Source organism: Seriola aureovittata, chromosome 9 (genome assembly GCF_021018895.1).
Source record: "Seriola aureovittata isolate HTS-2021-v1 ecotype China chromosome 9, ASM2101889v1, whole genome shotgun sequence".
Taxonomy (NCBI): domain Eukaryota; kingdom Metazoa; phylum Chordata; class Actinopteri; order Carangiformes; family Carangidae; genus Seriola; species Seriola aureovittata.
The window spans coordinates 18,525,663-18,579,249 of record NC_079372.1 but is presented as its reverse complement, the minus strand read 5'-3'; the positions used below and the strand labels follow the sequence as shown (position 1 = coordinate 18,579,249).

Sequence of the window (53,587 nt, the reverse complement as noted above, 5' to 3'; positions counted from 1 at the left end):
TTTTCTTTTAATTTAATTACTTTAACATTTTACATTTAATATATTGCTTAACATACTTTACACTGCATGAAAGTCGGTTTCATTTCTGGAACTTTTGATGCCCCAATGCTTCGCCCAAGGTTTTATCACTCTGTTTTGTCCCGACAGACATTGCACCACTCTACACAGCCCTTTTTGTTTCATTTTTATTATTATTATTATTTTACATATTTATTTCATCAGGGCTAATACATTAATATTTACATTCTTCATATTGTGGGATGCAACCAGTGTACCCTCACAGTAACAGGAAGAAGTCAAGTGTGGATTTTTGGAAGAGATTTCTGAAGGATCTTCTTGATGGCACCGTGGAGCCCCGACAGAAAGATTCTGTTTCCTTCCTTGGTGAAGTGCACGCCATCTTGCAGAAACAGACTGTTGTCATGAAACCTCAGGCGGGGATGTTCAATAACTTGACCGCCAGTCTTCCTCATCAGTGTGTTGACGGTCTTCCTGTCCTTGTTGGTCTTCCCCGGCTTTCCGTTTCTCCACACAGCTCAGCTATGTTAGCCTGCTAGGCTAACATAGCTGAGCTGGGTGCTCACAACATTAGTAGGTTATGGAGGATTTGGAGGTGTGTGCACGTGCGTGTGTGTTAGCACATTGTGTGAGCAGCAGCCTCATGTTTTCTGTTTTTTGCTTTGGTATCGAGGAATTTCATTGGTATTGGCAACGACCACCAAAATTCTGGTCTCGTGACCTCCCTAATTTCCAGTCAAGCGCAGTTTCTTTCAGTTTTCCTCTTTATTCTGCCTTCACAACACCACACACAGATCCCACACTGCAATCACCACTGACCACAGATCTAACTCTTTTATTGCTTTTCTCTTAGTTGCAAATAAAAAATACTGTTTAAATTACCTAAAATGCTGTGTGGTCTCCCGCTTTGTCTAGCTCACATGTAACATACATTTATACATTTAGAATACATTTTTGTGCAGGACAGAGACTGTGGATTTAGTTTGTTACACTGGAATTACATTAGGAAGGGATCTCTCCAGGTAATGAAGTTGCTAATGGATGGAAAATGCTCAATATCATGTAGCCCGGGCCGTATCATGGGAATTTAGAAAAAATTATGAAATGCATGAGGTGGTTTTCCTATTGGACAAAGTAATATTTTGCTAATTTGAAATGGAAACACTTGTTCTGCAGTTTAGTGGAGCCGTATCATGCCCCATGGAGCCAGTTCTAACTGATAGGCAGTCTGCTGGAAATGCGTTTAATTGGAATGATATTGCAACAGGAGAAAACTCAGCTTTATCTGCATAACATCAGTCAATGGAAACATAGACCATTTGCAATTGTGTTTTCCTACAAAATCGCTTCTATTTTTTACAAAACTGCAATGGAAACCAGGCTAGTGATTAACTTCCTCAATAACAGCTTTAATTCTGTACAGCCTCAGTAAGAGGTCCAGTCAGGTGAAGAAGTCAAACTTGCTGTGATCCAACGACATGAACCGGTGACGTTCTGGTTCAGACTGGTCAACAGCACCGAGGTCAGCTGTATCTCAGCTTTCTACAGCTCTAATAACGGTGGTGAACTCTGTGAGGGCTTTCAAAGTGAAAATTTGAAAGAAACCGTGATTCTCATTTCAGCTTCACTTTATTTTCTATTTCGGTTGAAATGCTGTTTCTCTTATTTTTTTCTCCTAATATTCAGTAGGAGAAATAGGTGAGACACGACGACGATACCCTGCTGAGCTCGATTCAGTGTTTTTAATGGCTCCTTTTATTCTCCTTTGTAAATCAAACTGAGCGACGCTAGAGCTGCTATGGAGCAACATGTGGCTACATGGGAAAGTGGTCACAGGCTTTTGGACACCACTGTATATAAACTAACCCTATACTGAGAGGTGTTCCTAATATTTTGTCCACACCATTTATAGGAATTATATTTGACTTAATATTAGGAACACTTCTCAGTATATTCCAGTACACTTAAACATAACAATTACAGCCTCCTCAATGACCATTAAAATAAACCAACACTTCTCAAACAGATTCAGTAAATACTGAACATTATATATAAATGTTTCTGCATTTTCAGTCAAATTTCACCCTCTGACACTTTTACTGTTGCGTGTGATCAGTTTCTACTGAAGTATTAAATCACAGTAATTGATATCCTAAATATCTGAGACTACGTACTGGGAGCAACCCAAGTTCAGCGATATATAAAAACTGATAATACATTGTAGAACCTAATTGTGTTATATTATTTGAGAATTATTTCAAAAACGTTCATAGCATCACCTCTATTAATGATAATTACAGTAAATGACATGTTTACTGTTTATGTCAAAGAATGATTCACAATTGTAAACAGAAGATGACACCTACATAACAGTTCTCTCCAGACAAGTCTGTGAGAATTTAAGATTCTCTTAAAAACTTTATTATTATTGTATTTATTGGTAAAAAGAATACTTACTTCATGATAACACTAACAAGGCAAAATAACTGAGCCTGTTAGCAGCAGTCCTGCTTCACAGTGAAGTTAGCACCACTTCCCTCACTCATATACAGACACAGAAATAAATAATTGTGAAAAGCAGAAATTAAAAAAGTAGAAATGTAGCTTCATTCATGCATCCACTTCAGATTTTATGTTGTTTTACATATTTCTATATTTATTTGAGTATTTACATATTGATGTCATTTTATTCCTCCAAAATTATGAATATTATGTTATATTTATACTATTATAATCAATGCTTCAAAATCTTATTCCATATTTCATACATTTTCATAAAGCTTTAGGTGACACCGAGTCTTTGTATGAGGCTTTGGATCTATAACATTAAACAGTCATTTATTCTGTATCACATTCGGAAATTTTAAATGCTTAATTACAATTGATTTTGTACAATACACAAAATGATCCAAGACACAAACACGCAAATTTTTTATTTAATTTATTAAGGTGACAATTTCTATATTACACATCTTTCATGTACATCTGAAATTAAACAGGGAAAAGAAAATATAGTGTTACCGTAAACCTCTTATTAAAACCATTCTTTTACAAAAGAAAATTTGTTATTGACACCATTTACAACTTGTTTTCATGTACAGGAGAGTGACAGTGGTTTAGTTGTACATGGAGGATTCTGGAGAACAAACACAAACAAAACAAAACAAAAAATAAGAGTAGTGAATTATGATATTTACATATTCGCTTAACTACTATGTACCCGGGGTTTTTATTATGTGATCGACCCAGAACGAGATTAAAATGACACTCTGCATTAAGGGGTAACAATCTGAGGCAAGAAAATGTAAATAGGCCACTTCACCAATCAACTATTCATCATGTTACATTCGTTATATTACACCGACTTTGTCTCAGTATTTGTTATCCCAGGTGAAGTCACAGTCAGCCATCGAAAGGGGGCGTAACACGTGTCATCGGCTCGAGTCTCATAGCTTTTCCTCACTGGTGCAGTTTCTTCATAAGAACTTCAAAACTTCAAACTCCTCTGGGTCTGGTTCCTTCTCCACAGCAGAAGCCCAGAGTCAAGAAAAATTAATCTGATCCTTAAAAACCTGCGTGGTCGATCATCTCTGCTGGCGTCAGGTCGCTGAAAAGGACACCTGATGCCTGAGGGTGGGAATAAGGCTGCCTGAAGGCTGATGACAAGCACCACCTCACCACGCATGTGGAAACAAAAGAGCCTAGATTTACTAACCCAGACTGGAGCCTCCACATGCTGCGGGAGAAGGTGGAGGGACATTTATCTTTTTAAAAAAAAAAAAAGTGCTGTGAATCCATTGTTCATCAGTAACCAAACTTTTGTCTTTTCGGTGTGTTTAAATAAATAATTCAAAAGGACAATCCAAAACGAGCAACCACACTATCTGGTGTTTTTTTTTTCTCCATACAGATAAATAAGATTAATCATCTGTTACTGTTGAGCAGATGCTGTGTAACTTCAGCCAAACCAAACCAAACAAGTATTCACAGTTATATTATAAAGACTGTTTCTGTACACGCTCAATGTTGGACTCCATGGTCGGTAAAAGCATTTGAAGGTTTCTGTTCTTGGGATCCATCATCAACAGTCCACAATCTTTTTTTTTTTTTTTTCTTTTTCCTAAAGTCATATCTTTAAAACACAATCTTCAAAAATGAAAGCATATGAATTGTTTCACACGAGTGTCAGACGTTAATTGTGAAGCAAATGACGTGAGAGGATTTCTGACTGTCATGAAGTGAAAATACTCAAGAGGTAAAATGTTCCTTCAAGTCTAAAATGGAAGACAAAAAAGTTTTAATAGCATCTTTCTGTTTTTTTTTTGTTTTTTTAAAATTCACTAAAATTGTATTTATTTTTCCCCCAATTCATTTTGTGTTTTGATTTGGGGCAAGAGAAGAGGTAAATAAGGAAGCAACTCTATCACCATCTTTCAAATGCTACATGTGAATGAAGTTTCTTTTAGAATCAAAATTTGATTTGGTTTGACTTAAATTAGATGGGTTTTTTTTTTTTTACTCATATTTTTAAAGGTTTTTAATGTTCTGATACATTATGTTGAGTACATCTTGAATACACACACGCACGCACACACGCACGCACACATACACTATCTTAAAATACTTTCTTCATCGTCCATCCATCAAGACCACCCCACTAATTAACAGAAGGAAGGTGTAAAAAATGTCTGGATCTGATATTAAGATGAATAATCTATAAAATTCTCCCAGAATACTCTAATCTAAGACGTCCCACCCGCTACAGTCTCAGGCCCTATAAAACTAGGGTCAGGTTAAGTTCTCCTCAAGTCTTCCACATTTCTCCACCACTATAAATAATGGAGGTTATGCACAATCATGAAGTCATTCACAGATCAAACACTACAGATCCAGGAACACAAACCTGTCTCTGTCTTGTTACTTAGATTAAACGCATCTACCAAACCTGTGACGCACTAACACTGTCTGTTATTTAAGAGTTAATTTAGGGGAGCTCCTTTTTTCTACTATTACTGCTCAAAAAGATCCACTTAAATCATGGGGAAAAATGTGAGAGATTTAAGGTATGATGGGAGATGACATTAATGAGGATGACGACAAACTCTTCCTAAAGGGGAAAACAATCTCAGAGCAACAAAGTTTGCTTTTTTTTCCCTTTTCTTTTTTTTTTGGTGAAAACATAACCCTGTTTTAAAACAAGCGCACCCTCACAATCTGGCATTTAAAATCTAACGCTTTAGTGCAGAGCAACTTAATAAGAAGCAGGTTGGTTCCAACTTTACTGTCGGACCTTTCTGGTTATGAGATTTTGACTGTAGCTCCACGGCTCCACCCCGAAGCATGCCGTTAACATGATCACATGTTGGGAAGAAAAACTACTGCAGTCCCGTTAAAACAGATGACGTCGCTGAGGGGTGAGTTTTCAGGGATTCCCATGCATAATTTTGCGCACATTCTGAGAGACAGGAGCAGCTTCTTTGTTTTGGTTTAAAAGAATACAAAATTTTCACGTACCGATCAGGCATGGAGAGGCGTGTGCTGCGAGCGCAGTGTGCACAGCAGACGCCAGCTCTCAAATCCCAGCTCCTTTGCAACAACATGCACCCATAGAAGTACTGTACAGGTGCATGCACGCACCCACGAGCACAAACAAACAAAAACACCCTCCTATTCTGAAGAGGCTCCCTGATTTGAAACACTGGTGGTCTTTTCTTCCTTCAGACTCCTGCACCCAGTATTAAACTTCTCCTGTTTCTCTCACTCCTGCCCGAAGCCTTCTGTCTCCTCGATGGCAAACATCAGCTTCTCCTTCAGCTGCTCGTAGCTCTTGTAGGGCGGCAAGTCCAGTCTGTTAAAGCTGGGAGGAACATGAAAAAAAAACAGATTTCAGCTTGACATTGGACTTCTTCTTCTTTGGTGTTTATTCAAAGACCTCCTTTACAAACAACAGAATATGAGCATCAAACAAATCAAACGACTTTTCTCCCTATTAATCCTTGTGGTTAAAAGATCTATTCTTGTCGCTCGACTCACCACAACAAAAACACACTAAACTACACCAGGAAATATTACAACTTTCTTCAATAAACTGCTACAAACAGGCTTAGTAAGTTTTTTAAGTGACCATGTCAATTTTAAGGTTTTGATCCACACAGTCAATCTGCGGTGGATTCTGCAGCAGTCAGTCATGAACTCACCACGTGTGACTTCTGGGAAGCCAGTTTTCTTTTCCCACCTTCTCGATACAGAACTTCTGCGGACCATTACTTCCTGTAAAGTGAAGCGCAGGTCAGTAGGAGCTTGAACGATCACGGTTAATTTAACACATCATGATCAGTAAGACACGTAAAAGAAACAAACGGCGATGCCTGGCTTTACAATCTCAAAAACATGTGTAGCAATGTGCTACTTTGAGTACAACTTAAACAGAAGAAGAACAGGTTTACACAAAATAAAAACCGAAGAGAGCTTTATCCAGACGCTAAGTTTAGATGCATATTTCATCTGCATTTACAATTAAATGCCAACTTATTTTTCTGAAATTATTACCCATAAGGTCAGCGAAGCCTCCTACAGGCAGGCGACAGGTACCGGTGACAAACTGCAGCAGCCTCATCCTCTTCTCATTGTCCATCTCCTTTATGAACTGCAGGAGAAGTGGCAAGTTAGTGTGCACACAAATACACCAAAGCCTACTTTTAGAAAAACATGTGTTGTATTTTCTTGGGATTTTTGTAAAAGGAACCACAAAGTATAAACCTGAGCTTCTCTGTATCTGAAGCTGCAGCACCGCACATTTAAATCTCAGTTCCAACACCTGTGCTACCACCTACCTGCCGACTGGCTTACTATTTAATCAGAACAATATCAGAACATTATCCCGCTCAAAAATGAGAACAAAATCCTATGTAAATACAGGCACTGATAATTATGAAACTAAACATTAACATAATATAACTAAGGCTCACATAAGTAAACTTATCAAATTGTCATCTTTCCACCAAAGTCACTGACCTATACTCCTTAGATCCAGAATATACAGAATCTATATTAAAGTAAAAAAGAGTTTAAATTGATAAACAGGTCACTACTTCTGCTGCACACTGACCTGCCAGAACCAGATGATCTGTTTGCTGCTGCGAGCATAGTGTCTGTAGATTGTGTTTCTCTGCCAGTCTGCGAGGTCAATCTCCTGCATACCACACAGCATTACCTGTAACAGGACACAACATATTTACATGTTTTATACGTGTCATTTTAATTGATCTAGGAAAGCCGTTACAGATGTCAGACAGGTGGTCCTCTTTAGTGCATCCCATAGCGCATCATGTATCACTTGAATGGTAGAGTTTCTGGATTCATTCATACCTCCAGCTCTTTGGCGTCAAAGTACTGCAGGTACTGCTGAGGGAGGACCTCGTTGAAGCCTTCAAAGAAAGCCTGCGTCTGCTCCTCCACCCCTCTAGACAGCCTCCACTCTGCGACCAGCCTGCGGAAGTGCGACCATGCGTATGCAGATGTTACAACTCAAAGTGCAGTAATACTGAGTTTCTCCGTGTGCTTCATTTTCAAGGAAACTAAATTCTAACCGTAGAAAACGTGGAAACTGTGTATTGAAATCAAAATGCTGTAAAACTGTATCTAGTAAAACCCACCGGATGTACTCCTCCTTGTTCTCCTCGGTGACTTGGATGTCTCCTCCTCCTGGCTTCAGCTCATGGGTGGTGATTTCCCCCAGGATCTCTTTGTCAACAGAGAAGAACATCTCCAGGCCACACTCCTCGATGTTGTTATCCCTACAGAGCAGCGCAGACAGTTACACCACTATTCCCCTCTCTGTTGCTCCTGTTATATCCATATTACATCCCTGTACTCAAATGAATGGGTGACATGGTGTTTTGACATCGTGCACATACAGATAGTTTCGGGTTTATACAGCGGGTCCCTGTGTTCTGGATGAATGATACATTGTTGATAACAATAAAACAAATGTGAGTGAGAATGGATCCCGGCGAGTCTCGTCTCGTGTTGCTTCGCTCGTTGAATGTGCAGATATTTGCTGTGTGGTCGTTTTTCCTTAAAATGCAATGTGATACTTCGATAAACTAAGATAATTTAGTCTGTCTCTCTGCTTCTGAAATTCCAGCAAGTGAACTCTCTATGACTAGCCCTGTTGTTGTAAAGTCTGGACCACTCTGCAGACTTCAGACTTAAGACTCAGGCTCGAGACTTAAACCAGGTTTTACATTTTGAGCTACAGTGAGACATCACGAAATCACATCATCCGCTCATGCCAGCAATACAATTAGCACATTTATGAACTAGAGCTGTGTCTGAAACTTACTGAGTTCCATTTCACTTTTCAATCCATGAATGAAATACAGGAGGTGAACACCAACTTAAACACGTGTATTATATTACCACATCTGTCAAACATCCTTCCAACGTGGCTCTGTTTACTCACTTGATCCATATGAGTGAATTGTAAAACTCAGGATCTATTGACTCCAGGTCTTTGAGGGCCAGCGGCTTGTTCAGGATGCGCTTGTAAAACGGCAGCGAGAAACCAGTGTCGATGAACTTGCCATGGAAAAGAGCCTGAAGGGCAGAAACAAAGGCTGTTTAATTGTCGAAAACACAAAACGCTAGAAACTATTCTTACACTGATCTTTCTTGTCACGCTAAGGAAAATTACAGCGTGTGTGATAATAATGACCAACCATGGCAATGAAGCGTCCTATGAACTTGAAATACTTGAGGTGGTCGGGGTTGATGTAGGAGGCGGGATTGATCTGGAGACAGTAGTTATCTTTACCGGCATATTCAAACAGGCAGTACATGGGGTTCAAGACCTCATGGGACAACAGGAAGAACCACTCCCTGGAGAAGAGGAGACAACAGGAATGAAAAGACGTAGCCAGCTGGATACCTAACATATTAAAGAGTAGGGAGCAGTGGGGCAAATTCCTCTAATTCTTTAAAGACACTGCCAGTATAAAGACAGAAAACAGTCCAGGTGTGAGCCAAAGTCAGAGCAGATTTCAGAGAAACCATGTTACAAAAAGAAAAATCATCCTCCATAAAATATTCAAAGGAGCCTTCAGCTGTAGAAGTTGTGATAAAGACAAATAAAACCAATGATTCTAGAAGCAAAAACTACAATAAACAACTATAATGAACCAGGCATTTATAACCATTTACATTCAGTCATTTTTTAACTTACCTGGCGACGCCTCCATAATCAAGACCCTCCTCTCCAGGGAAGATGATCCAGAGTCTCCTTCGCAAATCTTGAGCATTGAAGCTCATTATCTAAAACAGAGACAATGCAGGTTGACACGTTGGTGGTGGAATCACTACATTACACAACAGCATCTTAGTTAATTTTGTGAAACAGTGCTGCAGCTCTTAAAAGATTAAAAACATTTTATACTGAGCAGCGAAAGTAAATAACTTCATCGATAAGGTCAAAAGAAATGATACGTGCCTTTATCACTACTTAAATTGAGACATCCCGTTTTAAATAAAGTCTCCATTAACTGAAGTTAAAACACTTTTAAGACCTTAAACTTGCTTCATTTAAGATTTTTTTTGTTGATTTGTTTAAGGTGGTAATTACACAGATTTTTGAGTGCAGCAGAAAAAAGTAATGACCTAGAAAACATCACTTTAGCCAGAGGCAGAGTAAGTGAGGCACATTTTCTGAATAGCAGACCAAGCACCAGGCTGGGAGTAAAAGCACGTCTTCCTGAACTGTGTGGCTGGGGGTGGGGCTCGGGTTGGGGCTAGGGCTCGGGGCGGGTCACCTTACCTGCTGAAACGAGTCCTCAAACAGGGTTTTTCTGGACACGGTGATCTTGATGTGTTGAGGCATTGACAGTTGCTGGAGAAAAGGGAAAATGCCCGAAGCAGTTAAAACGTGAAATGTGCTTTCAGTTCTGACATGATTTCATTCAGGACGCAGTTAACAGCTGCTACGAAAGACTCACAACATTACTTGTATAAATCGCAGACGTGATTAAGTCTATGGGTATAATATGCTACATGCTTTTGCTGCTGCGTGATGATATATCGACGTGATTCATCCTGTCCTGAAAAATCTGCTCATAAGAAGTGAAATCTTTTATAATTTTGCCTTTAACAAATGTATTTAAAGTGAATGTGTTGTATAAAAGCCAATTACATTTTATAAAAGATTATCTAATGTGTTAATAATTAACTGTAAACTGTTCTGATCCTCGCTGACTGAACTCAATGCCTATTCACGCTGGTGAAATCTAAAATAAAAAAATGGTGACCATATATCGTGAAGAGCGCATGACATGAAATGATACAGAATACACTGGAGGACGAGTGTAAGTCAGGAACTCAAACACACACTTATCTATGATGAGTTTTAAAATCTTTTGAGATTTTTCAGCTCAGTGGATAGAAACGTCAGCAGCCAAATCTTGTTTGTAATAGTTTAGCTGCATTTCCAAAAGACAAGTGCAGCTCAGACTCACACCAGGTGTCTCTGTTGCATCTTTCTGTTTGCATAAAAGCTCTATGATTCATCAGCTGTTTATCACACAGTATGATAGGACTCAACATTGATAAGTACAGTCTATTGGATCCATCTGGCACGGTATATGAAAAGAATTTGCAAGATTGATGTTATGGCAAGAGTATACAGGCGCCATAATGTGAGTGGATTGGACAATTGTGTGCCAAGACTGCAGATATTCATTTTAACGGGCCTCTTGCTTTGTGGTTGAAGGAGTGTCAATCAGTGAAATGACCCGCTGCAGTTCTCCAGTGGCAGCCGATTGCTGATCCCTTACATATAATATCCAATAAACAGGGTGTGAATTGAAGCGGTACGCCTGATGCAGCTAGAAAAGAACCATGCGCTTTAAGAATAAGTAACCAGCGCACACTGATATACTTTGACCCTTACCTGGCACCAGAATCTGAAGTACTGTACTTTGGCTTTGAAGTCTCGAACGTACGTGATCTGTGGCCCATTTTCACTGTGAAGAAAGAAGAACAGACTCTTACTATGTTTCAGTATTTTAAAGCATATTAATTATTACTTTAACATGTTTTTGTTTTGTTTATTTATGTGTTACTGAAGCTGATATTTGTTGCTGTTCCCGTGTGCCGATGACTTTCGTGTTGCTGCTGCTGCCATTAAGACAAATATTCTCTCAGAGACAATTAAATGATCTTATTTTGAAGTTTAGTTTTCCACCAGATCTGATGTAATTCCAAAAAGTATTATGGTACACAAGTCTTTGACATATATGCACATATGCGCGTGCGTGTGTCACATTCTTGTAAACATTCACCAAACTGGTTTTTCCCCCACTGTAACCGAACCAAGTAATTACTTTCGAGTTACGCTCACAGGTTATTATCATGAGTCAGCCGAGGTGCTACACGGGTGAGAATGTCAGAATGAAAGAGGCTCGGTGACCCATTTATCATATCAGGATAAAGCATCACAAGCTCTAAAAATAGAGGGGGATTTCAGAGACAATGAGTCAGGAACAAACGGCCTGGTACAACAGAGAGAAGGGGTTTATATATTAAATAATGTCACTGTCAAATCCTAGCTAAACTGAAAAATAGATACCTATCAGCATCAAGTCATAATACCAGCTTTATTAGTTCACTTAAAGAGTTCATATTTAACATTATGACTGTGGTTTTCTCTTGACTTGTTCATTTCTGGTATGTAGAAATGCTAGAAAGACTAAAGCCAAACTGTTATTGCTCCGGGCAATATGTATCCAAGGTGTGATAGTTACAAAGGAGCTGCTTGTATATGTGTGTGTTTTACTGCCACTCACCACCCACGATTCATTAAGTTCATTCAATCGTCTCAGTTTTTTCTAGCGACAGACTGTTGTAATTTAACTTTTTCAAAGTTAACTTCCCCTGATTCATGTGCTTCAGCCTGTGGGTGATTTCCTTATTTCTCAGAAAGTCTTTGGGAAACAGGAAGCGTGTTTATGTTTATAGAAACACTCAAATGAGTCAGTTTTGAGTCACAAAGGTTAAATACTTAAAGGCCTTGTTCTAAAGCAAAGAAAACAAAAACATACAAGGCAAAGGTGACTCCAGTTGGTCATTACCCAGAGTCAAAGATCACAGATGACCTGAAGCCTCTTTTTAGGAACAAAATAATGTGATTTATGCGATTCTTAAAAGTCTGAAGATTTTGAGTAAGAGGAAATCAATATGGTGGAGGACATACAGTGAGGACTTTCCAGTGCGAGGGTCGATGTAGGTGGTGGTTCTCCTGTTGTGGTCCACGAAGTAGGGAATACCATCTACTGTGAACCTCATCTCCCAGCCCTCCGGGAGCGGCTTCTCATTGAGCAACCTAAAAAAAAAAAACTGAGTGGATCAATATTCAGTGATGGATCATTATATTATATCAAATACAAGCACAGTGCATTTACATTTTCATCTGATACGCATGTTATCTGAAGTGACAGCAGAGGAGTATGCACACTCACCCCTGTGTCCGTGGGTCCTCCCACTGCGTAGACCGTGTAGGGTGATGTACGAAATAAACTCTGCCATTGGTGTCCGTTCTCTTCTCTGAAAGACATAATAACAATTATATTAAACCTGATGCAAAACAGAGGCAATTCAGGCTGACCACTAGACAACAGTAAAACCTTTAAGCCCTCTAACTTAATACTTTTGAGATATTGGAGGTTTAGAGTGATTATGTCATTTACCACAGACCATAGTGGCCTTAATCTATGTCCTTAAGCCTCCATACAAATTCATTCCTTTTCTGTATGAAGATTCAGTTGTTTTTGTGGTATATTTTTTGTATGCCAAGCAAAGGTGTTGGTCATAAACAAAGAGAAGCACTCATGCATACACCTACAGTTTAACAAACATTCAACAATGCAAATAAGTCCCGTAGCAAACATCAGATGTTCCACTGTATATTAATGGAGCTGTAAGACAAGAGATCTGCTCAGACACAAGCAGGTATGCTGCTGATAGCACGCGCTCCCTGAGGTAGATCAAGGTCCAGTATAATGAAATTGAGTAATAATCAGATTAGTCCACAGATCCTGAAATAAAAGCAACAAATCTGCAGAATTGTTTGGTCAAAATCCGGGAAAAGCAACAAACTATGAAGCATTTGGTTGTTTTTGCTGCACTGGGAGAAACACAAAACAGAGCCCACACACACACACACACACACACACACACACACACACACACACACACACACACACACACACACACACACACACACACACACACACACACACACACACACACACACACACACACACACACACACACACACACACACACACACACACACACACACACACACACACACACACACACACACACACACACACACACACACACACACACACACACACACACACAATTTCTGATCTGCACAGTATTCAAGTATTTAACCATCTTGTACATGACGTGGAAGTAAGTAGTTTATGTGTGCATGTTCATGATTACGAAAGCACCACCGGCCAAGTGGACTGCCTCATCAAATAGGAATTCAGCTACAGCTATAAATTACACAGTCGCTTGAAGTCATTGTTGAAAGCTACACATCTTAAACAAACAACAAACTTCTCGAGCAAAACCCTGATAAGAAAAGTAATGTGGAGCATTTTTGACACACATTATTATTGTTGAATAAAATCCAAGCGCTGGCGAGCTAAATGTGTCTCATTGATGTCTCAGATGTATGCGTGTATTTAAACGGAAAAGCCTTCATGATCTGAATCTTACCCCATCCATGTGGCAGAGGCCCCAGAGGATCAAACTCCTTATTCTGAGTGGCTGAGACCTGGTCTTGTAGCTACGGAGCAGATAAGCAGAGAAGTGTGTATGAATAAAATATGGTTGTTTGAGAGTCATAAACTGCAATAATCAAAAAACATGAACAGGTTACAGCAGACAGTACAAATACTTCCAACTGAAATATAACCTTGATCTGCCTATTAACGGGTTACAGTGAGCGCAGATACCAGTAAACATGTTGAAATATCAGCATTAGGGGAAGAACTCAGAAAAACACGGAGGTGACACATATCTGTTTCGTCCCACACAGGAAAACCAAAAAGCCATTGCACATAGAAGTTACCATATTCCAGTCTATTAACGCCCACATCACCAGTGTGGTATCACTTTACAAAGAGGAAGTCTCACCCCGAATATGAACCGCTGGTTGAACTGTTGCATGGCGCCCTGCAGCTGGCTGCGCTGGTGCTGCCACTGCTCGTAGTTACGCACCGTCTCCATTGTGGGGCGCTGCCACGTGGTGGTTCGCGTGATGTGGTCGACGAAGTAGACACGCCCCATCTGGTCGACGCGACGCTCCCAGCTAAAGACAAACGAAATGAGGGAAGCCATTGAGACCAATTCATTTATCACATAGATTTTAAATTGAAATTGACAACTTGATATCAAAAATGATCACCAGCCATGTCAATAAAGTTTTGGAAAGAGGCAGAAAAGAAGAAGAACGAGGATTAAAATACGTTTCTGAGGTGGACATGATCCATTGGGTCCACATCACTCTGCCCTATCAGTTCAAACAGGGGATGTGGAAAAAGACTGGATGAGCAAATGCATCAAAGAATAAAGTGAAATATCAATGTGGTAAATGAAGGAGGCACAGCAAACGAGCCACATGCTGCTCTCAGCAAATTACACATGAGACAGTTCAGCCAAAAAATCAAAGAGAAACATCCGGAGGCTTCGGTGACCTGCAGTCGACACAGTGTGCAGGTTTTACACCTCAGTCCTATGTATAATCTGAAAAGACCGACTTAACAACAGACACGCTGGCAACCTGCCTGTGCAATAACAATGAGCTTAGATTAATCTTCATTCTTTTTCTTTCTTTTTTTTTTTTTTTTTTTTTTTAAGTAACAACCTGTTTACAGCAGGAATTTGCAGAGCAAGATTCCTTTGTATAGTTGCAGCAGCAGAGGCCTGTCTTCACTCAAACTATGTCATTCGCCAACTAAAGTGCACTGGTCTTCACTGCAAGCCAGTTCTTTATTTTTTATTTTATCGACACCTGCACTTGATCCATGTTTACCGGCCAACAGTCGTCTTCATCCCTGCCTTTTATTGGTGCACTGCTACATTTCTTGGCACTTTACTGCCACAAACTGCAACATGATACCATCATCAACAAGCACATGGACATACACGTTTGTCCCTGTGCGGGTGCCAGTAGAGTGTGTACAAACAAAATGGGAACCCATTAATGGTCAAAACACCACAGGTTCACCTTGAAGTGGTTACTGTTTCAGTGCAGTTCTGTCTTTGTCCAGCATATCTTTTGAGTAGAGGCAGTTCTATTTGATCTACTTCTAGTATTACAACTGATAAACCTGTAAGAAAGAAAAACTAGTCTACTGCTCTCTGTATCTGAGAAGAGAAAGATCAAATGAGAGGGACTTTTTACCCAGGGGGCAAAGGTTCGGGGCGTTCCCACGTTGTTCTCTTTTCCACGTGATCGACAAAATACACCCTGCCGTTCGGATCCACCCTCTGCTCCCACCTAGATAAAACATCGACAGTAAACTTCAGGACAGCGGGTAATGGTGCACGACTTCAGCCATTAAGGTTCTGTATAGATTTAAAATAGCTATGAAGATATGAGTCATCCTACTGCAAAAAAAAAAGAGAAAAAAAAGCAGCAAATAGCCAGTGAAGGTCACGACGTTGCCACAATGATGACACTATAAAAGCAGAAAAAGGAATTACAGTCACAAGCCGAAGAGACAGACAAGAGAAATAGATAGTGACGATAATGGGGTGTTTTAATTACAACCCCAGTATAAATGTAAAACAGATGTAATTAATGTTATAACACATCCGTGTTGTTTTCTACAGATGAACAAGTAACACGTCACCCTTTCCTTTAATAATGATGTTGTGTGTGTGTTTTCTTTTTTCATCTTATTATGGATTTCAGTAAAGATCTTTGCAGGTTCAAACGTTGCTGCTTTCTGGGAGCTAATAGCACAGTGTGCGGATCTTTTTTTCTTGCTTTTGCCTTGATATGAAATCTTAACTAATCCTAACAACACATTGCTGTCCTCACACTCGCACGTCCTTGATAGACACACACTTTCATTTACTCATATATGGCTTCAGGAATGAATAAATGCTAAACTTCACTAATGCTGTTTTCTTATCGAGCCGGAGTAAATGTTATCCCAAAGTCTGATTGACTATGTTTTGCTGAAAGAAAACCAAATTTCTTTGCGACACACTAATCTATGGAGGATTATTCATTCATGAATTAAAGAATTAATTTCTAAACGGTTTACTTAATGAGTGTTTTATGCTGTTCTTGTAAATACATTTTTAAATCTTTCATTTATAAATTCTTTTTACAATTTCCTATTTTTAACGCCTATTAAAATATGAAATTGAGAAAATGCTTTATTTCTTTTCCTGTAACATCCTCCATACTAATCCTCCTCTGAGTGATAAATCCAATTTCTTTCTTCATGAACTCTCTGTGATGAAGTGTTTTTTGTCTTTGTTCCATTCCTCTCAATTTTTATTATACTAAGCAGCAACACATATTAACAGCTGTTTGGCTTGGGTATTAGTGACAGGAACAGTGAACAGCAGCTACTCCATCTACTGCACTGTACCATCAGCACTTGATACCAATGATAGCAATAACGAAATGGGAGCTAACCCGAGGGGCAGCGGCCCGGTGTTGACAGCGGGGACCCTGGGAGTGACTACAGGGGTGATGGTCGGCTGTCTGGTCGCTGCAGCTCCAGAGCCCGAGGCCGGCGTGGAGTTCCTGTCTGAGCCTGCCGACGGACTTGAGTCTGGGGTTGATGAGGGTCCTGAGGCCGGTGTTCGCACTGGTGTATCAGAACCTGACTGAGCATCACTGCCGTCAGCTGGTGCAGAGCCGTTGCTGGAGGACGCTGATGAAAGACCGGGACGGGACAATCCCACATAGACAATTCAGTTTAAATCTATCAAGGCGGACGGGTTTCGGAACTTGAGTTGGCAAAGAAACAACAGCAGATTTAATTAAAGACGTAACAATGACACAGTAAGGCCTAATTATTATTTGTGCTGTTTCTCAGCATGTGAATATGTCTCGCGTTTAAGTAAACCGCCTGTACAAACAATGTCATTCAGAGTGTTGGCCCAATTCCCAACTTAGCTTCAGGGTGAATTTTTGACATTAATTAGATTGTGACAAAGTAAGTGTAAGCGTAAGAGAAAAAGCACTTATATTAATAATATTTGTGTCTAGGACAGACCAGCACGGGACCTTCCTTCATTAAATATCTTACCTGGTGAAGAGGTGGGTCTGCGGGGGGTTGGAGGAGGAGGTCTGGAGGGCCTGGGTGGCCGGAGAGGCTTCAAGCTCCCCGATGACACCAAGGGAGACCCTGTGCTGTTCGCTGACCTCCGGCCACTGGGAGAAGACTTGTGCTCTGCACCATCCACAGCTGGAGAGCTGTCTCGACTCTGCCTGTGAGGAGCGAGGGTGGACGGGGGTAAATAAAGCAGGAAAAAAAACAACAACAAAAAAAAAAAAAAACAGAAACTAGAAATGTGACACTAGCAAAACTCGACTGAAAATGAAAAGGCACTGTACTTTATGGCATGATCCCCATTAGGTTGTGATTCCCCGTTTGATGTACCTGAAATAAAAAACACAGGATAAAGGAAGCAGAATAAAGGAGTTTCTATTCACACAAAACACAACCAGTCTAACAAACAAAAACATGTTCTATCTAATGTGACTGTACTAAACCCTGCTGACAAAAAACAGAAAACATAACCTAGATATCTGGACAGTAAACACAAATGTTTTGCTTAATTATCTCACACCTTTAAACTAAGATTTCATACTTCGAGGATGGAAACCATTTATAAATGTGCTCATTTCCTGTTGCTTCCACCAACTGTATCTTTTACAGATGTAATGAAATAAAATTGAACAGGCCTGCATGCTTTTGACTTAAACTCTCTTCAGCTTCTGTGACTCACTGTGATGGTCAGCCTTGGCCATGGCGAACATCTCCGGGTCGACGGTCATGCCGTCCAGGCAGACAGACAGATCTCCCACCACATCTGACTGGTCTCTGTCTGCACACAGCTGTAAGGTCTGCACCACCTCAGAGACTACGTTCAGACGACAAAAAAATACAACACGGTTAGAGTAAAAACAACGACAACTGAAACACATTTCCCGATATTAATGATGCAGTCATATCACTCAGTGACGAGATGCACTGTCCCTTCACATTTCATCAAAGTCAAATCAGCAACATAAAGTAATTTTCCTCTAAACGCACCACACCAGTTCTTCACTTCACTCAGTGAAAAGAGACATAACCATTTAAATTACAACAAATGTTCTCAATAAATGAGAGGAACAGGAGAACACTGTTAGATCTGCTGTTCCTGCTCAGGCTGAATGTTTGTTCTTGCTGTAGTAATGAGGGGCTCATTTATAACAAACATAAAACATGTTCAAATTACAAGTAATTTAAATTACAAAGTTGTGGGAATCGGTGTGTACTTTTCCTGTTCTGGAAACATGGAACATCAAACAGCTCTCGACATGTGAATCATACCCAGAGTTCACCATCATTAGCATTGCTGGACAGGGTCCATGTGTAAAAAATGACCAAGCAAGGGGCTGAATTGAGTCTTTATGAGAAACAAACCAAAGATAAACAGCACAAAAATCTACCAGGGCAAAAGGGGATGACAAAAAAAACAAAACAAAACAAAAAATCTCCTTCTAAAATGTAAAGTAGAGCACGTCACTGATTTATTCTTTATTCTGAACACGCCTGATAAGCTGCATCTGTAACTGCTTTGAAATACTTTCTGTATTTTAGGGCTGCCTGATTTTTTAAAAAGGGATCAAGAGCCTCAAGGGAAGAGGAAAAGAGGCCGGCCAAAGAACACCTGGCGATGGGATCTGCAGAAAGACATCAGGAAGCTGGGATACACCTGGTATCAGACAGAAAAGAAAGCTAATGACCCAGAACTCTGGAGGTCCCTCGTCGACAGTCTATACTCCCAGAGGGAGAGTGTCAGGCATAAGTAAGTGAGTCATCTGCCTCAAACTGGTTAATTAAAACCTTTTTTTAATGTCCACATTTTACTTGACTGCTGTAACACAGTTATATCAACCTTTATCACAAGAAAATAGGTCTTTACCGAAACCTCTGTTGTGTAGGAAGTGATGCATTTTACATTTCTAGCAGCTGTTTGAAGTAAATAAAACAAAAACAGCTGCTGTGGCAGGAACAGCCAGAACTGCTGAACAGACAAAGGATCATCAACAGGACAACCGAACAAATACACCTCACACTGCACGAAAAAGCAAAGCTAGATGTCATTAAAAAAAGAAAAAAAAGCAATGTTAGCTTTTTTTTTAGACTCCATACACAAAGTAAAAATCATGTTGGACAACATAGATTTTCAGCCTAAATTGTGAGTCTCACATGGAACCCCAGCTCTGAACCAGACCAGGGTCTGATCTACCTGAATTATATATCAAAGACACATCTTAATAACATAAAGATGCAAGAGGAATGTTTGCATGTTTCTACCCACACTGCAGACTGCAGTTAACCAAATCACTCTGAAATACACAATGAATGAATGTCATCTGCGATGTGTGGGAACGGTAAAAGTTTTTCAGCAAAGACGCACAAACAGGACATTGTGAGGGGACTTTGCTCGTATTGTTGTAGAAAAGTGGAGCAGAAAAGAAAAAAGACCATCTAGAACTGCTTTGTGTGTACGTGCATCATATACTCACTTTTCATGTCATTAGACTTGAGCGTGTCGCTGATGTCCAGCATGGCCATGCCTAGCAACACGTCGGACTTCAGGGTCTGGTGGCTCCACACGCGAAACGACAGTTTGCTGAATGGAGTCACAATCCTGATGAAACAAACAGACACATTTGTACTTTTGATTGAAAGACAGAGCGATGCCTTGCTTTTGTCCACAGAGGAAGCAGGGGGACTCACTACCAGGGTCTTCACCAACATTTTATTGATCACAATTTTTAAGCTCAGCAGCTTCTTGCAGCTCCTTCCTGACATTTCCATCTAAATTTACAAGCATTCAGTCTAAATGAAAGGAACTGGCATTAAAGACAATAACAAGAGTAAGTAATTCCACACATGGGATATCACCGTCTTAACCAATAAATACTGTTAATTCACATTATTGCTAGCTGTTTGGAGGTTGTAATAAAAAAAACTTATTTAGCTGGTAAAGAAGTGAAACCACTGTGTCTGTGTGAGCAAAATAAAGTCTTTGTTTTGTGGTGAAAGCAACTCATAGACAATGAAGTTCATAAGCTATTCAGGGACAACGAGTGTCTGAAACCATCACTATGACAGTTGTTTAGCTAGTTCCCTCAGCGCCCCCCAGGAAAAGACATTTGTGGACACATGGGCTCAGGTCCGGTTACATCCCATAGTAAACACTTGTTATATAATAACTACCCCCATGGGTACAAGAGAAACTGTAGGAGAACTCTATATTAAGAAGGTCGCAGTGCACAGCAGAAGATCCTGGACAGGCTAAAATTAAGAGGACATCTGATGTGTGAATATGTTGGACCGCGGGAAGTCGAGAGGTGTGAGTGCACTAAATGTCCAGTATACGTGTGGAAACAGGATTCCTGTAAATGAACCGGACGCACTCTCTCACCGCCGTGTGGCATTCTACATATCAGCGCAGCCAATTAAAACCACATGGAGATAGCGTATCTTCTCTTTAAACTGTTCACACACCATTACCCTCAAGTGGAGAGAAAATCCTTCCCAAACCCAAAGAGCTGGTGACTCATTCAGAACCAACTCTGCTGCAGGAAAAAAAAACATCTTGATCAAGATCATATCTTACACCAGCAATTTTAAGGAACTATTTTTCTTTTTTCACAAGCTTATGAGAAACTCCTCAAGGCCTGGACAGCTTTCTGAGGAAACTATGATGATGTGCAGTCAGCAGTTGTTTTTTACCATATGTTTCGTCCTCAAAACCAAAGCCCAAATTGCTACAGTGTTTTCATTCATCTGTTTAACTCTGGGGAATTTGAACAATGGTAGTTGTACTCTCTTCACTCAGCGGCGCAGGCACTGACTGCTGTGTGCTTTTGTATGTTTTCTTTACAAGCTTCAAGAAATTTGAAGTACCTTCAATATTTCTTGTACTACATCAGTAACGGCTAATCACCAAGGCACATTGGTTTTAGATGCCTTTGCAGTCTGCAGTTCAACATGTGCTGTGACAGGACTTGAACAAAAAGAGCAAAGTGCTAAGACTTCCTCAAAAATCACTTAGAAGTAAAACTTTAACCACAATCTGTACACGCATAAAAATCTATGCTAGAATCTGGTTTGTTAGTTGATACTTTTTGCTTTCCATAATTTTGTTTTTTTTATTACTGATGTATCCTCTTTACACCTTCATGTTTTTAACATCTTTGTTCATCGTGTGGGATATGAAAACGTAAGATTCGAACACAGTCATAGAAAGTTGGCGTCTTGGTCGTAGCTCAGTTATGAAATTCTAGCACGCCACAGAGCGTCTCTCCAGCCGGGCTGCTGACAGAGCTGTCAGCTGGACACCGGAGCTGAGAGAATCAGAGTGGCCAACAGAAACAAGTCATGCAGTCCACGTTCTGCTGCTCTCCAGTCACATGTCTCCGTCTCTGCTGCCATCACAGTTAGTTTTGTGGTTTGAGAATTTTATCACTTGGTCTCCTGCCACAGTGTCGCTCCTGTATTGCTCTGTGTACACTGAGGCAGGTAAAGAAAAGTGAAGTGAGTCAACTTGAGGTCTTCTCGGCTGATGCGCAGACTTTTAAGGAGGCGCCATATTAAGACGAATAATTAGGGTAAGGTGGCTCTCATAGCTGAGTAAACTGACTCTTAGATGTTTTCTCTGAATGTGCAAACAGTGGCATTCACTCTGTGCCCTATCCCAGTGATTGAATTCTGATTATCACAAATATGATCAAACGATATTTGGGTCTGGTAATCGTGGAAAGACTTTGACTCACACAGTGAGCGGCTGCTTCCATTTGGGGCTGTGCGTGTTGTTGCATTTCTCTGTTTTCTTGGACTGGCCCTCGACTGTCACTTCCACATAAGGACTGGGACCGAACCAGTTTTTCTTGTTCTCTTTCAGTTTTGCTGAGAGCACTGAAACAGGAAGAAGAGACGGCGTAGCGGACAGTCAGCCACAGTGGTGCCAGAAGAAGACAAAGAAAGATGTGATCAGCAGAAGGAAGACAACAGTAACAGTAATTTAGGAACGGGGAAATACTGTGTGTGGCATGACATGACTGCAATGTAACCAGGATTTAAAAGATATAAATTACAAGCATGCTAACTTTTGTCTGGCTAGAGAAGCAGTGCGTTTACCACTTAAAAATTTACCTCTTGTGACTATTAAAATATTCTTTGCAGCAAACGTATGATAATTCAGGATTTACCCCTAATTTCCATTATCTAGACCACGTAATCATCGATGGACATAACTACATAATTAAACACACAAGGCAACGAAGACCAGGCAGAGTTCAAAGTTCTCAAAACTTTTTTCACAACAGACATATTGACTTGCTATAGTAAAAAAAAAGCACAGCTGTTTCTAATAATATTAAAAATGCATCTGTTCTATTGAAGTGTCCCCGTGAGCCGTGACGGTGACTGACAGCGAGCCGGCATGAACAACACCAGGACTCTGAGACCGAAGCACCTAAATGGAATTTAGCCGTCTGTCATTTTATTATTTACACCTGTGCTTTTCTTACTGTGACACGTCAAAATGTCCTGTGTGGGAAAAAAAACAACAACGTGGAAATATAAAAGAACTGAACCTGATATTTTCATTTGAACCTTGGTCCACTTTGATAAAGACTGAAGACTCACCAATGATTTGCAGCTGTGCCTTCATAGGGTAACCATTGGAAGTGCCCGGCTTGGTGACTCCACTGGCCATGACATAGGGCTGGGATAAAAGCCTGCAGCACAGACACAACACATCATTAGTGATGACAAATCAGTTTCCTAAAGCGTAAACATGAGATCACGTACAGTATATGTAGCTCATAATATGAAAAGACATGCAAAAATTACAGGCAAAAAAAAAAAAATACAACACTTATTAAACACTTTTATCTGTTTCCGCTTGAAGCATGAACCAGGTTTAAACCCCAAAATTAAGCTGTGTTTTCCTGTCTGTATTCACAGAACAAGAAAAGCAAGAAAGACAGTAAATTAACTAGTCTCAATCTGGTTTTTAAACACAGCTCACTGAGCCTCCATAATAACCCATGTAGCCCACAGGCATGTGAGGTATTATAATACTGCATATACAAGTTTTGATGACATCTAATTCTTTTTCCGTCAGAGGTAAAATGCACTTACTGTAAATCGCTTTGGACAAAAGCATCAGCCAGATGAATATAATGTCATGTAATGTAATAAAGGCCATCTGGAGTGTGTGCTTTAAATGAAGGAGAGGTTATGTTCCCTTCCTGGAATATATCCTGAATACTAAACAGCATCACATCAGCTGTTAAAAAATTTGCATTCAAACTTGCAACAGCAGAACAGACTGACTGTATGCTCACAATATATAACAATGAACCTGAAGTCAAACAAGCTTGTAACTCTGTTAAGAGTTACCCGTCAGACTGTCTTGTGAAACACACAGACTGCACCGTCATGGAAGGTAATAAAAGACGAAGGTCAAACCAGGTCACTTTAAAACTGACTGCACAATACAACCTGTGTCTGACGGCCTCATACAGCTGACTGCAAACAGAGGCACACAAGGAGCCGCACAACTGTCAATGACAATGCATTCAGGTTATCCTGAGGCGCTGTTCTAAACAACTTCAACTGCTTTTTAACTTGGATTTCTAAACATCTGTGTATTGTTATGTAGGTATACATGATTACAATGTCCAGGGTCACAGCCTATCACGTTTTCCTTTATACTTACAGTGCTTTCAGAAAGTATTCAGACCCCCTTACATTCATTTTTCTCCCTCATCAACCAACACTCCATATCCCATAACGACAAAGACAGAACAGAATTCTTGCAAATTTATTAAAAAAGGAAAAATTGAAATTGACAGAAGTGTACAGACACTTTACTCAGTAGTTACTTGAAGCACATTGGGTAGTGATGACAGCCTTGAGTCTTCGTGGGTATGACACTAAGAGCTAAAGCCAAACAGTTCAATCTTGGTTTCGTCAGAGAATCTTTTTCCTCAGTCCTTTAGGTGCAAACTCCCAAGCAGCTTTCATGTGTCTTTTAGTTAGGAGAGGCTTCTGTCTGGAAACTCTGCCATAAAGCCCAGATCGGTGGAGTGCTGCAGTGATGATTTGTCCCTCTGGAAGTTTCTTCAATTTCCACACAGGATCTCTGGAGCTCAGCCAGAGTGACCATCAGCTCCGGGAAAAGTCCTGGTTGTTCCAAACTTCTTCCATTCAAGAATTATGGAGGTGGGGCGTCGTGTAGCGTAGTGGTCTAAGCAGGCACCCCATGTGTAGAGGCTACAGTCCTCGCTGCAGTTGGCCCCGGTTCGAATCCCGCATCGGACGGCCTTTCGCTGCATGTCATTCCCCCTCTCTGCCTCCCTGTTTCCTGTCTCTCTCCACTATACTATCAAATAAAGGCATTAAAAGCCCAAAAAATATACTAAAAAAAAAAAAAAATTATGGAGGCCACTGTGCTGTTGGGACCCTCCAATGCAGCCGAAAATTGTTTGTAGCCTTGTCCAGATCTGTGCCTCGACTCAATCCTGTCTGTGATCTTTTTGTTCTGATCTGCATTGTCAGCTGGGAGACCTCATGCAGACAGGTGTGTACCTTTCCAAATCGTGTCCAACCGGCTGAATTTACCACAGGTGGACTCTAATCAAGGTGTATAAACAGTGTCATAGTAAAGGGTCTGAATATTTAGGGAAAACATTAATTTAAATGATTTTTAGCATGAGGCTGCACCATAACAAAATGTGAAAAAACTGAAGGCATCTGAACACTTTGTGAATGCATTGTATACCTCAGGTAGTGATTTCCTACATGCCTCTTTGTAAAATGCTATTAAGGACCATGAATTGGTTGCTATGGTGTGCTAACCAAGTAAATTGTCAACACTGAGAAGTGCTTACAATCCTGGCTGCTACGTATAAATTCAAAGCTCAACACTGCAGAAGAAACTTATGGAGAAATGTTTATGTTTGCTTCTTCTGTGATGGATTGTTCCTGGTACAATTCTAGAAACATTATTGTAAACTGGCAGCTCTAAAAAGAAACCTGTCACCAAGACCTGATGTTTACGATTTCAGTTTTAGATCAATGGAACATTTTCACTGACTCCAATGAAGCTGTAATGGAAACATCATTACAAGAAACACTGGCAACAACGTGACCTGGTTTTGGAGATCATTTTCCACTTTAAATATGTAAAAACTGTTCATATAATGTCCTCTTACGAAAATCCAATCGCAACTCAGCAGCATCACTGACAAATGTGTCAATCAAGGGGGCAGAGAAAGGAAAAAGAAACACTAACAAAAGGAAATCAGTTCCGGTGACCTTTCCTAGAATCTTGGTCTGATGCGTCATTGAATAATGCATGTTCTTCAGTCTATCTCGCCCAGTATGCCCGTGGCAGAGCAGGAGAAAGTGAGGAGCTCCTGGGTAAACTTTCACTTTGGCTACTGCTTTAGTCTCTGTCAATAATTCATTGCAACTGCTGACTTTGCAGCCTCATGAGCAGGCTGACCGTGTTTTGTAGATGAGGGTATTCGCTGAATATTAAACTCTAAAATGTCCTGCCTTGACTTGAATATTCTAACCAGCTATAGAACATCACCCACAGGCCAGTAAATTGCTCCATGTCTTTGGCTGTAGAGCTCTGTATAACCTCTCTTAAGATCAGCAAAATCTCTAACACTTGTCCACGCCACATCAACAACAGGCTGAAGTTGTATTGTTCCCAATGAAAATCAAACATGACTCAAGCCAGGAGTCATGTTGGATATATTGTGATGGATAATTAATAGTATTAATTTTTCATGTAACAGCAAAGAAAACTGAACACAAAAGCAGCAGCCAGTCCTCCCTGTTCACTCCCCAGATGACTGAACAGTTGACACTGCCTGTAGTGAACAACAATGACAGACAAGGACACAAACACACACAATCAAACTTGCCAAGTTGTGGATGAGTAATAACTGTAACAAAACAAATCATTGTCTATTTCCCTCGACACTTATCTGCTTCTCCCACATAACTGCAATTATCCAAGGAGAAAAAACTATGCAGTCAAAACAGCTGCTGTGAGGGGAAACACTGGAAAAACAGCCTCATAATCTCAATAATATAGTTTGACAGCTACTGGATATTCAACTATTGAGCTTAAATTGGCAAACTATGTTTTACAGCTGGTTCCCTCGGCTCATCTGAAGAATCAGTACTTCTATATTTTATTTTTAGATTAAATTATTACTGTTTAATATAGAATGCACTATGTCGTATTGAAGGGCGGCTCCTGGCGTTTCCCAAAAGCTTCATATTTTGGGTTGTATGTAAGCAGCACCAAGCTAACATATATTCAGTGGAGTTTGACGTACTGTCCTCTCCACGTAGCTCAGTAAAAACAACTCTAACCAGTTTAATTCCAGCTGTCAACATGTCCTATTATTATTGACAAAGACACTCCTATTTGTAATTATCACCCCTCTACATTCCCTTCCTGGTAAAATAAGATAACAAACGTTGGCAAAGATTACATAATTTAATCCAACTAGCAATGGATAACGAGCTAACGCTAGCTATGTTAGCCGAACAGCAAAGGAACAGTTTGTCCTCATTAGCTGACGAACAGCACTACCGTCAAACAGTATGTGTATTTACAGTATTGGAGTGGTGGCACGACTTGCTGAGTACGTGTTGAATGTCAGTTCTGACAGCCTGCTGCTGCCATCCCAGCCCGGCTAACCGCTAGCATACTAGCTCATGTCATCATCATGGCTGGCTGGAAATCCCAAAGTCCAACGGCTGTGAAAAAAAAACAAATACCACCGGTGATAGCTCTAGTAACTGACTTATATCACTTACCCGGATCCCAAGGGAGGTTGTGAAAACCAAGCTGGTAAAGCTGCTGTGAACTCCCAGCCCTCGGTGTGAAGGATGTTTGGGTTTCAGTCGGGGTTTCACTTCAAGGAAGAAGAAACTTCCACCATCTTCGTAAGCTCACGTCATGTGACCGAAACAAGGTGGGGCGCACGCTACTCCCACCTCGTGCTGTGATTGGACCAGAGTTGGGGCGAGATGGACCAATGAACCGTTAGTAAACATGCTGACGCATTTAAGGTGCCTGCAATTCGTACTGTCAATAATCATAACAGAAATTTTCATCAATGAAATCTCTTGCAACAAAAATGATTTTTGCAGTATTTTTTTCTTTGAAAAATTAAAACATACATAATAGGAAGCTAATAAAATCAACTATATCTTTTCATTTTTTTTTTTTAAATGTTAAAAAAAATTTAATTTGTTAAGAAACATATCTTTTATGTGCACTGCGATGCTGCGATTCATTGTTTTAACACTGTACATGGCAGTATTACAGAGCAGCATGTCTGTGTTTCTTCTAGTGTTCTGGCTGTTCCTAAATAAAAAGTTTCACGAAAGGCAGCGTCGATATTAATATCTAATATTTGCTATTTAAGAATATATGCTCTTCATGATTCATGTAAAACCTTTATTACATAACGGTAATGACATTCCTGCTCCTTTCCTCTGTTTTTATTCGCAGTACTTGCGGATGATGACTCAACTGCAAACAGCAGATGTCATTGTTGGACTTTGCAGGTGGCTGCTGCAGACCATGATGTAAATCAGTCACCATTTTCTCTTCACAGAGGGTATTTACAACTCACTAAATTATATGTTATATGCTATAATTTATGAATATTACAACAGAAATAAATGTAAAAAAAAAAAAAATTGTGCCCTCATACTTTTCGGACATTGTGTGACACATTCAGTGTCTTTCAAAAATGCATTGACAAGGAAATTGAATCCGACAATTGCTGTAGATAGATTGTGGAACATTTGAAAAGTTTTGTTTGTCACTACAGCGAAAACTCAAAATAGTGTGCTCAGGACCATGTAGTGTAGCTACTGCATTTTAATAATGCATTACCAAAAACTGTCACAAAGAAAAAATAATTTCAATTTTTTTTTTTTTTATTCCCTGTACAAATTCTTCTAATTTCAAAAATGACATTAATCCTGGAATAAATCTGTGAAATAACGCTTTTGGTTCTTCAGTAAAACAAAAACAAAAAAGTCAGAGCAGTTTCCCGGTGCTTTATTTTGGAAGTTGTAACAGGAAATCATGCATTTCAAACTGTTCCCAGCTTGTCTTGCTGTAGCTGAGTGGTCCGGGTTGGTCAGTGTTGTCAGAGGGGCAGCATGAGATATTTCTCTGCTCGGATCATGCAAACATGGGGATATTTGGAGGAAAAATCGATTTGACAACTCACTCGGGGAAAAGGTAAGATACAAGTCTCTGCTTTTACTAAGTTTGGCTTCCAGAAATTGGGAACAGTCCAGACTATGACTTATTGTAGTGGTTTTATGAGGCTTCACTGAATGCGGTCGTGTGACATGTATCCCCATCCATACAACTCGGGATGTAATGCTTTATGAAAAAGAAAAAATACAGCAATGCAACACACAAGAAAAGTTAAGTAACCATGGTAATATTGTGATAAATGTAAGTCCAATATAAATAAACCACCTTAAGGTGTCTGTAAATTCAATGTTAATCACTATAGATACACTGTAAGTTTCCAACTGAAATGTTTTAGGGCTTTGTTTATATCATAAAGCACAATAAGGTCACTGTAGAGTAACTAGTGACGGCTCAGACACACTCAAAGTGTTTATAGCACAATAATAAAGGAATGTCACCCTGCCTTTTCCTGTATGGGGCAAAGTATATCATTGAGGATGAATACAGGTTGAAGGAAGGTCACACCCTGAGCTGGCAGGTTGCCTGCTTCTACAGTTGCAATTCTAAATAGCAAATGAATAGAAATAGAAACAGAAGTAGAACAGAGCAGAATAAAATAGAATGGACGTTTTGGAGTGTAAGAGTGTCGCTGTTATTATCTCTACTAATATGCAGCAGATGGCTGATGAGTCCTTGGTCAACATAAGGTAGCCTACAGGGAGTCAACACAGTGTTAAAAGTGACTGGTATGTGACAGTAAAGATGGACGATATTGCAATGATTTAGTCATTTGCTGGAAGCTGACAGTGTCTCCTGTCATCAGCAGAGCTCTGAGACTCCGTCAAGTTGTGATGGGCTTCTAACACGACAGCTTCTTTAGAGTAAACTGAGCTGTTGTGTAACTGAGGGGCAGCGGTTCTGCACATGCCGAGAAATGAAACGTAAATATTAATAACAGAGTTTCAGCTTTCATTGAAACCATTCAAAAAGAAGCTAAAACATATCTCTCTTATGGAGCTATACAATACAATGACTGTTAATCTTTTCCATTTGACATTCAGTCCACTTCCAAAACATCAACATATAGGAAAACAATGGAGGTATATAGGTGCACAAATCTACCTCTGACCCACTCCCAGCAGGCGTGATGCACTGACAAGTGCTCTCTTTGTTATTTTCTCTGGGAATTTGCATTTCTCTCGGGTGATTTTCATTCACTTTTACATGCACATCAGCAACCCCCAGTGAACACTACACACTTGCAGGAGTTGCTCTCTTCATAGGCGCATTTTCTTGTCCTTGCTCTGCATGATCCACACAGAAAACGAGACCTTTTTCGTTTTATACGTGTGTTTATTCTTATTCCTTAGTTGCCTCTCTGTATAATAGAGTGACACTCACTGATCCTCAGCCTTGGACTTGAACTTGCCTCTGCAAAATTTGCCAGGCAGCTTTTATTTCACCAGCAACGGCTATTTCCATGTTTGCTTTGTGTGTCTCTGTCTATAATTAGCTCCATTTGAGTGGAGTGTCTTCAGGAATACCCTTTACCCCCCTCCGCTCAGTGTTGCCAAGTTGTAATCCTCACACCCAAGACATCGATCCTGGACCAGCTCCTTACTTGACTTTTGAATACCTCAGAACGATTCCTGGACTCTACGGTCTTGACTGTGCGTCTGCCCGTGGGAAACCTTCACCCCCGCCCCTCACCACTCCCATCTCCGCAGCAGTGTGCCAGTGCATCTTTGACTGGAACAGCCTGCTCTTGTCGGGCAGCGATCAGTGTATTAATAGGTGTTTTGGCTGCTACTTTGGTCCTAACCCCCAACTCGCTCTCCAGTCCTCCCCCCTTTCATAACACAAACAAGCCAACAAGCCCCCCCACCCCACCCCTTCTTCTTGTGCTTATTTTAGGCTCAGTGGTAGATAACTGACACGTCAGGGTTGCATACTGTATGTAAATAATAGCTGCAGAGGTTGTAGCTGGAGTGGCAAAGATGATGAGAAATTATAGGACTCGAACAGAACTCTCGAGTTTGTTTACTCTCTGGGGGAAACTTAGGAAAGACCTCAGTGAGACGAAATGAAATGAAATGAAAAAAAAAGAATCAGAGAGGATGCTTTGGTGGTGAACGTGATGTCAGGCTGACCATATCTGAGAACTGTGTGTGCTGGCTCCCACACTGACTGATAGATTGGGGGGGGGGGGGACTTGTGAAGCTGACATGGTTATTGCTGTATTGGTGATGATGTTCTTCTTCCTCACCACAATCTACAGGTTTCAGTAGGCGCCTGGTGGGAAAGATTGTGCTCCTTGGGATGGAGCAGTTAAGGAGAAGGAGGTGCGCCCCCCCCGGGCGCAGCTTTTACGACTTAGGGGACGAAAAAATACAAATGAAAAATAAAAACACACCACATGGCATGCCTCCAAGCTGCAGCAGCTATTTTTGGTTTCCAGCTATGGGAAAATAACCAAGTCCATAATCACTCATACATGGACAGCTCAGACGCTGTAAATCCCAGTGCTGCTGGTGTGCTGCTGACCCTCGTAAGTGATTTACAGGGTCAGACGGTGTTAAGAGCCCACTTTCCACAGAACTTAAACGCTGGACGTTTAACAGCGGGGACGGAGGGTGTGCCCTCATTCAGAGCGGACAGCGGGTGCAGAGCCCGTCTCGTGTACGTCTCTTTAAAGTTTAACTGCATCCAAAACATTTGTGCTTTGAAGACGCGGTGCATCATTCAGTCACCTCCTGCCTGCAGGTTCAAGTATCCTGCCTGACCTGGAGTTGAACTTCTTTGTGGTTGTCGCATAGAAGTTTTCTCACTGTGCTGCAGGCTTGTTTGTTGCATTTCAAAGGTGCATCATGTAATATTTTCAGTATTAACATGGAATCGTTTGTGTGTTCAGGTTTGACTGGATCATGACTCAGATTTTTTGTCTGATGTGAGTTTCAGAACAAAATCTGAGTTTTAGATGTTGATATTTGATGGCTCGTTAAATGACCTTATTCATCTGATTCGGTTTGGAGATCAGTTTTTTTGTGTTTTTGATACGATAAATGTAACCAGTAATATAAGAGATGAGGAGCTCTCAGCCCCTTTGATTTTGTCAAAGTAGCTCTCAGAGTAAAAAAAGGTTGGAGACCCCTGAGATTTGGCGTCTCGGAACAATTTTTTCACGCGTGACGCACGCTTCCCGAGAGGGGAAAGACCTGTTGATGTCATGTCCAGTGTCTAGGCTGAATCTCATTTTTACAGTTGCATGTGGAGAAAGTGGCATTTTAGTGACGTTTTCATTTAGTGACATACTGTATGTGAGCATATACCACTGACTGTATGAGTGATATGTGTTGACTGTTGCCTCCGTAGACCTTTCTCCCAGCAGAGTCGCCAAACACAGGTGTAACCGATCATCCCAACGAAGGCTGAATTCCGCGTAGGTGCTCAGACATTACGCACACTGGGACCCTTTAATGTAACCCAGCCCTCCTTAACGTCATTAGTTTCACCTGTGCTTTCAACAAGTCAACATGTTTACTTAGAAAAACCTTACACATTAAAAATGTGAACATTAACACTGAAAACTTTTGTAAATATGAAAATTTTTTTTAAATCCTGTAATAATGAACTTTCAGTGTCTAAAAATGACAAACAGTGACTTTCAGTGTTTTCATATTAAAAGCCTACAAGGATGTTAGCTGTGTCCCCCTCACTAAAGTCCCTTCCATGTCCCTTTGTGTGTGTGTAACAATGGCTTATTTTTAACCTGTTGGGCTGTTTAAAAGGTGGGGGGTGGGGGGGGGTGGGGGGGGTTGAAGGGAGGAAGTGTTCGCAGGATGACAGAGGAAGATAATAGCATCCTCTCCTCAACCTTCGTCCTTCCTCTGCCTTCCCTCACATACAGACAGACAGACAGACAGACACACACACACACACACACACACACACACACACACACACAACGCCGTTGGGGTTTGAGTTGCTTCTCTGTGAGTCCCTGTATCTCCTGCTAGGAATACAAATAAATAGGAATAATGTGTGAACCGATGCATACACACACACACACACACACACACACACACACACACACACAAACCAACAGACACACACACACACACTTCCTTGCTTCCCGGATTCAATAGCTCAATAGACAGTCTGACCTATAAGACAGATGACCAGAGCAGCTAATTAGAGGGTCAGTGCTGAATCACAGAGAAACTCTGGCTGAACTAAATGAGACTAAGGCAGATGAGAAACACAAGACAAGAAAGATGCAGCCGAATGAACCAACATCACTTTATTTATCTGCTTTCTCATCCGAAGTGTGTATACTAAAGATTGTTGAAGGTTAAACAAGTGGTTCCCAACCTTGTGACACTAAATCAGTGTCCGGTTTGTTGCTTCTTCTTCTTCTTCTTCTTCTTCTTCATCATTAATCATCTCACATTGGCCATTGCGGCTATTTTTTTTACTTGTAATGCAGCATTTTTACATTTTTGTATTGGTACTTTCATTTAATTAAAGTATCTGAATAGGACTGTAATCCAAAACTGACAGTAAACAGTGTTGCTTGCAGAGCTTAATAGCTTAGATTAGTTATAAATATAGAACATTCATCAGCAATAATTTTAATAATTAATTAATCATCAACAAAAATGCAAAGCAGTCCTGGTCCTAGCTTCCCTAATGTGAATATTCGGTGTTATTAAAAGTCATCTTAGATAGTAAACTGGATATCTACGGGTTTTGAAGTGAACAGACTAAACAAGCAAAATGTATCAGCAGATGAAATAATGAAAATAATCGCAGCAGTTTGTGTGGTTCTGCAGAGAGTTGAAATGTAATTTATTTTTCCTCACAGTTATGATATGAAACTAAGCATGTGGAGTTGATAATTTACTGGTCTGCTCACCGTATCACCCTGAGCAGGGCTGTGTAGTTTTGCTCCCTGTGGTTCTCGCTGGTGTTGTGTGTCTGGTATTTTTATCTTATCTCTGTCAAACACTCCCATCTGCAGCAGAACACTCTGTTATTGTTCCTACGCATCATATTTGTTTAAGTTATCTTAAAAGAGCATAATTATAAAATTACATTTTCTCCTTTGTTGTTGTCAGCAGCAGAAGAATTCCAGTCATTTATGTTTATGTGCTCTTAAGATCTTATTCTATGCGTTTAGTTCTTTTAGTCCTGGCTTCTGTTCTGTTCTCCGTTAAGCACCTGTCAAATCTATGGGTCTGGATTTTCTCAAATTAAGTGCAATACTTCCCCAAAGCAATGCATTCAATTACTGCATTTATTAAGACAAATGTACATTTCCCTATAGCTAATATGAAATATCCCACTCTGAATAAATGGTAAGAACACGCGTTAATAGTTTAATTTTAGTAGTGAATTCCTTCTTTTAAAATTCTGCTGCTCACACTTCGAGCAAAATACTGACGTCTAGGGTCGGGGTAATATCCTGTTTTACATCACAGCTGCCTCTGCAGTCCTTTTCACTGGGTGCAGCGGCCAATAAACCTAAATCTGGTGTAGTAAAACAACAATATTTGGATTTCCCATCATCCGATTTGATGACCCGTGAAGCCATGAGATCAGCGTGACTCTCACAGTGAGGTTTAAGGATGTGGAGTTTCTCTGCCATTCTCTAAATCAAGAGGACCAGGGTTTTTAAAAAAGGACATAATTCTACACTTAAACAGATTCTTTGGTAAAAAAAAGAAAGAAAAGTTTGAGTTTGAGTAAGAAGAAGAAAAATTTCCCCCTCACTGGAAAGTCTGGTTCTGTTTTCCCCACCTACGCATTTAGATCGGATGTACATCAGTACATCCGACTCCTAAATGGAAAATTACCATTTTTTGGAAGTGATCCAAAGGCATTCTGGGAATTCTAGGAGATCATAATTGATTTAGAGGGAGAAGTAGTATGAGAAAAAAACAAAAAAGTGGGTGCAGTTCATCAGTAAATAACTCCCAAGAATGGATCAAATGCTGCAGAGTGATGATGTTTAAACACTGGAGGGAGATGAAAGTGTGGAGCGCCGGCCAAGGCAACACTTCAGGATTGTTGTTTAACTAATCATAGCCAGGAAAGCTATTTCTAAATTGTTGTCTGTTGTCAGGTGTGGCCGGTCTACTGTATGTCCGATTACGTCCTAGTGTGCCTCAGATGAGTTATTGAGAGACAGTTTCCATTAGATTAAATATACTGTACGTTAGTTTGTTCTGGCCACTAATAATCATATTTATGTTCTTGAACCTCTAGCTCATTGACAAATCCTAAGAAATATATTTGTTTTAGCAGAAAAAGAAATAAGAAATGTTTAGTGACGAAGCCCTTCCATAACAACAATGACATTGACTTGTCCTATGATCTTAAGGCGTTGTATGAATTCGTGGCTCAGGAAACGTGTGTTTATTTTCCTCAGTTGAGGATTGTCTCCATTGGAATGTATCTAAATATAAAGTAAAGGACCCTGAGGCTCAAACACAAACCTGTGTCTGCATTGTCTCTGGTGCGCAGAAGCCAGTCAAACTAGTTCAGCAGCACTGATACACTGCGTACAAAATATTAAGCCTTCCTCCTCTTTCCACTGAGTAGGCAGATATTTAATTCTTTTGTTAAATGTGGCCATCACCTTGGCATTAAACCTTGTGAAACAGAAGTTCAGCCCATCACTGTGATGATTGTGTGTATGTTGCAAGGTGGGTGATTCATGCATACAAAAGACAGATTCATCACAAACATCACTTAACCTTGAAACCCTCGGTTGCCAAGACACACTGCTGCAGCCTGATGTGGGGTTTTCTTGAAGGCGGATATACACGTGTTAATATTTTCTTTTTTTTACGATTATAGCTGCACATAGATGACCGTTCTGTGTTGTGTCGTGTTATTATGAGTCTCCTACACATGGTGCACTCGTGGCTCCGTGTTGTTTCTACAGCTGTTACCAGACAAGCAAACCACACATTCCAGTTTGACAATGACTGCTCTCAGACCAACTAAACATCACAGCGGAGAAAGAAATCAAGGCTCCTTTAAAGGAATACACCGAGCTATTGGAAGATTTATCAACTAACGTAGACATAACAATTACCCATGTTTCATTTTGACGTCATTGGCTGTGGTGTACTTTATCATGAAAAAGGGAAGGAACCTTTACATGCTCCATGCAACTGAATATGGCTGTGTTGGAAAAATAATGCTGAAAATACAAGAGAAAAATACTTAAACTACACCCTCCGTTTGCAATATACATTTGTTATTGTCAGTGCATCCCATAAAAAGACCAAAACTCTACAGCAATGTGTTAGATGGTCTCTGTGGCATTCAGCCCCAGGCTCAATCACTCAATCACCACTGAACATGTAAATTCTTTATAAAGGTTCTGTAATTTTATAAAACATCTAGGCACTGTGTATTTTAGAAGACATTACTCAAACAGGAGTAAAAGCATTTTTGCAATGACAATTTTCTCCATGGACACTGTGTACTTAATGAGTATGTTACAGCAGCAGCAGCAGGACAGTGAATGTGGGATTGTATCATAATGAAGGAACATGTCACCCAGTGCAGCAGCGTGGCTGATTAATGTTTTTGTAATCATTTTTGGACAACAGCGGAGCTCCTTGGCTCAGAGCAATAAGACATATGAGGCTTTGGATATACAGGCAGTACTTAGAGTTAGTAGAGTTGATTCATCATTAGTTTGGCCTTTTCATATTCACATTACAGCAGAAAAACTTGTGCTGCGCATTCTGCATTGGTCGGTACAGTATTTACCACTGAGGAACCTCGGTGATGCTGCACCAACTGGCTCCAACTTAGCTACAGCGCTAATGTTGCTAGCTGTAGATTGCTACGTTTCACAGAGGTAAGAGCAAAGACATAAACAACTTTCTTAAAGGTTGTTTAAACGAAAGTGTTTTTGGTGTTTTTGTCCTTATCACTTTCCAGACCTGAGCTGCAACCCTGATATGTTCCTTGAATTAGAGCCAGAGTGGCCAGGAAGCGTAAGGGACACCACACAGACTCAACGTGAGACAGTGACAGGGATAAATGTTGATGATAAACGACAGTGTCGGAAGAGAAATAACAGAGGCGACAGAGACAGGTTGGGAGGAAAAGACTGTCAAAAGGGCAGGAATGAGAGGAAAACATGAGACAATAAGAGAGGAGGAAGAAAGAAAGAGTGGAGGGGCAGATATGTCCTCCTGTGGGAGATAATGTCTGGACACAAAAAACACACATCTCAAACACACACTTTGTCATATACAGGCATCACAAATATGTACATACATTCACATTTTTAATAATATTCTTTGGTATTTATGTCTCGTGCTCTGAATCACCTCGATTCATAATGAGAGGCAATGACCCTGGAGAAAATGAGGGACAAAAAGACACGGACAGAGGAAGGGACAGAGGCAACGACCTCTCAGTATTTATTGTTACCAGAAAGCAAGGAACCCAAACTACTTGGCCACAGTTGACAGATAGATTGTACACAGTGTACATTGGTGACAATGGCATACAGCGAGCACTGCCAGGGTATTATAATACATGAGTGTGTGTGTCCTTGGATTTACAATGTCCTGATCGGGAACAATGCATCGCTAGAGTCAACTGTGTACAAAACAGACAGAAAGGCATTTGTTGTTTGGTTTTTATTGAATGGAATTGTAATTATAAATTAATGTGTGGGTGTTTCAGCAACGAGCGCTCAGCAGCAAAGATGACAAAAAAAAAAAATTTTTGGATCTTTGCATTCATGAATGTCTTTCGGTGTGTCCAACTGCAGACGGCTGCCAAATCGTATAGCAGTATTGTCTGTCACTAGGAGGAAACTATTTAAAGAATTAGCTCCACAACGTTTAAGGTAAACAACTAGCTCCCTTCAAAAGTAAAAGAAAACTACCTCCACCACTAGAAGCTGTCTTTTAACATGTATTATCATGGTAGCGGGCAAACTACACAAACTAATCACCTTTGGTTCATTCTTTGTCCATTATTGGTCAGTAACTTGTAGCACATAAGATAACTTGTTAAACCACAGAGTACAGTATGTCTTCTTCACTTATAGTTTTGGTGTTGTTAAATGCATCTTTAGCAGAACAAGGTTTAGCTATTTCCTTCCATTTCCTGTTTTTGCTAAGCTAACGTTTGGCTAAACGCGTCGTTGAAAATGAAAATACTGATCCTCTTATCTTGGTAAGACAGCAAAAAATTTATTTAACCAAAATATAGAGCATTCCTTTCAGCTTTTTTTTTTAACTACATAGTGATCGTTGGCAAAAGTTTACATTGACAACTACAGAAATTTCAGCACCAGCTAAATTGTGTTTTACGTGCCCATTTGTGCAACTTTCTAATGTCTTCCCAGCGTCAAAGCTGACAGATTAGATAGACATCAATATTAACTTGTTGAACTCTGAGAATTTATTTACTGCAAATGTTTAAATAATTAGCTTTGTGTCTTGGTGTGAGTCAAAAGAGGCTTTACACAAAATCACTTAACATTGGAGCATTAAATTATGCTTAACATGCTCACGGAAGCATATTTAATTAAAAAGCTCTGTTTGACTTATCTGGGCTAGTTCTTGTTTTTCCCTTCATGAGCTCGTCAACACACTCGAATGCTCTGCGTCCCTCGCTGTATGTGAGCAAGCGGAGCAGGTAGAAGGAAAAAATAAAACAAAGAATGAAGAATGGTTGTTCGTTCTATTCAAAGCACTGGTTCCTGAAACCCCTCACACCCTTGACGCACAGCATTTCCCACATTTCTCTCTCCTCTGTTTTCTCCATCTCTCTTTCCTGTGCTCTCAACTGTCAAAATGTTTTCACTACTCTGGCCTCAAAGACGAGTTTCTTGGCGTGAATTTGAACCGTAGCTACTTTTAACATTCAAACACTCAAAGTTTCCAATGTTCCTTTCCAGTTCCCCTCACGGTTACCCCTCGAGTTCACACTCCCATCAATTTTCAAACCACTTAAATATTCAAACCCATTAAATAATTTTTTTGTATATATCTATTATAACATTAAATTAAAAATTCTCCATGTGCTTTGGATACATTTTACAGTTCAAAACGAACCTGAAATGAGCATCTGGTACTGTGATTGACAACAAAATTATTATATACTTAATTATCACTTGTATTTACAGCAAAATTAAAGAACACAGCTGATGATATCATGTTATCCAATCACTGAAATACACTGCAGTCAGCTTCCCTTCTCACGGATAAAGCCCTCACCTCTGTCTTGTGTCCCGTTACGCCGAGGATTTCTTTCACCCATGTTAGGCTCATTACAGAGGAAACACTAAAGGGAACTTGCTGCCCTTTTGCCCAAAAACAATAATAAACACGCATCTGTTTCTCTGACCCTGGGTGGACAGTGAAGAGGAATAGCTGCTGAAGCATGAACTTCCTGTCCTGAGAGATGAGAAAATACACATACTGTAAATAAACATGCACAAGCCTGCTTAAAAAAAAACATGCATTCACACACGCACATTGGAATGCAAATTACAGCTGTAATACTGTATATGCAGAATATTTTCTTGCCTGCATGCTTTTACAGTGAAGTGCTGTTTATTATGCATTGAAATGTCTAATAAATGCTTTTTCCTGTATTCCTTTCAGAGACATGTGGCGGACTCTAACTCTCTCACTGATAGTTGCACTGGTTCTGGGCACAGAGGTGAGTACAGCTGTGGTATGTAAGTAAGTAAGTATTTGTAGATTGATTTTCCAGCTGTAATATCTATAATATACCTTATCTGTATTTTTGGATGACTTCACTACCCAGCTGTCCCGGTCTGAGGATGTGGGGTCCATGGTGGCTGGCGAAAAGGCGGTGCATGGGCAGCAGGAGAATTTCAGCGACATATCCACTGTACTAGGAAATTCCCGACACCAGATTCTGGCTGCTCAGTTTGAATGCTACCTGAAGATAATCAGCGATCCACCACATACAGAAGAAGGTGATGAGATTGTACCTATATCTCCATTTATTCACAGTTCAGCTGATGACAGCCATCCAACAAACTAACGTTTTCTTATGATATAGTCTTAGCCTACCGTGTTTTGTTTCTGGTGTACGGCAGATAAATGTTCATCACAACATTTTGCATCTGAGCTGCAGTGCTGAGGCAGTTTTAATTAAGTCATTCCCTCTGTAAATGTAATCACTTATAATACAAGTAAAAATGTAACCACAGGATATCCTTTTAAAACTAATTCTCCGTCGATAGTCTTGCCATTAATAGCCCATACAGGGCTCCTATTTGTGTACTGCTGTTGTGCTGGGATCCACAATGACGATACGAGTAACAGTAATTGACTTTCAGTCATTGATCTTAATAAGATAAACAAAAAAAATTAATTCTTTAGAATACTTAATATTCTGTGGGAAATCCTTTCATCAGCAGTGAAATGGATCAATAAACGTCACTGTGTCATAAACATGCCCAAGCCACAACAGAACCGGCACCTTGTTCCTTCTGTTTCCCAGACTTTCACACCATCTTCATAGAGGTTTTTTTTTCTCCTCATCAGTCAGTAAGAACTTAAAAATGTAGAAACATATTTCTAGAAGAAATAATAAATGCTTTCACTGCATCAGTAAGATACTTGGTACGGGTATATCTAAGATTAAATGATCTGCGACTATTTGATGGATTGCCGTGAAAGATGGAACAGACATTCATGTTCTCTAGAGGATGAAATCTTCTCATTGGTTTGATCCCCTAACTTTTTCAACTTTTCACTTTTAGTGAGATGTCTTGACAACTATTGAAACTATGAAATTTGGTATAGCCATTCATGTTCCCCATATAGGATGAACTGTAATAACTCTGGTTAATCAGACGTATGTATTTTTCCAAACCAACCCAGTCGTTCTTGACCTTGATGAGACTTTCCGAAAAACACTTTTGGAAACACTTCAGATAAAACATAAATCTCACCTTTGTGTCACTTATCAAAGCGTGGAATGGGCTCGTTATTGGCCCATGTGGCTGATGGGACATAAATCATCCACTACAACTGCTGTTCTTGCCAAGCTTCAAGTCACAGTGGGCGTTTTCCGTCTTCTGGCTTCACACGAGAAAAAGTGACAATATCCTAAGATATCCCAAGTCAGTACATACACCTCAAGACTATTAAATCTCCCCACACATTGTTAAATAATGCTTGTGCTGATAATTTCTTTATGACATGCAGATTTAGATATATGCATTACTGGTTTCAATTTCCAGTATATGCATACACTAATAGAGAAAGAGAGACAGAGAGAGAGAGAGAGAGAGAGAGAGGAAGTGAGTCTGAAAGAAAGGAAACTTGCCCTTTGTGTCTTTACCAGTGGCTGTTACTCCGACTCGGTGCTTCACTGCCTTTGAAATGTTATTTGTGCTCCATTTCCCAACATGCCACTGTGCAACCTGGTACCGCCAGGTTTCCGTCTATTGTTGACCCTCTTTGTATGGGCTGCGGTTAGACACTTAGTTTATGTAAGTGTAACACCATTTATGTTGAATATATAATTTATGACTCATTCAGTCGGGGGACTTTATTAAAGATTTAAACAGTTCTCTACCTTTATGATTCCCCGTTGACATGTGAGAATGATGTGATAATACATTACATAAGACTTCTATTTTGACTGGGTTGCTTCTCAAATGTTCCTTTGAAATGGCATCCAAACCTAATAAATAAAATACTAGAGTATAATCTTGAACTGTAGCGGTCTTAAAAGATTTACTACACAGATAACCTGACCTGCAATACGGTCATCTTTAATAAAAGAGCAGCAGTGAGAAGAAGAAGTGAAAAAGATTTTTAAAAACGCGTGAGACGTCATTATACCTCCTACAATTCCCTATTAAAAGTAAAATACTGCCCCTAATTATTTAAGTGTAAATGATTAATATGTATAAGACATTGTTATTGAGTAAGTTCATATTTTATATAAGATACCAGCTTTTACTTTTGGTGTTAAACATGCAGAGGCTGAAACATCTTTCCTTGGAGGAATCCTCTGCCACCCTACGATATTGAAGCACTGAGCAGAGAAAGAGCACCACCTACAGAGGGATGAGGTGCCTTGTTTGTGCATACATCACTTTGAAACTAGAGGTGGAGGAAGAAGGTCTTTTACATCCTTTTATTTCTAGTCCTGGACCTGTTTGGGATTTCAGATGACAGAGTATCCTCGTATCTAAAGTCTAAACGTGTAGGAAACTGTATTACATTAAAGTTAAGTTTAAAAAAGCCAAAGCAAGAGCCAGAGGGATTCATGATTAAAACTTCATACACGTGTGTCATGTCTCTAGGGTCTGCACACCCTGCAAGTTCAATGTGGTTTCTGCGCTGCGTCCTGTAGGTACTTACTGTAATCGTACGTGGGACGGCTGGCTGTGCTGGGGGGACTCTGCTCCAGGGACCGCAATGCAGATGTGTCCTGAGTACTTTCACGACTTTGACCCTGGTGGTGAGGCCTTAACACACACACACACACACACACACACACACACACACACACACACACACACACACACACACACACATATGCATACACACATGCAGACACGCACAAGTATTTGGACAGTGACACATGTTTTGATCTTCAGGCTCTGATCTTCAGCACATTCAGTTTGAAATAAAAGTAACTGATACTACATTAAAGTGCCAAGTCGCTGCTTTTATTTCAGTAGGTTTACATGAATATAGAAAGAACTGTGTGGGAGATAAACGCCATTTTAACACAAAGTGCACAAAGTTTAGGGGTTCAAACGTAATTGCGCAGATACACATGAAGTCAAACAAAAAAATCCATCGGCAGACGCTCTGTATCTCCCCTGGTGATGGTGATTTGTGATGGTGGTGATTTTATTTATTTTTAATTTTTTGCTGTTTGTGTCATTGCATAAAAAATATATAAATAAATGGTTTCTCTCACACACATATACACCAATACACTGACACAGAAACATATGCAAATTATAATTAGTGCTTATAGTGACCTTGTCTTTGTAAATCGAACTGTAAGGAATATTTGGGTAATGTAATGTAATGTAATAATGTCTTCAACAGAGAAGGTTACCAAAGTGTGTAATCCTGACGGCCAGTGGTTCCATCACCCAGAGAGCAACCGAATCTGGACTAACTACACCCAGTGTCAAGCCTACACCAAAGACAAACTCAAGGTAAAACACAGTGTATGAGAAGGTTGCAAAGGTTAATTCACAATAATGTCACTCTTTGGAATCAAAAAACAAGGTGCTTTGTCCTCTTTCACATGGACTGATGCATAGTAACCATGAGAGCCTTTTTTTTTTGCATGATTTGGAAGCAACTACAGGAAATAACACCAGAAGGGTCTATGACAGATGTTGATATCTGATAGTCCACACTTACACAACACATGCTTGGACAGCTGAGCACAACAACATGACCTGAGGGCACTCTGCAGTCTGCACTCACTGAATCATGTGTTCTGAACTGGCATGAACACCAGAGACTGTACGCTACAGCAAACAAGCTGAGTCCACCGCGCTTAGCTTAAAGTTACAGTTCAGCTAGTGGAGTCGGATTCCTTTACAATCTCTGAACTGTCAAAATGGGCCTTTTAACTCACGCACCGTGAATCGCCTGTAACTGGGCGGTGTCACTGTGTCGTTATGAAATAAAGTGCAATAATACCATCCTCACTACGTTGAACTAATCAAAGTGAAATGTTCAAGTTTTATGCTCTTATGCGTTTGTATAAAATGGGTTTGAACTCTAACCATCACAAGAAAATTCTTAGTAACTTTGAAGCAGATATCGATGTTCCTGCACATCCTGATTTCTTCTTCTTTAAACTCCAAACTCAAAATCTAACACATTGACCTGTAGTTTTTGATCTAGGATCGATTTAATCCACCCTCATATCTACAAGAAACTTATACAGCTCCTGCACACACATATTTCTGTAGGAACTGGCGTTGTGAAGTCTGTCGGAGCACATTGTTTCATGAATCTTGCCATGACGTGGCTTTCCTGAAGTATTCTCTCTACAGAAGTTTCCTTTGCTTCTGTGCTTTTGACAGCATGTGGTATAGAGACTATGCAAACATATAGACTAGGAACTTATAGCCGTTTTTAATAAGTGGTGAATTTATCTCTATTTATTATAATGGAACCATTTCCCTCCCCCCGCAGTTTGCCATCAGCCTCTACTACCTGGCCATGGTGGGTCATGGTCTGTCTATTGTCTCCCTGATCATCTGCGTCATCATCTTCTCCTACTTCAAGTGAGTTGAGTGAGAGTTTTCTTCTCTGTGGTCTGACTGAACATCTCTATACTCTTTATGTCTGGATTTACTCACTTTATTCCTGTAGAGATTCAGTGTCTCAGATGACTTTTAAAAAAATGGTACAAAATCGCTGTTTGTAGACAACAATATCGACTTTTTATGTGGTAATTTCACTTGGTGTGTTCAGTGTTTCTATTAATATGATCAGTGTCTTTTTATCCCGTTGGTAGAATTGTTAATAATAAGCTGGGTATTAGTGTTTCTAATGTAAAATTTTGATCTATTCCACATGTCTACATGTTCTATGCAAACCTTTTATTAGTCCTGCTAGCAGCAGATGAAAATGAAAATTCAATATTTAATAATTGACACTGAATATTAGTATATGCAATTAAAAATTAAGTAACCTCAAGTGATAAACTGATGAACTGTTCCTTCTCTCTCTGTCTGTCTCTCCATCCTTCAGGAGTCTTAGCTGCCAGAGAATCTCCCTCCACAAGAACATGTTTCTCTCCTTCATCTTGAACTCCATTGTTACTATAATGTGGCTCTCAGTCACTGTGGCCAATAACCACACCATAGATGCCAACAACCCTGTGAGACACTGAGTTATATTTCATCACATTGCACTAATGAAGTTCACTTCACTTCACCTAATATCCCCGTGTTAAAAATGTCCTACAATTAACTTTAATACCTTTTGTTGTTGTTGTTTTTAGCCATAGTCTTTATGGGTTAAAAGCTGCTTCTAATTCATCGTGACACATTTGAAGTGAAGTTTTACCATTTCCTGTCCATCAGGTGAGCTGTAAGGTCCTGGCTGTGCTGACTCAGTATACATCTACTTCCAGTTACTTCTGGATGCTGTGTGAAGGCATCTACCTCCACACGCTCATCATAGTGGCCGTGTTTGTCGGGGAACAGCAGCTCTTCTGGTACTACGTCCTGGGATGGGGTGAGTCAGGGGTATTGGACACTTCACTGCCACTTCACTGCTGACCCTTTTCTTTTGGTGTTTCAGTGTTAGCTGCTTCCATCTTGTGGTCAGATACAGCAGGTTACACAGATGAATATACTGTATATAACTTTTCTTACAGTACAATCATCAAACGTTTTCAAGGAGAGCAGTCTTGAGATCTTCTACTGCACCGAGAGCATCAGTTTTCAAACATAATTCAGCACCACAGAAATGTAATCTTGAAGGCTGCATGTACCTGCGCTTTGATAAGTGGGCTTTTCATGAGAAACTCTCATCTAGGCTTTCCGGTGGCCTCTCTGTGCAGCCACATCAACCAGCTCTTACGCATTCGAAATGGATTCTTTTATGTCTCTCAAAGCCTCGCATCTTTTTATATCTGCACAGTATATGGCCTTGCTGTAATGAGAATGGCACATGTCCTACGTGTCGCCTTTACTGTTAAGACCCTGCTGCTGCTGCTGCTGCTGCTCTTACAGTAACTGAAAACTTGGCTTCAGCTTTCTCGAGCTGAAAATGTATACAACAACTTGTTTAGTGGGTTAATTGTTACATAAAGGAATAGTTTAGTATTTGGGGAAATATACTTTCGTTGTTTTGGATTTCACTTTATGTTTAAATATTGTGATGCAACAGAAGGAGGCTCTGTAGAGATTCAAGATGTCAGACTGATATTTCTGCCTGTGTTTCTGTTCCTTAGGTTTTCCTATCGTTCCTGCCTTGACGTATGCTGTGGCTCGCGGGCTCTTCTATAACGACAAGTAAGCTACCAAGACCACTATCCATTGAGATGTCACCAATGTAGTTAAATTCGCTGCATGTTTACTGCACTGAGGCTCAAGTCCATATCAAGACCAAGAATGTTATAGTATATACCGTAACCTTGTGTAACTACAGTCCAGGGTTTCTCCCTCCCCTCCTTCCTGTGCACTTGTTTTATTCTGTTTGATCACTTTGAGGCTGAGGAATTGAAAGATATTGATTTACTTCATCAAGTAAAATTTCTGTGATCCCCTCTCTGTTGGCTGAGTCTAGTACTAACGATGAATGATTCAGGCTGTGCATGTGAATACTCCAAAACACAGTGTTCAGTCCTGGCAGGAATAAGTACTGTTAGCATAGAAAACGCTAAGGGATTAGCTAATGCAAGCACTAGCTGTTTAGCTTAGTTAGCAAGGTCAATCCCTAATTCACGTTAACTGTGATATTATTTGGGATGCTAAATTTGGCTTGAGAAAAACAGGCTTAAAACAAAATGTACTTACCAAAAAAAATTGATCAGCCGACTCCTTAGAATGCCTTTCAGTGTAACCGACTGCTAAACAAGACATTTTAGGTAAACGAAATGTTACCACGAAGGCCTCAGTTATACACTTTCATTAACTGAAAACACAATGAGTTTTCACAAAGTTCCAGACGCATTCTTGATTGATACGACCTGTCGATTAGTTCCTCACAGAGCTTCTCTAATTCTCCCTTTCCCTCAGTTCGTTCTCCAGAATGATTTTCAGCTGTTCAATTTCATTCAGCAACAGTTCACTGTATGGCACTGTTGTGTTGTGATATCCAGTCCGTCCAAGAACTAAATATGTTCTAGCTGAACAGTTCCCTTAAACACTGCCAGCATCAAAGCGACTGTAAAAAATATTGCCACACAGATTCTGATAATCCCAAGCCCTCACCCTCACAAAGACTGTATATAACAAGAGTAGGTACAAACCTAGTATATATAATGATCAAAATGCAACAGTGCAACCTGCTGTCAACATAAAAATAAATACTATTGTCACCGGAGCAGGAGCCCTTACAGTGAAAGTCCATTTCTGATTTTTTGTTTGCACTATAGACTGTTTCATAGTCGGAGTGGCTGCCACCACAGTGGTGGTCCAGTCAAAGACTCCATGAAGTTTTTACCGGCCCTCTCTGTGTGCCTGTCATTCATTCATTGCGAGCGTGCTCCGTGCGTGTTCTGGGTCTGGGTTCACATATGTAATCAACCCCTCACCAACGCGACCCGACCCCACCGGGGATAAAAATAATTCAGCAGGGAGCTGCCAAAAAGCGGAGTTGCACTTTCAATTCACTGAGCCTCACCTCCATTACAAATAGACTACATTTACTACCTGTACCATTATCACTTAAAGGAAGCAGAGGAATAACTAAAGATAAGACGGACCGAGCAGAGAGAGCAGGAGAGTGTTAGGGAGAGAAGCCATCGATAACTGCTAAAGAAACTAGCAGATCTGAATAACATGAAAACTACAGAAACACCAGCGACAGGAAATGAGACAATACACTTGCTGCAGCACATCAGCACAACAATAAAAGTCCTGTTAAGAAAAAAAAAGGTTTCTGTCCACCGAAATGCTAGAGGGCTTTTAATCTGAAATAGTTACAGGAAGTGTTGCATTTGTATTAACGTAATGCAGTAACTTTGACAGGAGCTTTGAGCTAAAATACTGGTATGACCAATTATACATATCAAACAGCAGGAAGTAGTAGTACTGGACATATTCCATCTCCCATAAAGCATTGCGTCTCCTCAGACTGCACAATGACAGCCAACAGCTCTCCTCAAAACCCCTAAACGCTGCAGCAGATTTACACACAGCCGTTAGTTAAATAAACTGACCACACATTGGAAAATTTAAATAAAAATCCCTGCCAGTCGTCGCCAGTGCACTTTGGTGTGAAATGCATTCTGGGATACCAGCTGTATAACTTCAGTTTGAAGGCAGGTTCTGAACAGGACTACTCACATAAATGGAGTCAGGAGTTTCAGTTCCTGTTCCCTGTGTTTGTTTCAGATGTTGGATCAGCTCAAACACTCACCTGGTCTACATCATCCATGGGCCCATTCAAGCTGCTCTGGTTGTGAGTAATTAATGAAAGTAAATGTTGTACATATGAGGTAGTCCATGACTTCACAGCTAAGATCGCTATCAAATTGTCAGATGCAGATTCTTATGTGTTTTGACCTTCAAAACTGCTTTTCAAATAAAGGCAGACTGAGTGCTTTTACTTGAAACTCATGAGGCAATTCCACACTATGATACAGGTGCAAGTACACGATCAATTCATTTGTATTTGCGTACTAAAATTCATGTGGTTAAACTCATAACTATTGCCAGGGAAATGAGAAGAAAAAACTCATCAAAATAACATTGAAATATCATGCAGAGCAACAGGAATAGAGGTTATTGGAGAAACCTCCATGGGCTCCTTATGTGAAGGTGTTGTTACAGTGCCACCATCAGGCTGGTCATTGTAATTCCTTTGATAATATGAAAAGACGTGCCGTCCCTTCAAGTTGTAATAATTCGTTAATCTATCCAGGTGAACCTTATCTTTCTCCTGAACATCGTCCGCGTTCTGATCACCAAGCTGAAGGAAACCCACTGTGCCGAGTCCACGGCCTACATGAAGGCAGTGAGAGCCACCCTCATCCTTATCCCTCTGCTGGGGGTCCAGTACATCCTCTTCCCCTGGAGGCCGGAGGGACGCATCAGCCGCGCCATATATGATTTCTTTGTAAATATCTTCTGCCACTTCCAGGTACAGTCACTGACAAACTGTACATTAAAGTTGCTACCAGCCACAGAGATCCATTCAAACCCTGGATGTATTAAACCAAACTGACGAAATTGACAATAAAAAAACCTGCAAGTTATCTTACGAATATAAGATTTGATTCAAACGCAGCTGGTTTTTAGCATAAAGGCTTTTCAGATTATTAAGTACCATTAAACCCATTTTCATTAAGCAACATCAAACTAAAAGCATTTTCAGCAATTTCCACTACACTCCAAAGCATGATAGAGCCACTGTCTGCTTTTGAATTTGAATAACCAAGTGCTATTTTGTTTCTTGTCAATGGAAATTGGACATGCAGCTGAATCTTGTGTCAAATTCACAGGCGCTAGAAAGGAAAAAGCTCTAACGCATCCAAGGTCAATGATTGCCTAATAAAAGTGATTTGACATGAATGTTAAACATGCAAATGGTTTTACAGATACTCTCACTGACATCTGTTTCGGTATTAATATTTCATTTGTGTCACTTTTGCAGGGACTCCTGGTGGCAATTATATTCTGTTTCTGCAATGCTGAGGTACATTAACTATCATATTGCTGCATGTTATCTCAGAATAAATATGGATAATTTTATTTAAATACTCTTTTGACTGTCATTGTTGACGTCCAGGCCCAGGCGGCACTGCGGAGGAAATGGGCTCAGCGGAAGTTCACCTGGGGTAAAGCCGGCTGGGGAGAAACACCCATCTCTAGCAACCTCTTTAACTACCACACCAACTCCTCCATCACCGAAACTAGCCGCGCCACAATCAACTTGGAGAAGCCTGCTGCTGCGCCTTCTGAACTAAACAACCACTTCCTGTCCAAGTTGCAGGAGAAAGCCAACGGGCAGCAAAACAGTACTTGCAGCAATGGGGAGGCAGACATGCTCAACAAGCTGGAGACCACTGACATCTGACTGGATAAAGCACGGAGGGGACACAGAAGGACTGAGGCTTCAGGAAACAGAGAGGTTACAGGTATATGTTCATAATAAAGGCTAACAGGATGGGCGTGTACCTATGTAAATAGTAGCTGAAGAGCACTTAAAAGGCAGGTGGTGTTCACACATATACACACACATTTTTACAGCAACATCTCCAGTTTTTGGATTCGCAAGAACTGATGAGGAAATTAATTTTATGGTGTCATCCTGTAATCCTAGTATCATAATGTTTTTGTCCTAGTTTTTATATTTCTTGTCAGAATGGAGAAAGGGGCAAATCCCGAACCTGACATCTTGATATCACAGACGCAGAACTCTATGTTTGTGTAATCTGTTGCCTTATGAATCCTGTGCTCTACCCGTACACCACTGTGACCAATGAATGTCATAGCCCACTGATGTGATCACACATATTTTACTTTTTCTACATGCTTTTATCTAAGAAAGATAATCATACTCTGGCCCATGGAAAGCCAGTATCCACATTTTGGTTTAGAGAGAGAATCATTGTTTTAACAGGATGAAACACGACAAAAGCAGCAGAATTATAGTTCACATTTTGATTCAGATTTCCTGTTGAAATGTAACAGACAGATGTAAAATTTACTCTCAGTCTGAGGAAGTGTACAGTTGCCAAAGTGCTTAAAGTTTTGAACATACACAGCATTAGGGGCTCATTTGTCTTGCAAAGGCCAAACGCAGTAAACACAAGACCAGAATCTGACTTTTTGATATTGTTTCACAACATAATAATATAACAATACTCCATAGAAATGCATAGCTTCTGCTGAAAACAGAGTGTAACAGAAAACTGAGCTAATAACCAAACTGTAGTAACTGCACAACACAGTAGCTAAACCAAAAGAGCTGCTGTATATCAAGCTAGCGCTAGTTGGTGAAATAGCCACAACTAGCTTTAGCTAAAGCTAAAATCTATTTACTTATTTTTATCTGCTCTGTAATTTAAAAATATAATTTTTTGATAAACTTATACCTGGTAACTCAGTTAATTATTCCATATAGTTAAATTAGACAGCAGCTAAATCATCAGTGATGAAGAAAAATAAACCCAGCTGAACTCCTGCTAAAGCTAACTGTGTTAGCAGAGCAGCAGTAGCATCATCTCAGCTTTTAGCTCTAGTGGGGTTAAGGTTTAACTTTAACAGTTGCCTATTATAAAACAGAAATTTAATGCCTACGATCTACGGGCTGTAAATAATCAAAATAAAGTTTATTTTCTTAAACAAACAAGTTAAAAGGGACAAAGAAAAGCTAACAAGAAAGAACACCTGGCAAAAATGATCAAAAACGCTAACAGGATCTATGGCAATAAATCTTTTGGCTAACCTGAAAACCTTAACCCGTTTCTCTCAACTCCACTGCCTCTGTAGTTACGTTCTTTGTCTTTGTCGGCTCTAATGTTGAAAACAGAAGTCATATTTCAGCTTTGGGTTGTAAAACTAATTCTTGACAGGTTAAATGTTAAGTTTGGACACTGAACAGAAGAAGCTACACATTACCGCTGTATAAAAGGTTTTTTGAAGTCACTATGTTTGCTTACACAAATCTTAACTTTGCTAAAATGGTTAACTCATTTTCATGGCAAATAAACAGACCTCATCATGTGAATGTGGAATTTACCATGTTAAAAGGGATTCAGATTCGTACACAGCTCATGTTGAATAGGAGATAGAACAGTGGAAACAGTGGCTGTACATAACAGCTAAACATGTATGTAAACTAGTATGTGGTTAATTTTAAGCCTCATATGATTCAAACCAAAGCTTTACCTCCTGGAACCAAATTATGTGCTGAACATTATGGATAATAACTCCCTCCAGTTCAAAGTAGGAGCTGTGCTTTGAGTACAGGAGAATTACCAGTGCAGAGATAATGGAGCTCTGGGGTGAGGCAATAATTTCACTCATGCTGAATCTCAGTCATTCTCCTCACTCACTCCATTAACACCAAGGGTCGGGGTACTTTGGCAAAAACATGGCACTCATAGAGGAGATTCAGAAACACTATGCTGTGTGGAATAATGTACATGAGCAGTGTGTGCACAGGTGCTTTTCACAAATAGTCCCTCCTCCAACTTTGTTATAACTTACATTTTCACTTTGTATTACGACATTAATTTTATTGTAATATGACAGGAGATCTGAATCTTCTGAAACGATTCTGTGATGAATATAGCTTTTGCAGACACAACAAGACTGTGCCAAATTAGTGTATAGTGTTTTTTCTATTTCTTATTAACTGCACTTCAGTCAGCATGGGAAGGAGACAATTTCAAAGATTTGTAATGTGTTTATTATAATAGTGTTCCTATTGCCTTGTAAAGTTCTATATTATTATTATTATTTTTATTGTACTGGCTGTTTTACTATTTCTAAATGCACAAATACAGTTCACTGCCACTTCACTAATTTAATAGTTTTTTCATTGCACATGTACTGTGCTGTATGCACACTGGCAGGCTACAGTACCAGCACCATTTCAATTTCCACTGGAATACTGAGCAAGTCTTATGTTTGAAAGTGAACTAGCAGCAAATGTATTTTGGTGTTTTTCCAGGATGCATCCACGCACAATATACTGGGAATACAAATGCTCCAGTGTGTATACAGCAGGGTACACTGATGCATAAGGGGAATAAACCACAATTGTGGTAAGAAAACAGCTGAGTATGAGGAGGCTCTGTTAGAGAGCGGTGGCTCTCCACTCATTCTGCACAGGGTCCCCAACCCTGTACACTTCTGCCAATCCTGCCCAGTAGAGAAACAGCTGTCATGGACATATTTGCAAAGAAATTCGAGGAACATTCCAATAAACCATCAAAAGAAATGTTAAATTCAAGCATATTACTGTATATATGTTTTTAACACTGCCATTAACGTGTGGAAATAAAGTTGTTTGAATTTAAACGTGTGGGTTGTGTTTCATAGTGAAATTATCAGTGGCACGGTGTGACTATTTGTTTATCATGGTTGATAAATGACTTTCTACTCTACTGCACTTCAGTAAAGATGCTGCATAAGCACAGTTATGTGTTTATATTCTTATTTGAGACGGAAATGTTGTCCTCTTTACTTGTTGCTTTTTACTTTGCTCATAGATTTTCATGCAAAATATGTTTTGCCTTATATTTTATAACCAACAGCATTAAGTGAGGAAATTAGCCTCACTTTGACCTACCAGAGAATGAATTTAGATGATGTAATTGCTGATTCTGTGTAGTTGGTGGTTGTCTGGCTGCTGTTTAGACTCACAGCTACTGTTATTTAGTCCACACGTAAAACTGCATGTTGCGAGTTGAAGAAAAGGACGAGGTCCCACCGAGATTTGAACTCGGATCGCTGGATTCAAAGTCCAGAGTGCTAACCATTACACCATGGGACCGGATGGTACCGCCAAGTCGGCTCGTTGGTTTATAAAACTTAACAACAGCTTGCGGACATCTATTTTAATGTGTTAATTACTAATGTTGTGAACCAGGTTAGTCTCTTTAAGTGACCTATGGCACAATGACACAGCTGCACACGTGACGATGAAATGAGTTGGCTATCGTTAGCTAGCTATCGTTAGCTAGCATAAAGGGTATTTAAACGGTAGCTAATGTGTGACCGTTGGTGCCGCTCGTTGGAACAAGACGCTACAAGCTAACTTAAAGATACGGAAGGTTAAACAGCTAATGTTGACGTCACGCAGGTCAAGGTATGTAGTATTTAAACGTTAATTGTAAGGCGCCTCGGTAAGCAAAATATTTCGCTCCCTCTTATATGTTCTTCGTTAGTTAATTCCAACGTAATTCTAACGTTAGTGAAAATGAACCCGCTGCAAATGTACTTGCATGTGTTTGCATTTCTTGTCAAATTGATGAGGATCTTTTCTGAATTTGAAGCATGTTTGTGCCTTTTGCATTTGTTTTCTTAAGTTGCAGTGCATTGAGCTCTCAGGGCCACCGTACTTTGTAGCCCATGCACAGTATGTACACAATTAAGTATAGGAAAAAAATGTGGATAAAGTAAAGCACTATTATTATTATTATTGTTGTTGTTATTATTATTATTATTATTATTATTATTATACCACAGTCACTGAATAATAATAAATTATTATTATTATTATTATTATTATTATTATTATTAGGTCTACCCAATGCGGCTGAGACCTTTCCTGAGATTCCT

General features: G+C 40.0%; 2 protein-coding genes and 1 non-coding gene across 3 annotated transcripts; 1 reads left to right on the top strand and 2 right to left on the bottom strand.

The window, feature by feature from the left end:
- Positions 1-2,942: 2,942 nt before the first annotated feature.
- Positions 2,943-27,344, bottom strand: itchb (itchy E3 ubiquitin protein ligase b). The gene is made up of 24 exons (XM_056384911.1): positions 27,192-27,344; positions 22,986-23,077; positions 22,112-22,253; positions 19,853-19,977; positions 18,061-18,195; positions 17,666-17,711; positions 17,358-17,539; positions 16,739-16,979; positions 15,488-15,583; positions 14,218-14,392; positions 13,798-13,867; positions 12,525-12,609; positions 12,260-12,388; positions 10,958-11,030; positions 9,830-9,901; positions 9,242-9,330; positions 8,739-8,898; positions 8,483-8,616; positions 7,674-7,814; positions 7,387-7,507; positions 7,127-7,231; positions 6,568-6,664; positions 6,216-6,288; positions 2,943-5,875 (listed from the first exon to the last, which is right to left on the bottom strand). The coding sequence occupies exons 2-24, from the start codon at positions 23,053-23,055 to the stop codon at positions 5,776-5,778; spliced, it is 2,661 nt and encodes an 886-aa protein (XP_056240886.1). The 5' UTR covers positions 23,056-23,077; positions 27,192-27,344; the 3' UTR covers positions 2,943-5,775.
- A 1,159-nt stretch (positions 27,345-28,503) lies between these two features.
- On the top strand, positions 28,504-52,324 carry calcrl2 (calcitonin receptor-like 2). The gene is made up of 13 exons (XM_056385761.1): positions 28,504-28,635; positions 39,249-39,306; positions 39,415-39,589; positions 41,989-42,096; positions 42,699-42,811; positions 43,809-43,900; positions 44,370-44,499; positions 44,705-44,858; positions 45,580-45,640; positions 47,687-47,753; positions 48,216-48,434; positions 48,948-48,989; positions 49,083-52,324. Exons 1-13 carry the CDS (start codon positions 28,586-28,588, stop codon positions 49,368-49,370), a joined length of 1,557 nt encoding a protein of 518 aa, XP_056241736.1. The 5' UTR covers positions 28,504-28,585; the 3' UTR covers positions 49,371-52,324.
- A 403-nt stretch (positions 52,325-52,727) lies between these two features.
- On the bottom strand, positions 52,728-52,799 carry trnaq-uug (transfer RNA glutamine (anticodon UUG)). The gene has a single exon. It is a non-coding gene; the product is annotated as a tRNA-Gln (tRNA).
- Between the last annotated feature and the right edge of the window lie 788 nt (positions 52,800-53,587).

Bases quoted from the DNA above. Each gene is read 5' to 3' on its own strand.
- itchb (XM_056384911.1), bottom strand. From the start codon at position 23,055: ATGGCCAGTGGAGTCACCAAGCCGGGCACTTCCAATGGTTACCCTATG. The intron at 18,196-19,852 runs GTGAGTATATGA...GTCTGAACGTAG, and splicing joins CAAGTCTAATGACATGAAAA to TCTCTGAGGTGGTGCAGACC. The intron at 17,540-17,665 runs GTACAGTGCCTT...CGCTCCTCACAG, and splicing joins AATGGGGATCATGCCATAAA to GCAGAGTCGAGACAGCTCTC.
- calcrl2 (XM_056385761.1), top strand. From the start codon at position 28,586: ATGGGGATATTTGGAGGAAAAATCGATTTGACAACTCACTCGGGGAAA. The intron at 42,097-42,698 runs GTGAGGCCTTAA...TGTCTTCAACAG, and splicing joins TCACGACTTTGACCCTGGTG to AGAAGGTTACCAAAGTGTGT. The intron at 45,641-47,686 runs GTAAGCTACCAA...TGTTTGTTTCAG, and splicing joins GGGCTCTTCTATAACGACAA to ATGTTGGATCAGCTCAAACA.